The sequence below is a fragment of the Symphalangus syndactylus genome, chromosome 19, assembly GCF_028878055.3.
Source record: "Symphalangus syndactylus isolate Jambi chromosome 19, NHGRI_mSymSyn1-v2.1_pri, whole genome shotgun sequence".
Classification (NCBI taxonomy): domain Eukaryota; kingdom Metazoa; phylum Chordata; class Mammalia; order Primates; family Hylobatidae; genus Symphalangus; species Symphalangus syndactylus.
This window is the reverse complement of record NC_072434.2, coordinates 63,180,792-63,252,880: the sequence shown is the minus strand read 5'-3', so window position 1 is coordinate 63,252,880 and position 72,089 is coordinate 63,180,792. Positions and strand designations below refer to the sequence as shown.

Genomic DNA, 72,089 nt, shown 5'->3' with positions numbered 1-72,089 from the left:
AAACTGTTTTGGGTCTAGAGGGTCGCGCACGTCTGGCCACCACAGCTTTGGGGCGAAGGAATTGGGTTTCAGTTAGCCAAAGTGCCCCGCGGTTTACTTCCTTCCTTCCCCTCAACCTACATCCCCTTAGCGGTGATTGATCCGTGAGAGCCCAGAGAAAGTCACTCCCCCCGCTTCTTAATCAGCTGCCTCTATCTATTTATAACCACACAACTTTGCTGGCGGTAGGTCAACAAAGGCGTGGAGAGCGGCGGAGACTCTCCGCAGTGCAAACAATGAAATAAACGGGACATGTCTGTTTGCATATACGTTACCCGGTGAAATCCGATTGTCCTAGGACAAACCAGCGCTCAAAGGCTGCAGTCATTTTATTTCTCCGTAATTTTATTTGCCTACACTTAAGGAAGTAGAAGGGACTAATCCTGCACAGCAAAAATAAAAGGGCATCCGGTAAACAGTCTACTCTTCCACGAAATGTTTTAGAAGTCTGAGCATGCGATGATGTCCTGCACAGCGAATTCTGGTTCTGACAAAAATGCAAATTCTAACCCGAGAAACTGAGTTTACATATTCAGATGTTTTTATTGTTACCGTTCCCTCCCCCTACCCCACACCCTAGGTGGGGAGAGTTTTGGAGTTTTTACTTTTTGTTTAGTCCCTGCTCTCACCATTCGTTAATAGATGATGTTATTTTTTTAAATAAAAGTAATTAGTCATTTTAGAAACACAGACTCGAATTATGTGAACAAAGTGCACAATAAAATATGTTATCAATATTCTTTACTGGTGTAATGCAAAAATATATCCTACGCGGTAGGATTAACTCGAATAAAATATTGACTACTGTAAAATAGAAACTTTATGGTTTCACCACATATATTTTCGGTAAGTGGCTGAATCAGCAGAAAATTATTTAAAACTACACTGCAGCTACAATATCTTAAAAACAGATTATGGCACTACCTCAAACCATGTAAATAACTAGATCATGATAGTAAATCAGAGGTTTCCAAAAAACATCAGGAAGAACTTGAAAAATTAAGAAGTATTTTTTGTCGCTGCTGTCCTCAAATAAGTTAGGTAGGTTCTACAGTCTTTGTGGACAATAGGTGAGCCTGGACCTTTTGTTCTTTGTGTGTGTGTGATCATAAAGGAACAAATGTCTGTTTTGTAACTAGAGAATCAGGCATCTCCAAAAGAATAGCCATGCTCAGCATCCTCTGCTTATCTAAACTAAATTACAGCTTAATAATATTGCATCCTGTTCTACCCGGGTGCTCTCACACACCTGAGTGGACCAGGGCATTTTACTGCCTAATTTCCCTTTTGTGTTATGTCTTGATAATCAAAATGCATTATTACTTCTTTTTCAAAATACAATAGGAATCCCTCATCCCCCGCCCCCAAGTTCTGAAAATTCTCAAACCGGCCCTGGAGAAATACAAATGCACAAAGCGACAGGCGAAGCAGGCCCTGTGTTCAGCACTCAATCATTTCCTGTCACAGGTGCAGCCTCTATGCATTATCCTGCCATGATTGATAGAGTGGGTTTGTGCAGACTAGGGGAGCTGGGGAGGCTCAGATGGGGTCCTGTCATTTGGGCTCCATTTCATACTACCTGTAGGGGAAAGGTAATGCTTTGCAGGGATTGGCTGTTTAGTGAGTTTTAAATTTTAGTTTCTCATATATAATAGAAAGGTCATGTTTTCTAAAAGTTAACTATATCTTTAAGCTTTATCTTAGAGACAACTTCATTCTGGGAAGCAAAACAGCCAATGGTAACACAATAGATTTCATTTCATTTAGAGTTCATGTGTTACAGAAATACACCCACAACCTAATTTCCCATAATTACATTAAGTATGTAGAGTTATTTCCTTAAATCTTAGTCTTTAAACAGAAGAAACCCAAAACATTTTTGGTTTATACCCATATTGAGATTGATTTCTATATAACAAGGCTAAAAAATGCACTTACATCATTGCAAAGCACTTTACTACACAACAAATTTTGTTTTGTTATTATTTGTCATTCAATAATACACTAGACATACAGAATACAATACAAAATAAAGCAGAAATATTTCTCATGTTAAATTGTGGCTATTCTTCATTTTAGCTGAGGACCAGATTTTTGAGTTAGCTGTTGCTATGATCAGTCAAGATCTTAACTAATTAATGTAAGATCAAAGTTGGCAACCATCTCAGCAGTGTTATGTAAAACTGTAAAATCCTCTAGGTCCTTCATTTCTTTTTGAAATGGCTAAAGGCAAAATGATTTGCATAAGGAGGTCTCAGATTTTAAGATGTGAAACTTCTTTCATTGGGATTATTAAGTGGCTTTCAATGATATCCACAGATGTTCATGCACCCACTGCAATGCTTTAATATTTTTCCTTGTGGTTTTTACATACAGCCTGATAGATTAAAATGATAGGAGTGGGAAATGAAATGGCCTTTAAAATGTTCCCAATTTTTTTTTGGCACCAGAGCATTCTATCAATACATCTCCATTTTATAATTGCAGCAAACGCTATTACATTTCTCTGAGAAATTTGCCAACTAAATTGTTACCAAACCATCAAATTATCCTTTATTCTTCTTAAACTGACAAATTACACCCAAAGAAAAGATGGATTAAACATTTTAGCTTCCTAGAAAACAGACCTACAATCTACAAGGAGTTTTTGGTTTTGCATTTGCCCTATTACAGCAATGATCTGGAAAATACAATTTAAAATTCTGAGGGTCCACATAATCATTTGGAGTAAATGTTTATATAAGTAGCATTTATAAAGAAACATTAATAAAAGGTAATGTGTATTGCCATTTTCTCTTTTTTTATAAGAATTAGAATGAAAAGGGACAAAATATTAAAAGTTTTCTATTAATAATAAGCTTTCAATGGCTAAAAAATTAATAGACATTATTTAAATGAGCATAATGCTGAATAAATGTGTGGATTGCTGTATTTAGGTACATATAGTAAATACAAATAATATCGACCATTATCTTAAAAAATGCACATTTGTTTTATTTAGAGCAATGTTTTAGAAAATCAGCATTTTATTATTTGGAGAGCTTTTAATTATTTTAGCTATTATGACAGTATATTTTAAGACACTAAAATATAAAGACAACTTTAAAATACCTATCATTTTATTGTAATTAGCATTAGACTACTAGATTCATAGTTAACTCTGTCCATTTTGTTTTATGTTAATCATCAAGCAAGAACTGTGGTTATAAAGTGTTCATGATACAGAATGTTCCTGTAGTGTGTCACTTATTATTATTAGATGAAAAATGTCCTCTACCTTGTAACACCATTGTATTAAGGTTCTTAGTCAAGAAGAAATAGCTTTTGTATATGCATAGAGAGAAACCTGCAGTTTTTTTCTTATATACAAGTGAGTTTCAGGTTTGCACTGAATTGCATTTATGACTTACGAATAAAATGGATACTGGATGAAAGATGATTATGGTTAAGTGAAACAAACTTTGTGAGTGGGAGAAAAAAAGCTTTGGCATTGGGTATGTGTATGTGTTCGTCCTTTTCATGATGGGCTTTTTACAATCTTATTTAAATATTGATATAGACCCCCCAAATTGACAGAGAAGCCAAATGAGATATCGTCACACAAGGGCAAGTTCATCCTTTTTGCTTATACGAGGAATACCCTAAAAAGCAGACCTAAAGCTGCCAATGTGGCCAGTAGGTAAGTCAACTAAAGAGCCAGATGCTGTAGCAGGGGAAGCATTTTCTCTGTCCTTTCAGCTCTTGCCTTGAAACAACTCAGAAGGAAGAGAAGTGGAGAGGGTTTACCTCTAAATAATAGGTGGTATCCTTCAGTGAATAAAAATGACATTTCTACCTTTTTCTCAAACACACACCCACATATGATGGCATTCTTGAAAGAATATTATAATGCTATGCTGGTAGGAGTGAAGGATGAACAACAATATAATACAACTTGAAAAGTTGAAGCTTAAAAATGTTTTTGGTTAGCTTGAATTGTGAAACTCCACTTTTCTGTTTGTTTCAAGTTTTGTTTTTTGAGGGCTGCGGACACTGATTATCAGGTTCAATGCTCCTGAAGGACCGTTTGGTTGAAATCTAGAACAATACCTTTACAAATAGATCTCTAAGTGAACAGAGTAAGCCAATGAGACAGCTACCTGAGGGAACAACACGATTGAGCTCTCTATTGGAAAGTCACAATTCTCACCTTTCTACATCCCTCTCCCCCCAAGTAGTTCTCAGTGCTGTCATTTTTCAATGTCTTGTAGCTTTTGATTCTTCATGGCTTATAAGGTGAGCTTTTTTATTTCCCCCTGAAAGGTATCGTGCACATAGCTTGCTAATGAAACTTTTTGAAGTAGACTGGCATAGTGATTTATTAGTAGCAGCATTACTAATAATATACATAGTAGTATTTCTCAAGTGACAGCAATGTAATTAGTAATATCAGGAATACAAAAAAGACAGGACTCAAGTTCCTGTCTGAGAAAAAGACAAATAACATACAACCAAATCAGTATACAGGTACCCATTCAACCCAGCTGATGAACCTGGAATGTTAGACTTACTGCTTTCTTTTTAGCTAAAGGATAATTTTTTAAAAATTACTAGAGCTACAATGCTAAATCATGTAAACAAGTTGAATAAAATAAAAAGCATTTAGCTAGAAACTTGATTTTCCAACTCTATACTTACAACTTACTTGCCCTAGTGATAATCTGGTTTGGCAGAAAAGCTGAAAAAATGTAAACTTGCCACTATTGTGAGAGAATTCGGGCAGGGTATCATTCAGAACAGTGCTACTAAAATGGACCCTGGGTTAGCCGTATTAGCAGCATCTCGTTACCTAGGGCCCTGCCCCAACCTATGGAATCAGATTCTTTGTGAGTGGGGCCCAGGGTTCTGTATTACAAGCTCAAAGACAATTCTTATGCATAATGAAGATGGATAACTTCTATCTTATAGTGTAGCAAGATGTTTTAGTCTTTCTCAGAAATGTATTTTCCTGAAAAGGCTTCTAAGTAGGTTTCTATCAGAAGATATTTCTTATATAAGAAATGAAATTGACTAGAAAGTCTCAGAACTTTGGACTTCTGTCTAAATTGCATTTATAACTCTTTGTAACTTGCTTAAGATGAAGTCTCTAAAGTTGAGATAATGTACAAACATTTCCTATATTTGTTTAAATAACATAAACCACGAGTGTGTTAAGTAGTTATGTCTGCCTGCAGTAGTTGTTTGGTATTTTGTTTTTAATGACTAGTGTATATGTGTAGCCTTAAAGTCTCTGACAAACCAGCCATCGTTTTTGAGGGTTGATTACAAGCCTGTTTTTCTTGTGTATATCGCTTCCTACCCTGGATCGCAAAGGAGGTGGCAGAACAGCAGGAACAGTGGAGAAATAAAAAAATAGTCTGGACAGTAGTTGGTATTTGACAAAATGACATGTATCATTTTTTGGAAATACGTCAGCCAATCAGTCAAGATTGAGATGCCCATAATAGAAAAGGCAATGTAACACAGATTTGATCAACAAATATTAGTTGAATGATTAATAAAATCTGTAAAAATCTGCTTAGAGAATTCTTAATCACTTCTTCTGTCTGTAAATCTCCTTCTTGATACAGGAGATGACAATGACTTCTGCACTGCATTACAGTAGAGAAGGGGTGTCCAATCTTTTGGCTTGCCTGGACCACACTGGAAGAAGAATTGCCTTGGACCACACATAAAATACACTAACGATAGCTGACGAGCTTAAAAAAAAATCGCAAAAAAAAAGAAAATGTTTTAAGAAAGTTTATGAATTTGTGTTGGGCTGCATGCAAAGCTGCCCTGGACTGCATGCGGCCTATGGACCGCGGGTTGAACAAACTTGCAATAGAGCATGCCCGATCAATGGAGCTAGCAAGTCATAAAGCATGTGGTGCTACTGCCTGAAGAGATGATGTCTTTGTCAAGGAGGATAAAGCATGAGTCAGAGCAAGGAGTCCTTGAGTGTGTATTGACTGTCTACTCTGTACCAGCACAGTGGTCAAGGAAAAAACAGAAGAACCAATGGATATTGTTGTACCCTTAAGAAACTTTGTTGGAGAGAAAATAATTGCTTGTTCAAAAACATAGAAAAGCCAAAATGAGCGGTGTCTATTTATTGCAAATGCAAATTTGTTCAAAGAATATGATGGCGCTTTTGTTGCAAGGAGCAGAAACTGGCCAAAACCTAAAGAGAATACTTAGCTTACAAAACTGAGTTGTCTTTGGACTGGCATTGGAAACAACCTAATTGAGAATCTTAGCGATTCATCACATGTCTCATGTGTTTCCTTCTTTCTACCTTACCTACAGGAGTGTCAGTTTCATCCTAAGTCTAGCTTGTTCATAGTTCCAAGATGTTTTCCAACAGCTCCTAGACCTGCATGCTTGTTTGTGCAGTTGGAAAAGAAAGTGCATCTTTGTCTCAGCATTTTAGCCAAACCCTAGTAAATGTCGTATGTCTACCCCTGAACCAAATATACCGTCAAGGGTTCAGTGCCTGGATTTAGCTCAAGTCTCAAGTCCCGCTTTTAGAGCTGAGGATGGAGTGAGCATCCTTGGAACCAGAACCTTGTCAAACACATCTTGGGACTGGTTAGAAGGAGGGAATGGAGGAAAAGGAGGCAAACAAGCAGCCAACATAAAGGGTAAGTGAAGGCCAGAATAATGAACGAGTACTTCTTGTAAGCAGTGGTACTAGACTGGCACTAGAAGAGCCGGTAAATAGAGGGGAAGAGGAGAGGAGAACACTCAGTAGCAGAAAAGAAAAAGGAAGCCCGAAGTCGAGAATTGGCATGGATGATGGGAACAATGAAATGGTCCTGACTAAGCCGAAGAAAAAATCATGTTGGTGAGTACAGGCCCCAAGTTTGCTGCTTGGGGCTGTATTTTGCAGGGTAGGCCAGTTTAGATTTAATAGGGTAAGCAATAGGGAATCATAGATAGATGGAGTCGCATGGTAAAAAGTGTTCTCTTATACTGTTTTGTTCTTTCTCAAACCAATTGAATGTGCCTTCATTTCATTTTTGTTTTGTTTTTTAGCAAGCATATATGAGGTGCTGGATATAAAGATAAAAGGCGCAGAGCTGACACTTAGAGAATTTCCAACCTAGTAATGTAGATCCATGTAACTGACTCATTATGCAAACTGTACCAAACAAGTTTTACCCCACTAATTCATTTATTAATACTAGGAAAAACACGATAAAATATGATTTTATATTTTGCTCCAAAATAATTAGATCCCCTTCCTCTTTACATCTTTAGGTTTTATATTCAGACTCAGGGCCTTGCTTGGTCTTCTGTTTGGCCACAGTGAAAGAAGCCTTCATGAGCTGTGTGGGTGTGAGAAAGGAATTGAGAAGTCTAGCTGTGAAGGGACTCAAGTTATTTTGGCAAAAAGTCATAAACAAAAACTCAAAAGAAATGCCCTACACAAAAAGGTGCAGGACCCAGAGAAAGAGAGAGAGAGAGATTGAGAAAGCGCTCCTGTGTGCTCTCTTCGGAGGAACCTTCCTGTCTCCCAACGGGCCGGGCCGGGCAGCCTGGCTGCTCCGTTCAGCGGGGAGGAGTGTCAGGTTGCTGCAGGTGTCGCTGACGGCCGGTGAGTGATTGCACCATCAGCTTCCTACCGCGATCCATCATGCGGCCCCAGCCGGTGAAGAATCACAGCCTCAGCAAGGTGCTGAGCCCAGCAACATATCATTAAACAAGGTTACCACCGGCAGATTTGTTCCCATGATCAATCTGGTTAATAACCGTTCCACCTCGCTGTACAATTTCTCCCCCACCCCCCCACCTTAGAACATAAACAAGTATTATGAAAGCACTTGCAGAACAATGTAAAGCTTTCAGAAGTCTTCATATCTCCTGTGGCATTCCGCAAGCTTCTTTAAAAACCCTTATAAATCATGAAAAATAACCTTTACTACAGGATATATCCTCAGGCAAATGCTCTACCCTAATTCCATATTTTATTACCTGATACTGACTGATTTTTTTTTCTCCAATTGATTACTGAATAGCATTGGGACAATTTCTTTTTTTATTTCCCCTCAAGTCTGCATAGCTCACTAGTTTCTTCCCTTAGGAGGTCCCAAATGAGATAGAAGTAAAACACTTATTGCTTTTACGGCTCAACTTTAATTCTCGTGTTTTGCATTTAACTCTTCACGTGCCTTGGCAAACAAGTGGTGTCGGATACTTGCTTGACAGAAAGTATCTTGACTTCATTACAGTGTAATTGAGATTGGTAAATGTTATAACCATTAGAATTGAGCAAATTGAACAGGAATCTCACAAGAAAAACCAGTTCAGTACTCTCCACTGGGTGGTTTAAAACAAAAGATCCCAGTACATATGGGAATTAAACAAACAAACAAAAATGAAAAAGCCCATATATATGAACACTTATTTCAAAAAAGAATATTTTTCAAACAAACTCTCTTTTCTGACTAAGCCCCTTGACTATTTCAGAAACTTTAAATTTTATCTTATAAAATATCTTATACTTTATTTATTTATTTATTTATTTATTTATTTATTTTTATTATTATACTTTAGGTTTTAGGGTACATGTGCACAATGTGCAGGTTTGTTACATATGTATCCATATTTTCAATATGAAATCATCCTTCAACTGTGGATTATGCCTGTAATCCCAGCACTTTGGGAGCCTGAGGTGGGAGGATCACTTGAGCACAAGATTTCAAGACCAGCATGGGCAACATAGGGAGACCCCCATCTCTACAAAAAGTAAAAATTTAGCTGGGCATGGTGGCATGAACACCTGTAGTCCTAGCTACTTGGGAGGCTAAGGAGGGAGGCTTGAGCATGGGAGGTCAAGGCTGCGGTAAGCCGTGATTGCACCACTGCAGTCCAACCTGGGCGACAGAGTGAGACCTTGTCTCAAAAAATATATACGTTAATCTTGTTCAAGTGGGATTTCCTCTTATTCTAAAATTAAATTATTGATCTAGTTGCTCCTTATGTCTGAGTCACTTATGGTTGTAAGTTTATATTCATATGATTAAAAATATATATAATATGTGGTTAAAAACAACACATTGGTGATCTTGGCCTTCTTAAAAATCATTAGAATTTGAAACTTAATCACCAATATGAATTCAAACTCTATATCAATTTCCAAATACTTCATTAATACATTAATACAAAAATAAAGTTTGTTCTCACTCCTACCATTAGGGAAGGCCCTCTTGAGATGGTCCCAGGGAGAGAAAACAGATTTCATTTTTAAATCCTTCTAAAAAAAAAAAAAAAAGGTTTCTACAAAGTCCCTTTAAGTAATTGCATTGAGTAGAAAATCCATATAGAAACTCTAGTTGCCTAACCTATTTTTCTTTATTCTTTTATTTAAATCCATTTCCTTATCTTCTTAGTAGAGATAAATTGCAGCTGGGGATTTATCTCTGTGTAGAACACCATGTATTCTAAGTTAAGCATTCATGGATACAAGATTAAATGCTTTAAATGCCCATGGTACAAAGCATACCACTGGCTTGATAAGCCTGAGACTTCTTCCCAAGTAAAAATTTAGTTATTTGGGGAAAGTAGAACTCATTGTTTAGACTTCAAAAATATGTAATCGCTTCTTTTAAATGTATGATATGTTTCCTGTTTATTAATGGAATTCACTCTTTATATTATTTTTAATGTTTATTTTTAGCTTATTTTTGAATATTCTTGGAGTAATCCTTGCCAGGGAAGCCAATTTTGAGAAGCATATCTAACCTGTATTGATATTACCACTAGAAAATTGATTGCATACTGGTGTAGATTAAAAGAATGCATTGTTCTTTCAGAAGATGTGTGTTAGTCTATTCTATTCTGGCTAATGTGAGTTCCAGATTCTCCTAGGAATATCATTTCATATATCAATGTTGATGACATGATAAAAATGTTATAGATTGGTAGCTCTTAATTCGTTTTTAGAAGAAAAATAGGAAAGATTTGTAGTAGATCCAGGTCATATCTTTAATTCAACTAATATTTATTGTATGCCCATTGTGTGTAAGGCACTATGTTTTAGTTTTCTCTTATAATAATTGCATGGTTGCAGATTACATTGCTATGTTCAGAAGATACTAAATCTGAGTCATGTAGTAGAGACTTAATTTGGTTAAAACCAAGATGACTTATAGTCTAGACACAACATTCATGGCAGCTTCGTAATGGGCTTAGGTGGCTCTTATAGTACAATAATGCAAAAGATTGAAGGAAGCTATTGCTTCCATAATATACTATAATTTGACTTAGGCTCTGCGTAGATACAGTCATCAATAACTCAGTAAAAACAATTTCACATCTAAGCATCGGCTCTAACGACAAAAATGCCTGAACTCTTGAAAGGAAGGTGATAGAAATACAAGGCATTTTTTTTATTATCCATTATCTTTCTTTTGTTGCTGATTTAACTAATGACATAAGTTCAAATTTAGAAGGGCATAAATGAAAAAAGATACGTATGAAAATACATTAGTTATAGGTGGCTTTAGAGAGTATTTTCATAGCATTTTTAGTATTCTTCTTAAAAGTGTTTTCAAGCATTAGTAAATAACCAAATACTGTTAAATAATAGCGTATAATTTTTAATTCAATAAAATTTTTATTTTAATCACCCAGAACTAGGGATATTTGTCCCTATTTAAGAGTCAGTTAAAGCTTTCCCATTTATGTGTGTTTGTGTGTGTGTATGTGTATGTGTGTGTGGTTGTGTGTGCATTTTTTATGTTTTTCTGGGTCCCTATGGTAAGCCCCAGTTGTATGCCTCTCACAAATCAATTTTCAAAGTCCCTCCAACTCCATCTTACATAAATTTTATTCTCAGTGGAAATATTGTAGGGGAGTCAATGAAATACTTTAAAGATACTATCACCACATTTACTGTTCGTTCTACATTTAATTATTAATTTACAAATCCTTCCTAGAAATTCCACTCACCTCAAATCAAATGTGTTCCCATATTTGTTTTCCTCTGGATCATTCTCTTTAGACCATGTATGGTCAGCACAACGTATCAAGCAAGGCTTGAAGCTTTACCTTAACTGAGGTTGCCTCCCTTTCTCACATCTGGTGCATTACCAGGTGGCATGATGCAACTGGCACGAGACTCAATGCCAGCCGTTATGTATTCTAGTCCATTCTGTTCTGTTCGTTTTGTGTTCCAATTTCTTTTCAGTAACAAAATTTCACATATGTCCTTAGGTATAACAAAAGAAGCTCCCTTTCTTTTGAAAGAAAGAGAAATGTGTTTTGCTAAGCAAGGATGAGGTACAGGGCTGGAGAGTTGGAGTGGTATGGAAGGTAAGATTTTTGTTTGTGTTTAATTTCATTCAAGGCTGGAAGTTAGCTTACCAAGGCATTGCAAGTGGATAACTTGGCATTGTAGAGAACAGGATTTTCTAAGTTTTTTGGGCGATGCTAGCAAAGATGGGAACCTAGTTATTTCTGAAGGACTTTATATTTTGTATTTTCCATTCTGGCTCTTTAACTTGTGGCCATCATTGCTTGGATACCCCTTCCTAGTTTCGCCTCATTAAAGCACAATCACAAATAGTCAGCACAATGGAGGCCTCAGCTCCTGCAATGGTGCCTGTTGGTCCCTGGTATTATGCCAGGTTTAGGGTCCTTTGAATGGCAACAGTCTTACACATTTCGAGACTGTAGGGCCAGATATAGCGCCTTCTATTGGGCCAGATATAGTCTCCTTCTACTAATATCAGGCAGCTCTATGGTGTTTTTGTAATCACTTCTGGACAGAGCTGTATGCGCCATGGCAAAACAAGACTAATTGAGAGATTTTGTGTGTCCAGTCAGCCATGATGCATTAAGATGGCTAAACATGAACAGCAGGAACCTGTAAGTTCAGGCTCTTGCAATTCATCTCACTGGAGTAGACAAGTTTCAGGGAATCACATCTACTAAAACACGGAATACACTTGAATTTGCCTTTTTCTTGATGTTTTGCTTGCTTGCTTCATTCAACAAACACAACAGGGGCCTTCTTTAGGCTCTGTGAGAAAGGAGATTTAAAAACACAGCTCCAGAAACTCAGGGTCTAAAGCAATAACCTAGAGAAGCAATGAGATCATGCCAGGATTATGTGATAAGTGCAACGGCATGGGTATGCACAGGGTGTGCTGAGAGTAGGTGACAAGGAACTACACTGTCACCCCACATCAAGAAAGTCTTTGTGAAGGAGTTAATGCTTAAAAGCAGAAGACTGCTGTCTGGACAAGCAGGCAAAATGAGCAGCATGGTAAAAGTTCCCCAAGCCCAGGGGCATGAAATGAGGCAGGTGTGGTGGTTGGATCACTGATTTCCTATAGAGCACAGGTGAAAGACAAGGCTGTCTCAATGGGCAGGACCCACCTCCTAAACGGATATGCTGAGAAGTCTAGATTTCATGCTGGAGGAGAGCAAAGTAACTCAGCAGTGACCTTGGAAAATGATTTTCCGTCTTGTGTGGAACACTTCAACTCAGAGTACTAACAAATGTTTTAAAAATGTATTTTTAATAATAAGTATCATAATTATAAAAGCAATTAACTCTCATTTTCAGTATAAGGCACACAATCTGTTTTATAGAGGTTTATCATGGCTGTGCCCATTGAAAGAGAGATTAATTCATTATGTCTGAAAGTCATCAATGGAAAGAGAATAAAATCATTACAGAAATAGAAAATCAAGGGGGCCTACACACCTAGTGAAATTATACCAGTGAGGGAAATTGCATGATATTCTTTCTTCAAGAAGCATTGCTGTCAAAAGGATTTTAAAAGACAGACAAAGAAATGGCAGGTGGAGAGCAGGCTCTAAATTTCTAAAGGGGGAGATGTCAAGAACTGTGACTAGATGGATTGCTGGTGATGGAGAACTAGTATGATTCTCTCAGTTTGTCAGCTTTTCCTCCAAGATTGCCATGAGGGATGGGACTCTTCAATTCTTGTTTTTCCACTCTGACAGCAGAAGTAGTTCTGCTGAGGAGCCTTCAGTGAGTGGCTGAGCTGGATACAGGTACAGTACTCAGTGGTTCGCAGGATAGACATGCATTTGGGGGAAGACGGTCACCAAGTCAACAACAGCGAACAACTTTGCCTAATGTTTATTGCATCCATTGACTGGGGAGGTCATCTAAAGAGAAAATATTGGAGTCATATATGAAAGATCAAGTAGTTCCATAAGGAGTACTATTTTGACATAAATAAAATGTTAAAACTCTTTGGCATTAGACACTAAACCCGCAGTGGAAGCACAAACATGCAAATGGTTAAATAGAGGATACACAAGAGCTGACTTCTTGTTTACATTTCAATATCATGGATAATATTTTGTTAGGCCAATTTCTGTGCCTTTATCCATGTATAAACATTTGAAGGGATCAGAACAGAATCAATTCAAAATGTAAGCTTATTTGTATTCTTAGCATCATATTTTGTTTTTATGAACTTTATATAAAATAGAATCATATAGTATATAGTTTTCACTTATTACTTATTTTGTTTAATATTATGTTTGTGAGATTCACCCATGGATTATGCGAGCAGCCTTTCTTTCATTTTTATTGGTGTACAATATTCCATTATATACCATAATGTACTTATTCATGCTGTTATTGATGGGCATTGAGGTAATTTCCAGTTTGGGGTTATTATGAATATTGCTGCTGTGAGTATGTCTTTGGTGAACACATGTACATATCTCTGAAGGGTGTACAGTTAATTGGGTATATGTGTTCAACTTTAGTGAATACTGCCAAACAGTCTTGCTAAGTTGTATCAATTTATAGTCTTTTCAGCAGTGTCTGAGGGCTTGTTCCTCCACATTATTGCTAAATATTTAACACTTGATACTACTTTTTTAAAATTAATCATTTTGGGGAGTGTTAAATAGTATCTCATTGTGGGTTTAATTTGCATTTTCTGGTGAATGATATTGAATGCTTTTTCATTTCTTTATTGGGTAATGAATATACTTTTTGAAATGCCTTGTTTAAATTTTTTGTTATTGGATATCTTTATTTTTATTAATGATTTGTGGGGGTTCATTTATAGTCTGGATTTCAATTATTTGTTGGATATACGTATGATATGCATCTCTCATTCTGTGGCTTTCTCATTCACTAGCTTAAGATTGTCTTGATGAATAGAAGTTCTTAGAGTCAATAAGGTCTAATTCATCCATTTTCTTCTTTAGAATTATTGCTTTTTCTATCCTATTTAAGAAGTCATTGCTCATCCTCACAGCCTACAGACACGTTTCTATACCAAATTTTAAAAAATTTACTGTTTTACTTCTTACATTTAGGAAATAGATCTGAAGTTGATTTTTGTGTTTTCTGTGAGGTGACAGTCAAGAATTATTATTTTTTTCCCACGCCGATACCTATCTGGGCCCCCTCCCTGTTGCTCTGGAATGTCACATGTCTACATAAGTGGGAGTCTGTTCTTGGACTATGACGTGGTTTGGCTCTGGGTCCCCACACAAATCTCATCTCAAATTGTAAACCTCACCTATCAAAGGAGGGACCTGGTGGGTGGTGATTAGATTATGGGTGTGGCTTCCCCCAGGATGTTCTCATAATAGTGAGTGAGTTCTCACAAGATCTGATGGTTTGAAAGTGCAGCACTTCCCCTTTGCTCATGTTCTCTTGCCTGCTGCCGTGTAAGACATGACTTGTTTCCCCTTTGCCTTCCGCTGTGATTGTAAGTTTCCTGAAGTCTCCCCAGCTATTTGGAACTGAGTCAATTAAACCTCTTTTTTTTTTTTTTAAATAAATTACCCAGTCTCAAGTATTTCTTTATAGCAGTGTGAAAACAGACTAATGCAGACTCTATTCTGTTCCGTTGCTCAGTTCATCTGTTCTGGCACTGATAGCACAGTCTTAATTACTGTAGATTTGTAAGTCAGGTAGTTTTAGTTCTCTAATCTTGTTCTTCTTCAAAGTTGTCATGGCTGATATTGATCCTTTGTGTTTTCTTGTTAATTAAATTTCTTTCATTTCCACAAAATATGCTTTTTTATTTCTATTGGAGTTAGATTTTTCTATGAAGTATTTGAAAGGAGAATTTACATCTTTACAATATTACTCTTCTAAGCAATAAGCATGATACATCCTACCATTTATATGATTTTATTTATTTCAGTAATGTTTTGTAGTTTTCTGTAAGATATTGCACATGTTCATTGTTTGTTTCTAGGTATTTAATTTTGTGATATTATTATAAATGTGTTTTTCAATTTTATTTTTCTAATTATTTGTTGCTAGAACATAGAATACATTGATTTTAATTTACTGATATTTTACTTAATAACCTTGCTAAATTCATTTAATAAGTCTGATAATGTATGTGTTAATTTCTTTTTAAGATTTTCTCTGTATACAGTCAAATCATCTACAAAATATGTTCATTTTTTTCAACTTTTTACCATTTTTTTTCTTGACTTATTGCCCTCTCAATAACCTCCAATTTAATGTTGATTGTGGCAAGCATTCTTGTCATTTTTTTCTACTTGAAAAGGGAAATGAAAGCTTTCAATATTTTACATTTAATATATATGACATTCATTGTAATTTTTTTGTAGAAATTCTACACCAGATTAAGTTTTCTTTTCTACTATTTGTCTTTTTATTTTTTATTTTATTTGTTTATTTATTTTAGAGCCAGGGTCCCACTCTGTCACCCAGGTTGGAGTGCAATGGCATTGTCATAGCTCACTGCAGTCTTGAATTCCTGGGCTCAAGCTAGGATGACAGGTGCATGCCACCATGCGCAGCTAATTTATAAATTTTACGTAGAGACAGGGATCTAGCATGTTGTCCAGACTGGCCTCAGACTCCTGGACACAAGTGAACCTTCTGCCTCAGCCTCCCAAAATGCTGGAATTACAGGCATGAGCCACTGTGCCTGGCCTATGTGTGTGTGTGTTTTTTTAATCATTTATCAGTGTTAAGTTTTATTAAATGCTTTTTGTAAGTCATGTTTTTTCTCTATTATGTTAAAGTGGCTAATTGATTTTCAAATTTTAAACAATTTTATAATTATGAAATAAATACAACTTTGTGATAATTTATTATCTTTTTTAAAAATAAAATTTAAAAGGTTATTTTATATATAATCCGAACGGTTGAAACCAAAGGGCTTCAAATTGACTTGGGCAAATATGGCATTCCATTTTTACTACTGAAAGTTTCAATTTGTTGACATTATAAAAAACAAGCCAAAATAGGTTAATGCTTATTTATGAAATACTAAGATATTGTGATGGTTTAAGTTTGTCTCCACCAAAACTCATGATGTCATGTTGAAAATTGATCCCTAGTTCAATATTGAAGGGTACAGCCTACTGGGAGGTGTTTGGGTCATGGGGGCAGATCTCTCATGAATGGCTTGGTGCTGTTCCAGTGGTATTGAGTGAGTTCTTGCTCTTATGAGACTGGTTAGTTCTCTTGGGAATGGATCAGTTCCCACAGAGTAAGTTGTTACAGATTCAGTTTTCTTCTGTTTGGTCCTGTCTTTGCACAGGCCTTCTTCCCCTTTGACCTTCTCTGCCATGTTATGATGCAGCATGAAAACCCTCACCAAAAGCCAGGGTCATGCCCTTGAACTACCCAGCCTGCAGAATCATGAGCTAAATAAAACTCTTCTCTTTATAAATTATCCAGCCTCAGGCATTTTGTTATAGCAACATTAAGTGGACTAAAACAGACATATTCACAGTGCTTACAAGTGCAAAATTAAATTAGAATTAGAGAGGCAGCTTTCCCTAGTGGAAAGCACCCTCTTTGGAGTCAGATGGCCCTGATTGAAACCTGGGCCTCACAATTTACTTAGATGACTTTGATAACTGACTGTGAGCTCAGATTGTTTATTTTATCTTAATCTTAGGTTTATTGTATGGTTTAAAAAAATCATGTATTTAAAATCTAGTTTCTTCTACAGGATTTACTTATTTTAAGCAATATGGACTTTTAATTAATTTCAACTGACATTTGTCAATTTTGCTCTTAAAAATGTGTCAGTATGCATTACTGGAACATACCAATGCAATTTCCTTACATTCTGGGGAGATAATTTCCATTATTTCTATGAATAACAAGCAAATTAAATAACAACAACAGCAACAAAAAACCCAAGGAGGTAAATTTTTACTATTACTGCAAGTTTTGGCCAACTTTTCTCTAGCACCTCTATTAAATAAAGCAAAGTTGGCTGGGTAGAGAAGATGGGGAGAACCATATTCTGAGAAAATTCTCCCACATGTATCATGCTTAGAATATTTTGTTGCTCTTAGATTCTTAGTGGTTGCTCTAGGGATTATAATATATACTTCCTTACAATGTACTTCCAGTTAATGCCGATTTATTTGCAGTTAAATATGACAACTTTGCTCCAATAGAGCAACATTTTTTTTCCTCTTTTCATATGTTCTAATAGAGCAACATTTTTCTACATTCTTACTTTGTGCTATTATAGTCATATATTTCATGTTATGTGATAAATTCAACAATGCAGAGTAATTATTGTTTTATAAAATTTTGTATGTCTTAAAGAAGTGAAGAAAACAAAAAAGTGCAAAGTCTATGGTATTGAGCCACATATTTACCATTTCTAGTGCTCTTTATGCTCTTTCTTTTTCTTTTCTTTTTGAGATGGGGTTCTGCTTTTGTCACCCAGGCTGGAGTGCAGTGGCACAATCTTGGCTCACTACAACCTCCACCTCCCAGGTTCAAGCGATTCTCCTGCCTCAGCCTCCTGAGTAGTTGGGATTACAGGCGTCTGTCACCATGCCTGGCAAATTTTTTGTACTTTTATTAGAGACGAGGTTTCACCATGTTGACCAGGCTGGTCTTGAACTCCTGACTTTCAGGTGATCTACCCACCTCGGCTTCCCAAAGTGCTGGGATTACAGGCATGAGCCACTGCATCTGGCCTATTTTTCTATAAATTCAATTTACCATATGGTGTCATTTCCTATTGGCATGAAGGACTTCCTTTTAAGTCAGGTGTGCTAGCAATAAATTTTCTCAGTCTCTTTATCTAGAAATGTCTCTTCTTTTCCTTACCTTTAGAATGATAGTTTTACTGCATATAGAATTCTTGATTGACAGTTATTTTTGTCACAGTACTTTGTGGCATTCCACTTCCATTTGGGCTCTGATGTTTCTGAAGAGCAGTCAGCTGTTAATATTATTATTCCCCCTTACAAGATGAGTCTGTTTTCCCTCTCTGCTTTCTGTTCATTTTTTTAACATTTTGACTATGATATGTGTAAGAGTGGATTTTTTTGTTTTGATTATGTGTGATGTTACATTGACTTTCTTGGGTCTGTAGCTTAGAGGTTTTTTTTTGTTTTTTTTTTTGTCAAGTGTGGAAAGATTTTAGCCTTTGTTTCTTTTTATGCTTTTTGTTCCTTTTTATGCTTTTTGTTACTCTCTCTCTCTCCACTATTTATTAGACTTCCATTACATGTATCTTTTTTAAATTTTTACTTTTTATTTCAATAGGTTTTTGGGAAAGAGGTGGTATTTGGTTTCATGGATAAGTTCTTTAGTGGTGATTTCTGAGATTTTGGTGCACCCATTACCCAAGCAGTGTACAACTGTATCCAATGTGTAGTCTTTTATCCCTCACCCCCCTCCTACCCTTTCCCCCAAGTCCCCAAAGTCCATTGTATCATTCTTATTCACTCCTCATAGCTTAGCTTCCACTTAGAAGTGAGAACATATGATGTTTGGTTTTCTATTCTTGAGTTACTTTGCTTAGAATAATGGTCTCCAAACAGTAAATAAATATCTGACAAATTGTTCAAATTCCTAGTTACCAGATAAATGCAAATTAACTCCACAATGTGATACCATTTTTACTTGTATCCATTTGACAGGCTAATATTAATAAGTCTGACAATAACAAATATTGGCATAAAAATATGGAGAAAGGGAAAATTTTATACATTGCTTCTGGAAATGTAACTTCATATTGGTTTATCTTATTATATCAAACTTTTGCATAATCTATGATCTAGCCATTTCACTCTTAGTTAGAGATACTAGAGATAATATTATTCAGATGTACCAAAAAACACACTTAAAATATTCAAGCTAGTCATAGTGGCATGTGCCTGTAGTCCTAGCTACTCAGGAAATTGAGGTGGGAGGACAGCTTGCACCCAGGAGTTTGAGACCAGCCTAGGCAATATAATAAGAATCCTGTCTTGAAAAAAAAATAATTTTTAAAAAACGAATTTAAAATATTCATTGTTGCATTGTTCATAGTCATGAAAAGCTGGGGAAAATCCATTTATCTGTTGGAAGGATAATGGATATATGATGTTTTATCATATAATGGAAAATTACATAACAGTGAAAATGAACTACACTTATATGCAGTAATATGAATGAATTTTAGAAACATAATATAGAGGCAAAAATCAATTTCTCAGAAGACTCATACAGCTTGATATTTTCATGAAATGTGAAGACAAGTGAACTTTTAGCAATAAATTGTTTAGAGACATATACGTATGCAGTATAACTATAAACATAATAAAGTATAACTCCCAAGTATTGAAAAATCCAAGTAAAGGAATTATATATATACTTAGGGCAATGTTAGAGGTAGGAGGTGGGGGTAACAATGTGGTTCAATAGGACAAGAGCACACCAACAGATGTAATGGTAGAGCTCTTAAATTGGGTGGTAGGTTTATGAATGTTCATGCTATTATTTTGTTTCATATCTTAGACATATTTATATATATACATATATATGTATATGTATACTCTTCTGTATGAATCAAATGTTATACTTAGAATATTGGCACAAAACAAAATCTAATCACCACCACCACAAAAACAAATTGAACAATTCTTACATATAGTAAGTATACCACTATTAAAGTTTTTAATTTTAATTTCTAGCAATGTCTTATTCTATTATTATTATTATTATTATTATTATTATTATTATTTTGAGATGGAGTCTTGCTCTGTCTCTCAGGCTGGAGTGCAGTGGTGCAATCTTGGCTCACTGCAACTTCCACCTCCTGGGTTGAAGCGATTCTCCTGCCTTGGCCTCCTATGTCACATTTCTGTCTTCAGACTGACCCTGACCCTTTCAAGTCCTACATCTAAACCTAAAAACTTTGCCTTTATTACATTCGCCTTTATTATACTGATAAAACTGCTCTATGTTTTTCACACAACAATCCAGACCTAGACAATGGCAGACAATGACAAACTGGTGGTTACTCTTTCTATTTAAAAATAGCAGGTTCACTTTGCATTCTAACTTGCAAATTAGTTGTGCATCATCTGAAAATTATTGTCTTAAACTGCTTACTTTTTTTTTTTGAGACAGGATCTCATTCTTGTCTCCCAGGCTGCAGTGCAGTGGCGTGATCTCAGCTCACTGTAAACTCAACCCTCTTGGCTCAAGAAATCCTACCACTTCAGCCTTCTGGGTTGCTGGGATTACCTACAGGTGCACTCCACCGTGCCTGGCTAGTTTTTGTTTTGTTTTTTGTTTTGTTTTGTTTTGTTTTGTATTTTTTGTAGAAATGAGGTTTTACCATGTTGCCTTGGCTGGTCTCAAACTCCTGGGCTCAAGTGATCCACCTACCTCAGCCTCCCAAAGTGCTAGGATTACAGGTGTGAGCCACTGTGCTCAGCCTTAAATTACTTACGTTTGAGTAAAATTAATGCCCCCACAATATATGCCATGCTCATTCAGTGCCATCCGTTTCCCAGTTTGGGAGGTTGTGGCACTCAGTTCAATTGTCAGTGGTAATAACATTTTATCAGTTTAGATTTTAAGATGTGCTTATAATTGTATGAAGATTGGAGAATGCATCATTCCTTATCAGAAGTGTTAAATCGTGAAAAATTGTGATTTTTTTGAAGTGGTGGAGGTCTGTACTAATATGGTGGCAAAAGGAATAGCAGTCAAGCAAGCACTCAATTCCTTATTTCTAAGGTGCAACATAATAATTAAAAAAAAAACTTTATTAAGGAAAAATTTTCCTTTAGTAAAGTGTGCTAGTTCTAAGTGAGTCGTTTGACTAGTTTTGACAAAAGTATACATCGTGTAATCACTGCCACTGGATCAGGCTTGCATCTGTGTGCAGTTAGTCTCCCATCCAGCCCTGATCCCAGGCAACCACAAATCTACTTTCTGCCATTACACAGTAATTTTCCTTTTCTACAACTTTACATAAATAAAATCACACAGTATATACTCTTGTTTCAAGCTAGATACTCTTCATGTATATACTCTTCATCTATACTCTTTTGTGTGTCAATAATTCGTATCTGTTATTACTGAGTAATATTTTATTGTATGGATTTCCTGTACAGACTGTCCCTGACTTATGATCGTTTTGAGGTAGGAGGTGGGACTTGACTCCAGAGAGGGGGCTTGGACACTGGACCAAATTCAGGGCTAGCTAAAACAGGGATGGGGCAGAAGCAGCTTTTTCCGTAGGACACGCCCACCAGTGTGCCATGTCAGTTTACCATCGCCATGGCAGCACCCAGGACTTACTGTCCTTTCCACGGCAATAACCCGATGACCCAAAAGTTACCCCCTCTTTCCCTAGCAATAAACCACCCCTTAATCTACATGTAATTAAAGTAGGTAGAAATATGATTACAAAACCACTCTAAGCTGCTACTCTCTGCCTATGGGGTAGCCCTGCTCTGCAGGAGCAGTCACGGAGCTGTAAGACGGCAGGAGTTGTAACGCTGCCTCTTCAATAAAGCTGTTGTCTTCCACCCTACCACCATCCAGCCCTTGAATTCTTTCCTGGACAAAGCAAGGAACCCTTGTGGGCTAAGCCCCACTTTGGGGCTCACCTGCCCTGCATCAGTTTGACTTACGAGTTTTCATCTTTACGATGATGTGAAAGTGATATGCATTCAGTAAAAACTGTACTTCGAGTTTTTTAATCTTTTCCTGGGCTGGTGACATGAAGTATGACACTGTCTCATGATGCTGGGCAGTGGCAGTGAGCCACAGCTCCCAGTTAGCCACATGACCATGAAGGTAAACAACCAATACTCTACAGCGTACTGTGTTGCCAGATGATTTTGCCCAATTAAAGTATAATGAAAGTTTTCTGAGCACATTTAAGGTAAGGTATGATGTTCAGTAGATTAGGTGTATTAAATGCATTTTAGACTTATGATATTTTCAATTTACAACGGGTTTATTGGTACATAATCCCACTGTAAGTTAAGGAGCATCTGTAATATGTTTCTACATTTATGTGCTGGTGAGTGTTTGGGTTGTTTTCAGTTTTTAGCTACTATAAATTAAACTGCTTGAACATTTTTAATGACTAATGAAGACTAATAATATTGAGAATCTTTTATGTGATAGTTGGCGATTTGCATATAATCTTTGGAGAAGAATCTGTTGAAATCTTTTGTTAATTTTTAAAAACTAGGTTTTATCTTCTTATTATTGGTTGTAAGAGTTCTTTAGAAATTCTGGATATCAGTAATTTCTCAGCCGTAGGTTCAATATAAAATATGGATTCAAAATCTTTTGTCAGAATGTTTTCTTCCAGTTACAGGTTTTTCTTTTTTTCTTTTCTTTTTTTGTTTGAGACAGGGTCTCGCTCTGCTGCTCAGGTTGGAGTGCAGTGGCATGATCGACCTTGACCTCCTGGGCTCAAGCCATCCTCCCACCTTAGCCTCTAAAAGTAGCTGGGACTACAGGCATGCACCACCACGCCCGGCCAATTTTTAAAGCATTTTAATTTTTGGTAGAGATGAGATATCACCCAAACTGGTCTCAAACTATTATGCACAAGCAACCCTCCTGCCTCAGCCTGCTAAAGTGCTGGGATTGTAATTATGAATCACCATGCTTTGCCATATTTCATTGTTTTTTTTTTTGATGGTGTATTTGAAAAGCATAAGTTTTACATTTTGATGAAGTACATATATTATCTTTTTCTTTTATGGTTTTTGCTTTTTTGTATCCTAAAAATCTGGACGACTACTACAAGGCTAAAAAGTGTTTTCTCTTATGTTTTCTTCTGGATGTTTTATCATTTTGACTTCTATGTTTAGGTATGTGACCTCAGTGTGTGGTGTGAAGTAAAGATGGATGTCAATTTTTTTCATATCGGTAGACAGCGCCATTTGTTGAAAAGACTATCCTTTTCTCATTGAAGTACCTTGGTACTCCTGTCATACACCAATCACCCATATATGTGTGGATCTTTTTCTACCCCACTGATTCTTACAGGAATACCCACTGCCTTGATTACTGCAGCTTTATATTTTGTTTTGAAATGAGAGTAGTATGTAAGTCCTCCAACTTTTTTGTTTCAAAATTACCATGACTATTTTAGGTCCTGTGCATTTTCACCATAAATTTTTGAACCAGCTTGTTGATTTTTACTACATCCAACTTAGATTTTGAGTGATTGAGATCTCTATAGATCAATTGAGGGAGAATTAATAGCTTCACATTACTGAGTCTTCTAATCCTTGAACCTAGGAAGTCTTTCCACTTTCTTAGATTATCTTTGGCTTATCTCCACAAAGTTTGAGAGAATTTTCAGTATATAAATCTTACACACAACTTGTTAAATTTATCCCTATATATTTTATGTTTTGAAGCTACTCTGCAATTTATTTCTGCTTAGTGATCTTACATTCTGCAAACTTGCCACATCTACTTATTAGTTACAGGATCTGTTTTGCAGATTTCATATGATATTGATTCACATGATCATGTCATCTATGAATCAAAACTGTTTTACTTCTTCCCTTTCCAATTTACATGATTTTAAAATTCTTTCTCTTGCTTTGTTACACTGGCCAGGACCTCCAGTATAATGTTAAATAAAAGTCGTGGAACTGGACATCCTTGCCTTCTTCCTGATAGGAGGAAAGTATTGAATCTTTCACCATTATGTTATTAGCTATGGGTTTTATAGATAACCTTTTATCAGGTTGAAGAAGTTTCCTTTTATAACTAGTGTGCTGATCATTTATGTCATACGTGGCTGTTGCAGTTTAAATTTTTTCACACCTCTTTTCTGTACCTGTTGAGATGATCACAGAGTTTTCACATTCATCTATTAATATAGTGAATTACATTGATATATTTTTAAATGTCAAACCTTACATTCCTAGAATAAATTTCACATAGTCATGATACATTATTGTATCAAATAGGTTTTGATCAGAAGTAAAGAACCACTATACTCAGTATAGACTACGGAGTCTGTATATTACAAGGATTTGACTTTATGTAATTGTGGGAGCTAGCAAAACATTTTATGTACTACTATCACTTCTATCTTTGGTGCTGGGACTGGCCCAAGTGTTACAGAACGTGGCGGAAGAGATTCCTCCAGGAGCTGGAAGAGTTGTGGGCTTGGCCGCTGCCCCAGGAGTTGCACATGCTGGCCAACGATTCAAAGAACCTGAAGGAAGAGATCTGGCGGGAGCTGGAGAAGCTGCAAGCTCAGCTGCTGCTTCCGGAGCTGTACACTCTGGCACTGGATTCAGAAAAGCTGAAGGAGGTGATCCAGTGGGAGTAAAGCAAGTGAAAGCCCAGCTACTGTACAGTGCCAACAAGGTAAGCTAGCAGATCAGCAACAATGTGTGTGCACCGTAACAGCACCAGCTGCCCACATCAACCTTCATGCATGAAAGTAATGTGGTGGTAGCTTCACTTCCACCTTTCATATCTTAAGTAAAATGTGTCTTCATGCCCATGCTAACTTAAAATTATGGATAGAGGCCAGGCTCAGTGGCTCACGCCTGTAGTCTCAGCTACTCGGGAGGCTGAGGCAGGAGAACGGCATGAACCTGGGAAGTGGAGCTTGCAGTGAGCCGAGATCGTGCCATTGCACTCCAGCCTGGGTGACAGAGTGAGACTCTGTCTCAAAAAAAAGAAAATATGGATGGATAAGAATTCTGGACAATGCAGTTTCAGCTTAGCTAAGTTCATGCAATACAAATCAACCATAATTATCTTTTTACATATTGTTTGATTTGATTGAATCCTTTTTCTGTTTTTTTGAGACAGGATCTCATTCTGTCACCCAGGCTGGAGTGCAGTGGCACGATCACAGTTCACTATAGCCTTGACCTCCCAGGTGCAAGCGATACTCCTGCCTCAGCCTCCCACGTAGCTGGGACTATAGGGACGTGCCACCACACCTGGCTAATTTTTGTATTTTTAGTAGACACGGGGTTTCACCATGTTACCCAGGCTGGTCTTGAACTCCTGAGCTCAAGCGATCTGCCCACCTTGGCTTCACAAAGCGCTGAGATTACAGGCATGAGCCACTGCACCCAGCCAATACTATTTTGTTAAGAATTTTTGCGTCTGTATTTATGAGGGATTTGACCTGTAGCTCTTTTTTTTGTGGTTTGGTTTTGGTATTAGACTAAAACTATCTTACAAAATAATTTAGAAGAAGTCCTTCATTTTTTGAATAGTTGATTGATTGATTTAGTACAACACTAGTTTATCTTGTTGCTCATATTGTTCTCCTCTGTCACTTTGACATACTTCCATCACTGAGGGGCTTGGTTTCTTTATTTGTTTTGAATACCTCTTTACTTTCTGGCACAACAAGAGGCTCCAGGCTCACCTGTATATTTCTTGCTCTAGTCCTAGAATCATCCATTTCTCCAAAGAGCCCTGGTTCTTTTTATTGGAGAGTGATATTAGAAACCAAGTTCTGGGTACTGTGTGTTTGTTGCTACTAGAGTGTCACTGCTTCTAGGCCCTCTTAGCTGACAGAAGGGAAACATGCATGTGTATACTAACTCCTTTTCTGTAAACTCCCACTCCAAGAGTGAGAAATTCAAATTCTGCTATTCACCATCCATTTACTAGTGTTTAATTCCATTATCCAGAAGTGTCAGAATTATTAATTCATATTTCTGTCAGGTACAACTTTATCAGCTAGAGTACAGTGCTTATGTACAGTTGTTTCTTTTTTGCTTTAAAAACTCTGCTCATTGATTTAGTAAGGCCATATTAAAAACAAACAAATAAACAAAAATCCATTTCTAAAGTTACTTAGGTCAGCATCTTTTCTTCTAGCCCCTTCAGTGAGATTTTTTAATACATGTATAATACAGCCAGATTATTTTGTCATATTTAGGATTCTATCCTGATATTCTCCCAACCTTCTAAACCTCCTAAATGACCTTTTGTCTCCAAATCTGTGTATGTTATACTAACATTCACTCTTTGGGCTGTAAAATTCAATAAGTTTTGACAAATGCATAATATCATGTATCCACAATTACAGCATCATATGGAATAGTTTCAGTACTCTAAAAAATATCCCCAGCTTCATCTATTTGACTTCTGCTCCTCTACTGCTAAACCTCTAGCAAGCACTGATTTTTTTTTTTTGTATTTTTTTTGTTTTGTTTTTTATTCACAGTCTTGCTCTGTTGCCCAGGCTAGAGTGCAGTTGTGCCATCTCAGCTCATTACAACCTCCACCTCCCAGGTTTAAGTCATCCTCCTACCTCAGCCTATGGAGTAGCTGGGACCATAGGCACGTACCACCATGCAGGTTAACTTTTTTTAAATTTGTATTTTTGGAGAAATGGGGTTTTGCCATGTTGCTCAGGCTGGAAGCACTGATCTTTTAATTGTCTCTGTAGCTTTGCCTTTTTTAGAATGTCATATAGTTTTTAGCCTTTTGAGATTAGCTTCTTTAACTAAGAAATGTGCATTTATGATTCATGTGTGTCTTTTTATAACTTCATAGCTTTATAGTAAGTTTTGAAATCAGGTAGTATAAGTCCTTCAACTTTATTCTTTTTTCTCGGGCTATTTTACATCTTGTGCCTTTTCTTATAGATGTTACAATAATTTTATTGATATCTAAAAAATATCTCACTGGGATTTTGATTGGTATTGCATTGGACCTACAGGTCAATGTGGGCGGAGTTGATATCTTAAAAATATTGAGTCTACCAATCTATGAATCACAGAATTGTCTCCTCACTTATTTGGATCTTCTTTGAGCTCTTTAATCAAAGTTCGTTGTTTTCAGCTTATAGATTTTGTACATATTTTGTACGTATTTTGTTAGATATATATCTAGATATTTAATTTTTGGTACTATTATAAGTGATATTGTTAACAAATTTCAAATTCCAAATGTTAATTACTGGCATAGATCTTCATTCTTGATAGATGTTTTATATATATATATAAAATTCTAGGTTGACATTTTTTCTTTCAGAATATGGCAGCATAGTTTGAGACAAGAGGCTCACTTTCATTCTTATTTTAGTTGTTTGTGTAATGGGCTTCTTTTCTTTCTTTTCTTTCTTTTTTTTTTTTTTTTTGAGACAGAGTCTCGCTCTGTCACCAGGCTAGAGTGCAGTGGCGCCATCTTGGCTCACTGCAACCTCCGCCTCCTGGGTTCAAGCAACTCCCTGCCTCAGCCTCCCGAGTAGCTGGGATTACAGGCACCTGCCACCACGCCCAGCTAATTTTTGTATTTTTAGTAGAGATGGGGTTTCACCATCTTGGGCAGGCTGGTCTTGAACTCCTGACCTTGTGATCTACCCGCCTCAGCCTCCCAAAGTGATGCAATTACAGGCATGGGCCACTGTGCCTGGCCAATGGGCTACTTTTTTATGTCAATATTTTTTCTTTACCACAGATTTTTGCTTATGATTTATCTTGGTGTGGTTTCTTTGTGTTTATCCTGCTTGGGGCTTATTGAGCTTTCTGGATTAGGGCTTTGTAGTTTTCATCAAACTTGGAATGTTTTGACCATTATTTCTTTTCCTATTTTTTTTCCTCTCCATCCTTCTTTTTTGGGATTCTAATTACCCAGATATTAATTCGTCTTGTCCTATAGTCACTGAAACTCTGTTCATTTTTTCATAATTTTTCTTTTCTTCTTTGCTTTAGTTTCAATAAATATGTCTATTGATATAACTACAAGTTAACAATCTTCTGCAGATTTTTTTTTTTTTTTTGAGGCAGAATCTTTCTCTGTTGCACAGGCTGGAGTGCAGTGGTGCAATCTCAGCTCACTGCAACCTCCTCCACCTCCCAGACTCAAGCAATTCTGCCACCTCAGCCTCCCAAGTAGCTGGGACCACAGGCGAGTGCCAGCATACCCAGTCAATTTTTGTATCTTTAGTAGAGACAAGGGTTTCACTGTGTTGACCAGGCTGGTCTCAAACTCCTGACCTCAAGTGATCCACCTGCCTTGGCCTCCCAAAGTTCTGGGATTATAAGCATGAGCCACTGCGCCTGGCCGCCTTCTGCAGAATTAAGTCCCATATAGTAAATTTCTCATTTGGGAGACTGTTTTTTTTTATCTCTAAAAGCTCAGTTTGTTTCATTTAAATATCCTTTATTTCTCTCTTTATTATATTTATGTTCTCTTTTAAATTCTTGAGCATATTTACAATCTCTGTTTAAAGTCCTTATCTGTACGTTCCATCACCTGTCATTTCTGAGTTTTCTATTGAGTTATTTTTTTCTGATTATGAATAACATTTTCCTGCTTATTTGTATGTCTAATAATTTTTATTGGGTGCTGGGGATTTTGAATTGTACACTGTTAAGTGCCAGATTTCATTTTATTTATTTAAAGTATTAGACTTTGGGCAGGAAGTCAAATGAACTGAGAATCAGTTTGATTATTTCAAGAATTATTTTTAGACTTTTTAAGGCACGTCAGTAAACTTTTTCTATGAAGAGCCAGGTAGTAAATGTTAAGTTAAGCTTTCTAGATAACACCCAGTCTTTATTGTATAACTTCCTCCTCCTCCTTTTTTTTGTTTGTTTTTTTAATACAACCTTGTAAAAGTGTGAAGACCGTTCTTATCTGGTGGGTCAAACAAAAACAGGTCATCGACCGGATTTGGCCCACGCACCATAATTTGCTGATCACTGATCCAGAGCATCCTTTATTCTAAGGCCAGCTTAGCATCACTATGAAAGTGTAACTACTTGGGGCCTTTCAGCCCCTCAACTCTTGAGTTGTTTCCTGACCCCATGGACTTTTACCTTATTCATATATAGTTTAGTATTCAACAATAGAGTCATGGGATCTGTGTCAATATTTTTGGAGCCCTTTCCCTACACAGCTCTCTTCTCTCTAGCCACCTCAATCTTCCCAAACTCTGGTCTGTGTCTACTCAACTCAGTGAGAGTGCCATGCATTTTGGGGGATCTCCTCACTGCACTGCAATCTGGAAAGCGCGACAGACAGAGCGAGACTCCGTCTCAAAAAAAAAAAAAGAAAAAGTCTATCTGATTTTTCCTTTCTTCTGTGTTTTTCCTGCCATTGTATAAGAGCAAGTTGTACCAGCCTCATCCTTAGATTACTGTAACAGCTAGATTATAAACATATTTGAATTCAGTGATCATATCTTATATTTGTTATCTTGAACAGGTCCTTGCTATGTCTTCTCAGGTAAGTCTAGACTTATTTTATTTTATTAAAATATTTTTAAAATTTAAATTAATTTTTTTTTCAGGGGAAAACATGAACACAGGCTCTACTACCACAAATCATACAGTCAAGTTTCCAGCATTTGGGGAAATTGCAAGGGTCAGCACACCTGGAGTGCAGTGGATGAGCTTAGCCCTGGAAAAACCACCTTTGGAATCATGGTATGTTCCCTGACAGGTAAGTATTAGATTTTTATTTATTTTTGTTATTTATTTATTTATTTATTTATTTATTTATATTTTTTAGAGATAAGGTCTCGCTCTGTCACCCAGACTGGAGTGTAGTGGCATGATCATAGCTCACTGCAGCCTTGACATCCTGTGCTCAAGCGATCTTCCCAACTCAGCTGCCTGATTAGCTGGGACTACAGGTGTGTGCTACCACATCCGGCTAATTTTTAAACTTTTTTAGTAGAGATGAGGTCTCAGTATGGGGCCCAGGCTGGTCTTGAACTCCTGGGCTCTAGAGATCCTCCCACCTCAACCTCTCAAAGTGCTGGGATTACAGGTGTGAGCCCCTGTGCCCAGCCCCTAGACTTTTATTTTTGTCTTCTTTAAGCAGCTCTATAATTAAGAGCGTATAGACTTTTATTTTTAATACCTACTTTTTTGTTCATATGTTGAGATGTCAAAGCACCAGCCATCTGAACTTTGAAAAGAAGAATAGGTGAGATACTATGGAAACAATATTTATAATAAAATGAAATGTAACACTTACGGAACTAGACAGTATGCTAAACATGTTTTATATCTTATCTCATTTAATCCTCACAACACTTCTATGAAATAAAGTATTTTATTTGCCACTATATCGATAAAGGGATTATGAAAACATTCCATTAATTCTCTCCTAAACACTCTGAGTTTGGTAGATCTCATAATTTTCCAACTTTTTATTTCATTAACCAAGGCACTAGAAATCCAACATAGGGTACCCATTGTCATTTTGCAGACAGCATAACTTGATGAGTAATAGCATAAGCTAAATTCTAGCTCCATCATTTACTATATATATGACCTTGGTAACTTATCCTCTTAGTACCCCAATTTCTGAAGCAAATTAAAAGTAAAAATAGAAATGTTCTTCCCAGTGCTTATGTGCTCAGGTTGGGAAATTTATTTTCTCACCTGGAAAGATCAATTCCAATGATAGGAATGGAAGCTCTGAGAGGATGTAGAATTGTGTAAAACTCTGGCAAGATCTCCTGAAAACAGTCTGGGAAACCAGCCTGCTTGCCTAATGACTTATTCTCTTGGGCATCTGGCCTCCTGGTCTCAATGCCTTTCCAATTGTAAACAAAACAAATTTAGTAAACTCCACCTATTATTTCTCAAAAACCACCTCCCATTTCAGCCCAACTGCCATGCTCGCAAGAAGTGTGCTGTGAAGTGTGGAGGCTGTGTGAAGACAGGTCCAGCACTATGGCTCAAGGAAAGGAAAGGCCATTGACTCAATGCCTATCCACCCTTTGGCTAACTTAAAGTCACTCTGTTAAATGCCCAGCCTCTAGGAATATAATAATTCTGCCTACTCCAGCTTTAAAGGTGAATTTTGCAATTTTTGAAAAGGTCCTTAAAATCACATTGCAGAATTAAAGGGTGTATTATAATTATCAATATCAATAGTAATAAAAGTTTATTAAAGGTCATTAAAATGAAAGGGGATGGCTCTAGATCCCATCAATCTGAATTGACTCCCTCCTCTGGTGTTAATTAGAAAACTCAGATAATGGTTCTATGGGGGAGTACAGGGAAAATTTAATTACGAAAGTTTAATGGGCCACTATCTACTTCCTGCCAGATTAAAAACTGATGATTTACACAATTTTAGATACTGTGACAGACTTTTCTAACAAAACATGTTGCAGAGCAATGTAAAAGTTTATTGAGAGCATTCTATTCCTTTTTAAACAATGCCAGCAAAAGCCACATTTGCATGCTTCTTTTAAAAAAAAGGCTATATATTTAAAAAATCAGGTATATATTGTTTACTAATGCTTACAACCCTAAAATAAGTAGCAATCAGAAAATGCAAATTTTTTTCACATATATATTGGTTAAAAATAAAATTAAATCTTTTATCCCATTGGAAGTGGGGAAAGGGAAGGGAGACATATTGGGGTGGGGTGGGAATAGATTTGAAGCCATTGAGGAAAGGAAAAATGTTTTAATATTTCTGACTCTCGTTTTTTATTGAGAGCTTTCTACCTGGGATCTCAGCATCTCATCCATTTCCCCTGATCTGGGGTTGCCTGTGCCCAACACAGAGTGATATGCTCTCTGGAAAACATAGAATTTAAAGGATATGGTTGTAGAGAAAAGAAATGACACAGGAGAGAAGAGAAGTAAAAGAAATAAGAAGCAGCCCATTCTTAACTATGACTTACTTTTTAAATGGTGTAGCATGGGATCATTGAGGAGTTAGTTCTTTAACCTGGCTTGGAAAATATAGGATATCCAGAACACTTATATAAAACCCACAGACACTTTTGAATTTAATGATGAATCTAGGATCGTTAGCAAGTCCTCTAGATCTGCATTGTTCAATATGGTAGCCACTAACCACGTGTGGCTACTGAGCACCTACAGTATCCCTAGTTCAAATTGAGATGTACTGCAAGTCAAATAAACACCAGATTTTAAGGTTTAGTATTTTAGAAAGGATGTAAAATATCTCATTAATAAGGTTTACATTGATTACATTTTGAAATAATTGAGCTATTGGATTGAATAAGATCTATTATTAAAATTGATTTCACCTGTTTCTTTTTACTTCTTTAAATGTGGGTACTAGAAAATTCAAAATTAATATGTGGCTTGAATCCTGTCTTTATTGAACAGTGCTTCTCTACATATTTAATATGACACTCAGGGAAGTGACGGATTTTAGGATGGAACTCCGTGGCTTGGAGAATACTTTTAGAGACCACCAGGACTCACTTTTGAGGACTGAGAGCCTGAGATCCAGCTCAGGAACAGCACAAGAATGCAGGGAAGTGTGATACTGTGAAGTGTCAGCTCACCTCACAGGTAGAGGGTCTCAACAGGTTTCTGAGAAGATACAGTAGTGTCACATCATACACACTTCAACTTATGTTAAAGGAACGAGAGAAACAGAGGAACACTTAGACTGAGCTGGAGAGCACATAGGACATAAGTAGAACTGGTGAATCTGCAGTGTCCTGCATTGCATTCTTTGACCACATGCCCCAGAGTGAACAAGTGTGAAAGAGACATAGAAACCTCATGTTTCTTCAGTGTCAGCTCCTTTGAGCTTCCCATAGTGTGGAACTCTTTTATGTTGAGTATTATTCTAGAGCTCAAAAAACACTAACCCGGCGGGCCCGGTGGCTCACGCCTGTAATCCCAGCCCTTCGGGAGGCCGAGGTGGGTGGATTACGAGGTGAGGAGATCGAGACCATCCTGGCTAACACGGTGAAACCCCGTCTCTACTAAAAATACAAACAATTAGCCGAGTGTGGTGGAGGACGCCTGTAGTCCTAGCTACTAGAGAGGCTGAGACAGGAGAATCCTGTGAACCCGGGAGGCGGAGCTTACAGTGAGCCGAGATAGCAGGACTGCACTCCAGCCTGGGCGACAGAGGGAGACTCCGTCTCAGAACAAACAAACAAACAAACAAACAAAACACTAACCCATGCTAACTTGTTCACATCGTGCTGTACATTAAAAAATATCCATTGTTCCAACACTGGAGAAGATGATGGCTGTGTTGAATTTATAGAGAAACTATATATTGCATATTCGGGGTGCTATATAAGAGTTTTTTTTTTTTTTTTTACTATATATGGTGAAACCATATATAGTTAAAATTACCCTGGAAAATCCCGTATATACGGGATTTTCACCACGTATGAGTTTCATCACATATAATGACTTCTCCGCATGAAAGAAACGTTCTCAAATTTAAAAGAAAAACCTGGGAAGTAGGTTATTTGGAAAAAAGTTAGCCCATCTTCCTACAACATGTGCTAAACCAAGTTCTGCATAAATTAAATAGTTCAATGTAGACATAAAAGCACTAAAAAACAAATGAAACAAAAAAAAGAACACATAGTTGAATATTTAACTGCATTAGAAAACAAAACACTTTTTAAAATTGCATACAGACAATAAACAGTTTGAAAGGATAGCATGGATAAATTTGACCAAATAAAAATTTAAAAGTTTTGGATGTAGAACAAATGAAAATTAAAGTCAAACAACTAAAATGTGAACATTATATGTAATACATATGACTGATAAGGGATTAATATCTTTAAAATCTAAAAAAGCTGTTATAAATAAGAAACATTAATTTCTGTTAGAAAATGAGAGATAGGATATAAACTGGTAATCTATAGTGCAAAAGTACAGTGGAAGCATTTTGAAATTCAACTTTATTTGTAATAAAATAGCTGCTAATTAAATAACAATACAATATGATATTTATAACAAAAATTATAACTAGATATTTAATAAGATGGTAAGATATAAACAAATTATTGTACATTCAATGCATAGGAAATAATGTAACTATTTTCAAATAGTTGTATTGGAAAGTTATATTTTCAATTTTTTTAAGAATAAGAATAATGCTGTAAATAAAAAGCAGACTTTTAAATTATATATGCTATATGATCCATTTATAATTTAAATACATATAATTTATATATGTATAAAATGTATAATTTTATACATATACAAATATGTATAATTTAAAATACATATAAATTCTCACTGGAATAAGTTTAAACCATAAAAAGTAAAATATTATTAATGGGAAAGAAATCTCTCAGTTATGCAATTACAAAGGATTTTTATTTATATGCTTCTATTTTGACATTTTCCTGATAAGCTTAAACTATTTTTATCATACAAAAATTATTTAAGAAAAATATAGAAAAATTATTCAATATAGTATTTAAAGAATACAGATTATATCAGTATCAAGTTACCATTTTTTCTCTTAAATCAGCAGTGAATAAGAGCAACTAAGTGTGAGTTGGTAAGACAGCCCCTGGCTGCAATGTTGCATGACCAGGGATTAAGAGCTGTCAATACAGTACTGCGACATTCAGGAATTAATCTGAAGGGATTAACCTGAAATTTGGGCAAAAATTCATTGTATCAAGGTGCTAATTAAAATTAGACTAGAACATTAGAAATAAGCCAAGCATTCAACAGTTGTGGTTTAGTTAAACGAGATTTGGCCATACAATGATCTATTAAATAGGCATCAAAAAGGTGTTTTGGGAGTGCTTTCAATGACATGGGGGATATTCATGGCATTCCACTGATAGCAAAAATTAAAATTCAAAACTGTATATACTATGTAATCCCATTATGCAAAATATTATATTGTATACTGAGAAAAGACTGAAAGAAATCATGGTAAAGGATTAATAGCAATTATCTCTGAATTATAACATGATTAATTATTTTTTCCTTATGGTGAATTTTAATTTTTTCTTTATCATTTTCTATGTTTTCCAAGTTTAAAAATCAGGAGAAATGTTTTTAAATGACTTTGATCTTAAAGAGCTCTGTTTAGTGTGCAGCTAAGGTGCTCCTCAGAGGTTGCACTGAATGGTCCAGGGACTGAGGAATCCATAAACTAGAAGAAAGACTGGTTGCCATAGGAGGTGTGGTCAGGAGCTGCTGCCAAGAGGGGAAGCATTCATGGCTGCTGGGGAAGGATGCCCTGGCCAGAGTAGCAGCTTCCAGGAGCAGCTGTCAGGAGACTTCACAGAGAAATGCCTTGGGAGCAATGCATGGTCTTTATGCAAGAATGCCACCAACCACCCATCTGCCTCGCCAGTGGCATCATTCAAATGAAAAGGGCCAGTCTTTCTCTTGTTCAACTTGCCCGCTTAGGGAAGAGTAAAGACTGTAGACTTTTCATTATAATCCTCCCTGAGGAGAGAAAAAAAAAATATTTTTCTTTTGGAAATCGGTTGATATCTGATGCCCAGTCTCAGTTAGTTCTTACAGATCCTGAGTAATAATAACTGAGCCTTTTCCTCAGTTTCCAGCCAGAATCATATTGCCTGAGGAAAGAGCGTTGGAGGAAAGAGTTACATGTTTTAAATACTTGTTAATTTTAAAAATTCTTTATTTTATAAGTCATTTAGATTATATGAATTATATATACATACCAAAAATGTTTTTGTTCCAGACCTCATCAGCAAAAAAGTATTGGACAACTCCCTTACCTAAAAGTTTTTGCCTGAAATTTATATAATACTCTAATATACTAAGAGTAGGATTACTATAAAACATATATAAACTACATAAAAGTTACATAAAAGTTTTTACCTGAAATTTGTATAATACTCCAATATACTAAGAGTATGTTTACTATAAAACATACATAAACTATATGTGTGTATATATATAGTATGTACATATAAAACCTACATAAAATAGAAATTTAAAAGGCATAAGATAGATAAGATCAATAATGTTAAAAATAGTTTTATTTTATTTACTGATGCTATAAAAAGTATAATATAATAGGAACTGTGGTTAAATATGCTTCATTAGTTTTGGAAGAAATTTTGTTAATTCTCTGTAACATAGTGATTTGAAGATCTGGTTTTTAAGCCTTTATTTTAGCAGAGTTTTAAGGGGATGTCATTGCTGGGAAAGAGGCACCTCACCAAGAAACATAGATCCAAATGGAAGAAGTTCATTCTTGGCTCATCTCACTAAATTATGATGCTCATTTTTCAATCCCAAGCTCCAATTATGCAAAGGTATTTATTGTTGGCAAGGCTGTGGGGAAACAGACACTCTCATACATTGCTGGTGGGAGTGTAAATTGGTACAACATTTATGAAGATAATTTGGCAGTATCTTTCAAAATTATAAATGCACACACTTTTTGATCCAGATATTCGACCTCTTAAGAATGTATCCAACAGCCATACAAGCATGTGTGTAAACGGCACATAAAACATGGCTATCCAATGCAATGCTATGTGCACTAGCAAAAGACTGGAAACAACATAAATATGTATCACTTGGGGACTGCTAAATCAATCATGGCATATCTATAAAAAGGAATATTTCAAATCTTTTGGGTAAATACCCAGAAGTGGGATTGCTGGATCATATGGTAATTCTATTTTTAGTTTTCTAAGGAACCTCCATACAGTTTTCCATAATGGCTGTACAAATTTACATTTCTGCCAACAGTGTACAAACATTCCCTTTTCTCCAAATGCTCATCGTCACTTGTTATTACACAGTATGGTGAATATAGTTAATAATAGAGTATTGTACATGTCAAAATTACTAAGAGTAAATTTCAAATATTCTAGCCAAAAAAAAATTGTTAAGTATTGGAGGTGATGGATATTTTAACTAGCTTGATTTAATTATTTCATATAATGTTCATAAGTCATAATATTACTTTGTACTACCATAAATTTACATAATTATAAGTTGTTAATTTACAATAAAAATATTATGCAGCCATTAAGAAGAGCACAAAAAGTCTTTACAAATTGATATGGAACTATCTCCATAACACAGCAAATAAAAAAATTAAGATGTAAAATGTTTTGGGATGCAACTATTTTTATTATAAAAGAGATGGGTAGGCCGGGCATGGTGGCTTATGCCTGTAATCCTAGCATTTTGGGAGGCCAAGGTAGGCAGATTACGAGCCCAGGAGTTCAAGACCAGCCTGGGCAACACAGGGAGACCCCATCTTACAAAAAAAAAAAAGAAAGAAATTAGCCAGGTATGGTGGTGCATGCTTTTAGTCCCAGCTACTTGGGAGGCTGAAGTAGGAGGATTGCTTAAGCCCAGGAGTTCAAGGTGGCAGTGAGTTATAATTGCGCACTGCACTCCAGCCTGGGTGACAGAGTGAGACCCCATCTCCAAATAAAATAAAATAAAATAAAATAAAATAAAAAGAGTGGGTTGGAAGGCAAATATGGAGAAATGCCAGCTAGTAGTGTATGCATAGTGTATCTCTAGAAGAACTATAAGAAACTAGTACTGCTGATCATCTCCAGGATGTTGGGATGGGAAACCAGAATGGGAGGATGACTTTTCATACTTTATGCTCCGAAGTGGTTTGGATTTTATACACTATGAAGGTATCATCTTTAAAAAAAATTTTAGGTTATTAAAAAGATTTGTTTTTATAAAATTAATCACATTGATAACATCCTGTAGCATGTAAACTGAAATATATTGCAGCTGACAAATGAAGGCTTGAGAAATGTGCCGTCTACCATTGCATCGTGGAGCTCTTCACCTCTTCCCTCAGGATGTAGCAGGTTCTACATGTCACATAGGAACCAAAAGGGCAAGTGGTATCCATCCCCATATTAAAGGTCAGCAAAGCTTAATTTTTTTTTCTTTTTTCTTTTTTGGAGATAGGGTCTCTCTACATTGCCCAGGCAGTTCTTGAAATCCTGGGCTCAAGTAGTGATCCTCCCACTTCAGCATTGCAAATAACTGGGACTGCAGGCAGGCCATCACACCTGGCTTTTTCCCCTCACAATTTATATATAAAATGAATAAAAATAAAGGTTGTATTGTTATGATTCTTATTTTATTATCTGTAGCTAAGGCAGGGGTGTCCAGTTTTTGGCTTCTCTGGGCCACATTGGAAGAAGGAGAATTGTCTTGGGCCCCACATAAACTACACTAACACTAACGATAGCTGATGAGCTAAAAAAATAAAAATGGCAAAAATATCTCATAATGTTTTAAGAAAGTTTGTGAATTTGTGTTGGGCTGCATTCAAAGCTGTCCTGGGCCGCATGCAGCCTGTGGGCCGTGGGTTCGACAAGCTTGAGTTAAAGGATTCCCACAAATCCTGTGGATGAAGGCACCCTGCTTTGGGGAAACTGGTTCCAGATCTGTCACAAGTCATAGTACCATTGGTAAAATAGCCAAATATTAGCGTAAACTAAGAGATAATAATTTATTAATGCATCCTACATATTGATAATACTTAACTTTTTCCACAACACAAATTCTATGTAGTAAAAACTGTACACCAAGTCAGTGAGAGGGTAACATACTTCAGAAGTCTTTGTGCCATCCTATTTCTGCGGCACATACACTAACCATGTGCTACAGTCAAGTCCCTTTGGAGATTAAAATGGAGTAACTACTTTTGATTAATCATTTAACATCAGAAATATTTTCCTTTAAAATAAAGAGACATTTATGCAAAGGACAACAAACGAGGTGCCCCAAAGCAAAACAAACAGAAAAACTCAGTTTGCTCTGTTTCCTTCTCTAGCTAGGTTCTAGTATTCCATACTGAAGAATTTTGCCTTATAAATCCGAGGCTGAGTTGTCAGTTCTAATTTAGGTGGATGTAGACAGTTTTCCACAGCAGCTCTCTGGCCTGAAGCTGTCTATCTGGCTTCTAGACACCATTGTGTCAACAGCGTGTCCTTGACCATTTCAGGTGCAGATAGAGTTAGTGGTTTATAACAGCAACAAGACATCAGAAACTAAGAAACTAAGACACCAAGCAAGTGGAGCCATGTGATAGCAGTAGACATTTGAAAGTCCTCGTAGTCTTGTGTTATAAGATGTCCAATGAGTCCAGACGAAATACAGAAAAATAGTTATCCCATGGACACTTAGTAAATACATTGCAGAGAGTTTTTCCAAAGAATGTTAATATTTTCTGGGAGGAGGAAGGTGTACCACAAATAGTGAGAGTATAAACTGCAGAAACATTGTCCAGTATGCATCACAAGACAGACGCTGTGCCTTTTCCACATTTTCATTTGCAAGCCTTAAACTCAAAATCAGACTGGCACGTTCCATCTTGCCCATTTGACCAATGCTTAGACACTCAAGATTCATCTGGATTGTAGCCTCCTGACTGTAGTTTTCCTCAAATTTATGAATTTCCACCCCAGTCCCTAGGAATGTAGAATTATTTGCTCCCTCTCCTGTCCTAAAGGCATTTTTAGGCAATGTCTATTCTTGCAATTGCGTGTTACATTCTGGCTTTGTCCACATGTCTGCCTTCCTACTAAAGTGAGCTTCTCAGGCAATGACTGTGCCTTACTCACATTTGATTATGTTTTCTAGTGTCTAGTGCTATGCCTGACACTTTTAGATTTTTCATCAAAGTAAATTTTAGAATAAATAATTACAGTTTGACTTCAGTATATACACAGAATTCTTTCCTCTCAAATAATTGTGACATTCCTTTGGTTTTTCTAGTTATCTTTTCAACAACATTTTTGTGTAGTCTGTGACCTACTAAAATTATTGCAGCTGTAAATGCTTCTTTGTGCATTCATAAAGTTATAGATACATTTTTTGGACTATAGTTAAGAAAATAGCTGGCACATAATAATCAATGACTAGAAAAGAATGGAGTCTGATGTCAGGACCACTTTCTCTAGGCTATTGAATAATTTTTAGTAAGAAAATTTTCTCCCCACCTCCAGGACCTACGGCAAACAAGTTAGAGTAACCAAGGGCAACTGGGTCAAAAATTAAGTTGGCAGACTATTTTCCTTGTGGTTTCCCAATTACCATTTCCCTGTTTCTTACCATCTACCCTCCAGATTGAATACACCTTTCATTTCATTTTTTTAACCAAGTGCCTATCTGTGTTTCATATTCAAAATCATTTTTTGTCCAGAAATCATTTGAAGAAAAAACAAATCTTTAGATATAAACTCATCAGAATTTAAAGTTAATGAGCATTTTCATTTGAATAGAAAAATCTTAAAAGAACAATTTTTTAATATGAAGTTATCTTTGAGAATAATGAAATGATTGATTTTTTTTTAGTAGAGACGGGGTTTCTCCATGTCGGTCAGGCTGGTCTCAAATTCCCGACCTCAGGTGATCCACTGACCTCGGCCTCCCAAAGTGCTGAGATTATAGCCGTGAGCCACCGCGCCTGGCCCGGGGCCATTTTCTAAGTAGACGATGGCCAACTTCTCATTATGTCCTCATATGGCAGGAAATGAACTAGATAGCTGAATGATTAAGATGTGATATTATACAAACAGCCTAGAACTAGGAATCAAGAGACGGAGATCTATCCATCACTAATTTAGCCTTTATATCATAGATTCTAAGACATATATGTTTGATGCAAATGAACTGAAAGTTTGTGCCCTCCCCCCTCCCAAATTAATATGTTGAAACCCTAATCCAAAAGTGATGGTGTATGGAGTTGAGGTCTTTGGGAGGTAATTAGATCACAAGGGTGGAGTCCTCATAAATGGAATTGGTGCCCTTATAAGAAGAGGACAGAGGCGAGGCGCAGTGGCTCACGCCTGTAATTCCAGGAGTTTGGGAGGCTGAGGAGGGCCGATCATGAGGTCAGGAGATTGAGACCATCTTGGCTAATGAGGTGAAACCCTGTCTCTACTAAAAATACAAAAAATTAGCTGGGCATGGTGGGAATGCACCTGTAGTCCCAGCTACTCAGGAAGCTGAGACAGGAGAATCACTTGAACCCAGGAGGCAGAGGTTGCAGTGAGCCGAGATTGCGCCACTGTACTCCAGCCTGGGTGACAGTGAGATTCTATCTCAAAAAAAAAAAAAAAAAAAAAAGAGGCCAGAGAGCTATCTAGTTCATTTCCTGCCATATGAGGACATAATGAGAAGTTGGCCATCGTCTACTTAGAAAATGGCCCCGGGCCAGGCGCGGTGGCTCACGGCTATAATCTCAGCACTTTGGGAGGCCGAGGTCAGTGGATCACCTGAGGTCGGGAATTTGAGACCAGCCTGACCAACATGGAGAAACCCCGTGTCTACTAAAAAAAAAAAAAAAAAATATATATATATATATATACAAAATTAGCCAAGCATGGTGGCTCATGCCTGTAATCCCAGCTAGTCAGGAGGCTGAGGCAGGAGAATCGCTTGAACCTGGGAGGCGGAGATTGCAGTGAGCCAAGATCGCGCCATTGCACTCTATCCTGGGCAACAAGAGAGAAACTCTGTCTCAAAAAAAAAGAAAGAAAAAGAAAAGAAAAGAAAAGGTCCCTCAGTAGAACTCAACCATGCTGGCACCCTGATCTCTAACTTCCAGCCTCTAGAACTGTAAAACATAAATTTCTATTGTTTGTAAGCCACTCAGTCTGTGGTACTTTGCTATAGCAATCTGGGCTGAATAAGATATTTGGTCATCTTTTAATATCCCTGAAATCAGAATGATTATGATCAATGACATATCATAATTTAACTGACAGTGTTTTTTCTTTATTAATGGTGCATAAAATAATGGCACAATGCATGGCATTTTATTCATTAAAACATAGTAAATATGATGTTTGACAATTCATAATCACATTTATTCAGTCTGGTATTTAATGAATGTTTATCCAGCACCTACTATGATCCACTGTACTTGGCCTTGGAAACTCAGGAACAGTTTTTATCCTAAAGTTTAAAATCTATTAAAAGTACAGGGGGTGGTGATTCTGTGTATCTGTTTTCTCGCCAGTAAAATGAAGGAGTTGAAATAGATGGCTTCTAACATTGGCTTTAACATTTTATAGTCTTTAAAAATTAAATTATATGAAAAGCCTTTTGAACACTTTTTTTTTCCTATAAGAACAATCTTTTGTTACATTTTGCATTATTTTATGGTTGGGAAGGACACTAATACTTATCTTGTACCAAATACTGTAATAGCTGATTCACATGCATTAATTTTTTTAATTCTTATGTTTTTGTCAGATGAGTATTATCCCCATTTTGCAAAACAACAACAAAAAGCTATAGTAAATATTTTAAAGAATCTACAAAAAAGATGAATTTAATGGATAAAAGGGTGGGAAATCCTAAATGAGATATGAACACTGTAAAATCAGAATAAACTGAAAATCTTGGGACTAAAAATTATAATATTTGATATTAAAAAACGGTTTAATGCAACTAACCAATGATTAGACATAGCAGAAGAAAGGACCCAGTAGAAATTATCCAAATTGGAAATTTTTTTAAGTTTTAAAAAATGAACAGAGCCCCCCAGTGACCTGGAGAAGAGTATCAAGTGGTCTAAAACATATCAAAGAATTCCAGAAAGGAAAGACAGAAAGAGAATGGGACATAAAGATAGAAAAATAATTGGCTAAAAATTTCCTAATGTATTCAAAAACAGCAATCTACAGATCCAGAAACTGAACAAACCGCAAGCAGAATAAATACTAAGAGAATAACACATTATAGTCAAATTGCAGAAAACCAAGGATAAAACAAAAATTCTAAAATCAGTCATAAAAGAAAAAGAGGCATTATCCGTAGTATGCTGGAGCTGGTTTGTACTGACTCATGAGAGCTGATTGTGTGTGCCACAATCTGTGCTCACAATTTAAACTCTGTGCTCTCTGTTGGTACCTTGAAATTGGCCATAGTCAGGGCATTTACACTGTGGAAAACAGCAAACACTGCAAATCAGGCGTTTTCCCCCCACAGACAGCCAATTGTTAAACATCTACCAGCTTACCACTGCACATTACATACGGGAGAATAGCAATAAGAATGATAGATGATTTCTCATCAGAAACAATGGAGGTCAGAAGAAAATAAAGTACATCGTTAAAGTATTAAAGAAATTGTCAATCTAAAATTGTATTTTGAATAAATATATCTTTCATACATGAAGGTAAATTACAGATATTTCCTTGTATCAAAGCTAAGAGATTGTCATTGGCTGAACTGTACTGCTAGTAGTTCTTCAAGTTGAAGGAAAAATTTGGATCTGGGAAGAGAAAAGCACTGAAAATGGGAACTATAAAATAATATTTTCTTCCTTATCTCAAATTTTAAAAAATTGAGTAGACTTGTTAAAACAAAATAACAAAATTGTAGTGTAAGGTCCAGGACATGTGTAGGTAAAATACTTACTAACATTGTTCAATGGATGGGAAGAAGTCTGAATGAAAATATAAGTTATAAGATTCTTACATTATGTGTGAAGTGGGTAATACTAATTCCAGGTAGACTATGATCAGTTAAAAACACAAATTGGAATCTCTGGAGAAACCACTCAAAAATACAAAGAGATATGAGTAGAAGCCAATGGAGTAGACAGAATGGGATACTAAAGTATTTGTTTAATCTGAAATATTTCCAAAAGGGGTAATGAAAGAAGAAAGAACAAAGTGGATGAATATAAAGCAGATAGAAAGATGGTAAATTTAACCAAATCTCAACAATAATCCATTAAATATGAATGGAATAAGCACTTCAGTTCAAAGACAAATATTATCAGATAATAAAAATAAGACAACTTTTTACTACCTACAAGATATGTACTTAAAATATTAAGACACAAACAAATTGAAAGCAAAGGACAGAAAAAGCTACATGAACCAAAACTAAACACAAGAATGTCAAGCTTATATTATTATAAAAGTATATTTCAAGAGGACTATTGAAAGAGAAAGGAAAGGGTCATTTTATAATGATAAAATAGTCAATTTGCAAAGAAGGCATAACAATGAATTTCCTCTAAGCACTTCTCAGGGTGTTCCCTCAAATTTTGATATGTTGTGTTTATATTATCATTCATACATTCATCAATATCATTCACACATTCGTGTTCCTTTTTATTTCTCTTCACTTTCTGGTCCTCTTATTGCATGTATATTGGTGTATTAACGGTGTCCCACAATTCTCTGAAGCTTGTTAATTTCTCTTTATTCTTTTTTTCCTGCTCTTCAGATTACATAATCTCTATCTATAAACTCTGATTCTTCTGCCAATTCAAATCTACTGTTGAACTTCTCTAGTAAATTTTTCATTTAGGTTATCATAATTTTCAACTCTAGCATTCCATTTTGCTCTGTTTTTTTCTTAGCAAACTTTTTTTTTTTTTTTTTTGAGACAGAGTCTCACTCTGTCACCCAGGCTGGTGTGCAGTGGCGCAATCTTGGCTCACTGCAAGCTCCGCCTCCCAGGTTCATGCCATTCTCCTGCCTCAGCCTCCCGAGTAGCTGGGACTAGAGGCTCCCACCATCACGCCTGGCTAATGTTTTTGTATTTTTAGTAGAGACGAGGTTTCACTGGGTTAGCCAGGATGGTCTCGATCTCCTGACCTCGTGATCAGGATGGTCTCGATCTCCTGACCTCATGAATGTGTTTGAATCTAATAACATAACTTTTTTGACTTATGGACAAGCAAAACTGAGAAAACTAAAGGAGGAAACCAAATCATAGTTGAAGATTATAACATCTTTCTAGACAATAATAGGGAAAACTGGGAATGGGAACTCACTGGGCTGTGTTTACAATTTTTCTGTATGTTTTAAACTGTTCTACAATAAAAAGTTTGCTAAGACCTGTAATCCCAGCACTTTGGGAGGCCGAGGCGGGTGGATCACGAGGTCAGGAGATCGAGACCATCCTGGCTAACCTGGTGAAACCTTGTCTGTACTAAAAATACAAAAACATTGGCCAGGTGTGGTGGCGGGTGCCTGTAGTCCCAGCTACTGGGGAGGCTGAGGCAAGAGAATGGCGTGAACCTGGGAGGTGGAGCTTGCAGTGAGCCAAGATTGTGCCACTGTACTCCAGCCTGGGTGACAGAGCGAGACTCTGTCTCAAAAAAAAAAAAAAAAAAAAGTTTGCTAAGAAAAAAACAGAGCAAAATGGAATGCTAGAGTTGAAAATTACGATAACCTAAATGAAAAATTTACTAGAGAAGTTCAACAGTAGATTTGAATTGGCAGAAGAATCAGAGCTTATAGATAGAGATTATGTAATCTGAAGAGCAGAAAAAAAAGAATAAAGAGAAATTAACAAGCTTCAGAGAATTGTGGGACACCGTTAAGTACACCAATATACATACAATAAGAGGACCAGAAAGTGAAGAGAAATAAAAAGGAACACGAATGTGTGAATGATATTGATGAATGTATGAAAGATAATATAAACACAACATATCAAAATTTGAGGGAACACCCTGAGAAGTGCTTAGAGGAAATTCATTTTTTTAAAATGCCTATATTGGATAAGATAAAAGTTCTAAAATCAATTATCTAAGCTACTACCATAAAGAAGCTAGAAAAAATGCTAATTAAGCCCAAAGTAACTATAGTAAAGGAAATAATGAAGATAAGAATGAAAAACAATGAAATACAAGTCAAAGAAAAAATCAACAAAGTAGAAATTAGGTCTTTAAAAAGATTAATACAATTAATAAACCTCTAGCCAGACTGATCAAGGAAAAAGAAAACAGAGTAAACATCCTTTATCACTATCGGGAATGAAAGAAGAGATATCACTACAGATCCTACAGACATTACATTTTGTTTGTTTGTTATTTTCTTAATGGTTTCTCTAGTGCTTACAGTACATATCTTATTGCATCAAAATCTACTTCAGATTTATACCAACTTAATTTCAGTAATATATAGAAAAATTACCTCATATGGCTCCCTATTTTTTCTCCTTTTTTGATATATTATCATTACACAGACTGTATGCATATATATTATAAACCCAGTAATACATTGTTGTAATTATTGCATTATATAATTTTCTATCTTCTAAATATGCTAGGAGAAGACAGAAGATCACAAATACATGTGTCATAAGTGAAGAAAGAGAAGTAAATATGCCATTATGCTCTCTTTCCTTATTACCTACATAATTACCTTTATCAGAGTGCTTGTGTGTTGGGAGGGACATGGGGTTTGTGTGTGTGTGAATTCAAATTACTCTCTGGTGCTACTTTTAGCCTTAAGAACTCCTTTAATGTTCCTTTTAAGGCAGTTCTGCTAGAAATAAATTATCTCAGATTTTGATTATCTGGGAATTTCTTTATTTCACCTTTAAGAAGATAGTTTTGCTGAATAGTTGGTTGACAGAGTTTTCATTTAGTCCTTTAAATATGTTGTCTCACTGACTTCTGGCTGCCATTATTTCTCATGAGAAGCCAGCAATTTCCTTGTACATTATGAATCATTTTTCTCTGGCTACTTTTAAGATTTTTTATTTGTCTCTGTCTTTAGACAATTTGACCATAAAGTGTCTAGGTATGAATTTCCTTGAGTTTATCCTACTTGGAGGATGTGCTTGTCTACCCTCTTGAATGTGTAGATTAGTGTTTTTCCTGAAGTTTGGGAAGTTTTTAACCATTACTTTTTCAAATAATTTCATATTTCTTTTCATCTTTCTACTATTGGGCTTCTCTAGTAAATTTCTCATTTAGGTTATTGTAATTTTCAACTCTGTAATTCCATTTGGTTCTATTTTTTCTTAGGAAACTTTGTATTGTAGAACAGTTTAAAATGTATAGAAACATTGCAAAGATATGACAGTGAGTTCCCAAGCTGTTTCCTCTATTATTAACATGTAACAGTAGTTACAATTAAGAAACTAATGTTGACATGGGTCACACTTTCCTGTTTCTTTGCATGTCTTTTTGTTAAAACCTGAACATTATATATAATTTATTGAAGCAACTCTGGATACTGATTCCATATCTGTGGGGCTGATTATTGTTTGCTCAACTGTTCGTTTATTTTTTTGCTGCCTTGTTTGAACTAATCAGTGAAGTTTTTGTTTTTGTTTTTCCTGCATTTCTCAGTCTGTGATATCCCTGCTCAGGTTTTTCTCCTTGTTTTATCTCTTAGCTTCCTATGCGTCACCTTTGGTCATTATAAGTCACTTATTGGTCAAGGTTCATGTGTAAACCCCTTAGCCAGTTCAGTTTTCACCCTTTGATATTAGGTGTGGTTGTATCTTGGAGTCTGCTTTTACATTTCTGGCCGTGCATTTAGCCAGGAACTAGTAGCTCAAAAGTGCTCTCACTGGCTACTCTTGAGAAAATGCAATCTTGGGTATGTAATAGTTTTCTAGACTGTCAGGAATTAGTGTGGGTTATTTTTAATTCTAAATTTCCTGGAGCCACCTCTGGGCCAGAGTAGCTTATTGTTTAGTCAACTTTGCTGAAGCCCCTTGAACCAGTAAGTCTGCTGTCATTTGCTAATGGATCTATGGGTGGTTTGGGGAATACTTTCAAATCTGCCCCATGTCCTTCTCTGATTGGCCCAATGGTGTGGGTGCATCCTAGTGCATGCATTCAGCCTTCTAGATTGCAGAGTTGACTGTGATCCCAGCAAAGCTCTTCTTGGCTATTCCTTTCCCTGGATTTACCTTCTAAATGTCTAACTACACTGAGATATTGCTTGTTTCATGCAGCTAACAGCCTCCTCTTAATTTCTGTCCACCAAGATTTTCACTGTTTTTGACAAGGATGTTAGGCATGGAGTTCTCTACATTCTGTTCCAATAGGCTGAGTTCTGGAGCTCTTCACAGTCTGCCTTTCCTCCCCTATGCATAACCTGAGAGTTATTGCACTTTAGCTGGGGTGTGGACAGTGGCCCACTTTTCCAGAATGACACCTCTGCAGATACAGAGGAAATGGTAACTCCTGGTCTTCTAGATTTGCCCTTCCCGACATTGAACCTCTGCTCTACAAGCCAGCTGGGACGGGGTATGGAATATGGCAGAGGGGGAAGTGTTGACATTAAGCCCCAATAACTGATTGCCTACTGAAACTAACATAAAAATTTGAAACTAAGAGCTGAGTGGGGAAAGGGAGTCCAATGTTTTGGGTCATGACCACTTAAAACAGAACTTCTACAACACTGAGCTGGGGTGAAGAATAATGATGGCCTGCTCCTTTCAGGGTAAAAACATAGCCCCTTAGAGCTGAGATGAGCTTTCATAAAATGTTACTGGCTGAAGGGAGGATGATGGGGACTAGACTCTTGTTATTCTGACTGAGATAACAGATTTTCTTCAATTGATGTTTCTCTATTTGCTATATTTTCATGGTCAATTTCTAGACACTTTAATTTTTTTTCTTTTTATAGTTTTTATCAGTTAAATGGTTGCTAAAGTGGGAAAAGGGTTGGCCAAGCTGCTTAAAAAATCATTACAGAAGTGCTGCCTCTACAGATGTGAAAATTCAGTATTGGAGTAATAAAAATAAGTAAATGCCAATATATTAATCAACTTGAATTAAACGAATAAATTCCTTGAAAACTACAACTTACGAATGACAAGAAATGGTTTTTACAAGCTTGTATCTATTTTCTTTTGATGTTGTAATTGATATAAGATGCTACACACTACAATAGATACTAGAATTCCTGTTGGGGAGGATGGGTGGAAAGAAATGGTAGCATTCATTTAGTTTAATGGCTCATTTAGTTCTTAGTGGAATAATTTTGCTATACACTACCCAGTTGGAAATATTTGAAAAGTAAAGAGTATAATTTCTAAAATTATTTAAAGACTTGGCTACACTTTTGGCTTAGAAATATAATAACAAATTGCATTAAAAAGAAACCATAGACATAAATATGAAATCACTTGAAAATCAAAGAAACAATTTGTCATTTTATTTCTTCAAATGAGTTTGAAGAGTAGTTCTAAGAGAGCTGCTTCATATTGTTGCTGTTTCACCACTACTCTTGAGACTTCCTTGTAACCACCACTTTCTGACCTGTCTAATCTATACGATTAGTTGTGGGATATAAGTTTTCTTCCCTTGTTGTTATAAAGTTTCTGGAGGCCTCACTAGAAATGATGGAGTGAAGAGTATAACGTGAAAAGGATCATATTTTTAAAAAGTCTGATAACACATACACAGTTTATTCTAAATTGCTTGTTTTGTAGATCATTCATAAAAAATCAAGTAGAGAGTTGCTACAAATTTCCATGTAAAGTGTGCCCTAAAACTTCAAAATACTCCTGTCTAGATGATCTAAATGTTGATAGTTAAAGTAGTATTGAATGTGGGTAAATTGCCTCAATTCCCTCCTATAATTTGAGTGAAAAGACATCACCTGAGAGGAAATAACCAAGGAGGGTATCCTGTAGGCACCTAACAGCTGCTCGTTCTGAGGCTAGGAAACTGCATCATTAAGGATGATGAATGACAAAGTTGAAGGACAAGAGGTGAATTTGGCAGGTTATCCTGGAATATGGTAATGGAATGTTGTAATAGCACTTGGATTGGCTTCAGTAATTCCATGTGCAGAAATTTCTGATGCATCTGGTGTCAAATTATTGAGTTTCATCTCCAAGAAGGCATGCTATTAAAAATCTCCTTGGCTTGTATTGGCAGCAATGGGGATTTAATAAGAGTCAGTAAATAAATTAACCAAATTTTTCATATAGTTGAAAAGTACTATTATTTCAGATCTTTTGCAAGCCTTTAATAAAATTTCATTTTTTTTACAAACTTCTGCCAGACTCCATACTATAGTAATTAAATTTTTCTTCCATTATTCCAGTCTACTGAGCTCTGTTGAAACCTGCTTTTATGATCCAATAGATAACTCTTTATTTCAGCTTTATGTCATCTCAAGATATGATCAACATGTCATCAGATACACTGTGCCCTAGTTTCCTCATCTATAAAGTGTGAGTAATAGTAATGCCTAACCCAAAGGGTTCTAGCTGGTATTAAATGAGTTAATGTATACAAAGTTTGCAGTGACTTTAGTATTTTAAATATTATTGCTGTTATTACTATTTAAAAATTGATTTAAAATAATAAAGAATTCAAAGGCAAGACCAAATCCCATATGTCACTACTCATGCTACTAAAAATCTCTTCCAAAAAATGGTGGTCAAATAACCAAAATGATTTGAGGGTTTTTGTTTGTTTATTTATCGAGTGATATATCCTATCAGTTGGACCAGCACTCAGTTCATGCTTCTCCTTCTCACAAAAATAAAATGAGAATTTTTGTCACATGGGTTGCTCCAATCAAGAAGTATCATGTATTTTTCTGATATAGGTAAATAACCCAATCCAAACATGAAACAAATTTTTGCTACGTACAGACAATACCAATTATCTGTATTATATTTACAGATATTTCCTCTGTAAATCTCTGGCATTCTAAAGACCATCATTGTCTTTTGTAAATGTTTAGAAATTCTTCTTACATTTATTCTTTATTTTGAGTTGATGAGTACTTTCTATGTTCTAGGTAATAGTCTCTACATTAGAGATAAAGAATAGCTACTGTTTGGATGTCTGATAGTCTAAGGAAACACAGGAAGTCATTATAATTTTATGGGGAAATTATGGCAGGGTGCCATGAAGGCCCAAAGGAGGGGTTTCTTTAAAGACGTGACTCTTGAGCCAAGTCTGAAGACAAGTGAACCCTGGTGAAGGGAACAGGTAGAGCATTATAAGAAGTAAGAGCATGTGTGAAGGGATGGACATGTATGTGAGAGGCAACTGTCGAGACAAGGAAAATAATGTGACCTATAAAGTTGTAGGGAATTGATAGGCAACGATGCTGGAGATGTGGGTAAGACTGATTAGTATAAATTAATTAGAGAACAACACTGTGTGGTACATGACTTAGTGCTAAATTGCTTGTTCAGTACTGTGATGTTAAAAGAGTTAAAGGCAGGGGATGGCTCTGGGATGGGGAAAGGTTATGTAATTCTATGGACGACAGAGGCTGACTGAGATATGACATACTCCAAGTCCTGTGAGTCTTAATCCTCTAAATGTTGCATCCTTTCTGGGAAAAGGGTAATGAGGAGATCACCTTGCTGCCAACATCAGTGCAGACCATGAGGCCCATGGCAGCCTCAGGGACTGGGGTGCCTCTCATCCAACACCCTTGTGGGCAGTGAGTGGGGTGGTGACTCCTACTGTCCTTCCTGAGGTGCCTTAGTGGAGGCAGCCTGCAGGAAGATAGTTCTCTCCTTTCTGTGCAAGAGCAGACAGTGGATATAATTCCATTTTAACTGGTGCCTTTCTTTGCATGTGTGAGTTCTTTTGTTCTCCACACAATGGGAAAAAGGAAAAATTTGTCAGAATAACTGATGCTAGAATTGCTATTCAATTGTAGTCCATTCTTAGTTCAGGCCTCACTTCTGTCTCACAAAATTTTCTGTTTGAGCCTCATAGTACTTTTAAAAAATGAAAATAAAATTTCTATGCTGTACACAGAAAGTTTAATATGATAAATTTCCGACGACCTAGCCATTTTGGAACATGAAATTTTCCTTGAGTTTGGAGTCTAAGACTTCAACGAGTGGTAAAATGTTAAGGGTCAACCACCAACCACTCTGACCAATTCTTGCTGACTTAATACCAAACTGATTAGTTTTAAAAGCCCAGAAAGTGTCTTACTTCTTAAGATTGTTGTTGTCACAAAATCTTAATGGTCCCTTCAAATGAAAATATACCTCGCAGGCCTAGTAACTGACCTATTTGATTCCAACATAGATCATAATAATTTGACAGTGTCACTTATTTTAGAGTCTGATTGCCTTCTTTGCCTCCGGGTGCAAGAGAAAAAGGGATTTGTGACTGAAAGGGTTAAGTGGATTTTATTATAATGTGCTCCTATTTCATTTCCCTCCCTTCAGCTCCTTCACAAAATGTTAATCTAATTGTGATACTATCACTTTGATGACAATATGACAAGACAGACAAATTTGATTTTATTCTCCACAGAGCAAAGCATATGCTGCTTGGGAGGCTTTGACAGAGAGAAGGACATAAAACAAATGGAGTTCATGAATATACAATTTTTATTGTACACAGTAGTGACATCCAAACTTCAGAGACTAGGTGGGTGAGACTGAGACTTTACTATTGAGATTAATGGGTACGTAAAATGGTGCCAACAGAGAGTACTACAGTTTATGTTAAAAATGTCGATGTGGATAAGAATAATTTTCTTCTCAAGATGAATGATACACTTAACCGTTTTGAGACATTTGTGCCCAGTAGCAGTTCCTCCAAAGTAGTTTTTTTGTTGTTATTGTAAATTATATAATCTTAACTGCAATTATAGTCCTGTTTAGGTAAAGGTCAAGTTAGTGCTGTGGATAGTTATAAAGCAAAGAGGAAATTGGTGTATGGATTCCCTTGTTGATAGCTTATGAATGATTTCAAGTAAGATGATTTTTTGGTAACTCTATTTCTCGTTTAATGTAATATAGCAAGTAAAGACAGCACACATTAACAAAACACAAATTAGATTTCTCTAAGTAAACATGTATCTTCTAAAGGAGTGGGGCTGTTGGGGAAAGGACAGTTTGAAGGTTAAAGACATCCAGCAAACAGGGGAGGCTCATTTTCAAGAAAAGCAGAAGCATGAGAAATTCTCATTGTTGGGTTTCAGTCTCTATTTTTCCATTTGGCTTACCGAAACGCAAAATCTGGCACAGTTCCTGCTCTTTGCTTTTGAAAGCTTACTTTGACATTAAGTGAGATTCAACTCACTTTGAATGTCTGAAAGGGATAAAAATGGTGTCTGAATATCCTGGGCGCTAAGCAGGAAAGTTTGGATCTCCCTATGATAATGTGTTTACAGCAATTCAATCCGGGTCCAATTCGAATCTCAAAGTTTATTCTTTATTTTGCAAAGAAGAATAAAGGCCAAGATCATCATATGAAATGTGAAAGCATTATGTTAAACTTTAAAAATTTTTTAATGTAATATATCTCATATAATTAAAGGCCTGAAAAAATATTATTGGAATTAACTGAGTTAATATGTCTTAAGAAATGTAAAACTTTATGGTTTAACTATATAATTTCCTTCCACTTGAGTTTCCATATGATTCTGGTCAACAGAAAAAGTTTCACAGAATGAAATGTCAAATAGAGTTAGAATAACTTTGATATTTACATCTGTTTAAGATCATCTGGTTAAGCTATAGTTTCTTTCTCTAGTAGATGTGTCCCTTTTGGTCAGCACAGCACCTTCTTGGGAAAAAGCCTCTCCTGGAATCAGTGGGGCTGACTCTGATCCCAGGCTCTCAGAGGGAGTTTATGACCCAGGCCTGTCCTGTGCAAGCTCTCCTAAATCATTTTCTAGAGTGTGCAAGAAAAAGGTACTCTTTCTTCGCTAGCAGCATGTATGTACTAAACACAAACTGAATGCAGTCTTGGAGCTTTTTACTACCACCAGAATTTTGGATTAGCTGGGATACCAGTTTTTCTCTTCTGATTTGATATAATTTCAGCCAGAAACAACTTTGATGTCTTAGTTGGCCTGTGCTGGCCCAAACTGGGCTAGGTACATATTCAATTTCCACTGGTGCTTTCAAAATACTGAAAATATCTCATGGACGATTCTTCTTACTATCTTGAAAGGAAACTGGAAAATATAGCCTTGGATTGTCATAAAGGTCACTTCTGGATTTTATTACATGCTTGGAACCCTCTTCAAGTTAGAATATGGAGTTCAGGGGTGTTTTTGGATTATCTTGGGTACAAACCATATGCAGAAAGGTAATTATAAATGCATTTTTGTTCCCATTTTAATGTAATATGAGTTAATTTCAATAAAAACTAGTTTTAGTGTTATATAAAAATAGTCTCTGAAGCCAGGCGCAATGGCTCACACCTGTAACCTCAACACTTTGGGAGGCCAAGGCATGAGGATCACTTGGGCCCAGGAGCTTGAGACCAGCCTGGTTAATATAGTGAGACCCTATCTCTACAAAAAATATAAAAATTAGCCAGGCATGGTGGCAGGGGCCTGGAAGTCTCAGCTACTTGGGAGGCTGAGGTTGGAGGACTGCTTGAGCCTAGGAAGCTGAGGCTGCAGTAAGCTGAGATCACTCTACTGTTTCCCAGCCTAGGTGATAGAGTGAGATCCTGTCTCAAAAGTAAATAAATAAATAAATAAATAAGTCTTGGAGCTATTCTAGGCCACTTAGAGGCAAGGTAGTCTAGCTCAGTGATTGAGAAGGTAGATTCTGTCACCAGTTGGTTTGAATCCTGACTCCTTACTAGATGTAGATCTTGGACAAGAAACTACATGTATTTTTTCTTAGTCTTCTTGTATGTAAATTGAGGAACAGAATCACATTTTTGTGGGGAATAAATGAGCAAATATATACAAAGTACTTAGAAAATTGTCTGATACCTACTATGTGCCACATACTTAGTTATTGGCATTGTAATTACTTTCTGCATACGTATTTAACATTCTTTCCCTGAAAGGAATTAGAATATGCAATCCCCAGAATACCTGATTTTGGCATAAAAATTATTTTGAGCTGAAGGCAACTGAATAAAAGCAAACACAGAAAAAGCTATCTGCCTTTTAACCATTTCTTTGAGTCTTCACTTCTTTCCTATATAGGCCTCCATGAACATAGAAATTAAAATGTTAACATCATATAAAAATGTTATGCCTTTTCTCCTATTAATCTGCCTTTTGTCAGTTTAATTTATAGGCTAGCTGCAGATCAAGAAGGTAGAGGAAATGTTTATCTCCTACACTCCCCACCCATCCCCTGCAAAATCAGTAACTTCTTTCTCTGTAGGTTCTTCCTGGTCCCGTTATAGGTCACAACCATCCACCACCCAAACCAGTTGTTCTTACCTGAGCTACACAGTAGAATCACCTAAGGAACTTTAAAACATCTCAGTGCCCAGTCTGCACCCCAAAACTAATAAAATCAGAGTCTCGAGGTGGGGGGGTGTAGAATTCAGGCGTCAGGATTTTATAAAGCTCCTCAAAATTATATGCAAACTAGCATCACCTGAGGTAATTTTTAAGCAATATCTATTGATATGGTTTGTCTGTGTCCCCACCCAAATCTCATCTTGAATTGTAGCTCCCATAATTCCCACATGTCTTAGGAGGGACCCAGTGGGGGTTACTTAAATCATGGGGGTGGGTCTTTCCCATGCTCTTCTTGTACTAGTGAATAACTCTCACAAGATCGATGGTTATAAAGGGGAGCCCCTCTGCACAAGCTCTCTTACCTGCCACCACGTAAAATGTGACTTTGCTCCTCATTTGCCTTCCACTCAGCCATGTGGAACTGTGAGTCAATTAAATCTCTTTCCTTTATAAATCACCCAGTCTTGCATATGTCTTTACTAGCAGCATGAGAACAAACTAATACATCTATACTGGGATTTACTTCTAGATTTTCTGATTTAACAAATCTAGGATGGACCTGAAATTAATATTTTTAAAAAGCTTCCAAATGAATAAAATCTGCGTGAAGACTGAAAACAATTAGGGTGTAATGTTAACTACTAGAGGGGCAAAAACCAGCAAGAACAGTTCTCAGAACTAGACGAGCTGAGGTTCCCAATTGATTTTGAGTCCAGCTCAGGCTGAAGGGAAGGGTATGAGACTGAGCAGGTAGAGCTGGGTCATATGATCAGAGCAGGGTTTGAAATGCAAGTGAAAGACTAAACTTAGTAAAAGAGACATCTGACTAGAAGAGGAAGAATGGGTATGTTCAGTAGAGGGTATGACAGATGGTGCGATAGGAGCAGAAGTGGAGAATGATTTGAGACGAGGCCGGAAAGGTATGTAGGGTTAGGGCAGGTAAAGCCTTACAGGGCATGTTATGGGTCTGATATGCATCATAAGAGTACAGACAACCACTAACAGTTTTGAACATGGAAGACTACAACCACCTTTTCTCCCAGGTACTCTCTTTTCCCCTAATCGGGCTATAGTTTTTCTCCCTAGCACTTACCACCATCTAACCCACTATAAATTTAATATGTTGAGCCATATGAAATAGCTGACAGTAAACCATTTTGACCTACAAAAACAGCAGTTTCGTTTAGCATAATCTATTGCTAATTTAGTTTTATTTCTTTTCAACTAGAGTGTAAGTTTCATGAAGGCAAAGATGTTTGTCTTTTCTGTTCATGTTTGTCTTCTTAGAGTTTAGAACAGTGACTAGCACAAAAAAGGTAGTTAAATATTTGTTAAATAAATTCTATAAAAAGGGCTCACTGAGGATTAGAGAACAATCAATAAATAAGATCTCTCTCTCTCTCTCTCTCTATATATATATATATATATATTTTTTTTTTTTTTTTTTTTTTGAGACGGAGTCTCCCTCTGTTGCCCAGGCTGGAGTGCAGTGGCGCCATCTCAGCTCACTCCAAGCTCCGCCTCCCAGGTTCATGCCATTCTCCTGCCTCAGCCTCCCCAGTAGCTGGGACTACAGGTGCCTGCCATCATGCCCGGCTCATTTTTTGTATTTCTAGTAGAGACAGAGTTTCACCATGTTAGCCAGGATGGTCTTTATCTCCTGACCTCATGATCCGCCCACCTCTGCCTCCCAAAGTGCTGGGATTACAGGCAAATAAGATCTATATTTACGTTTGCTGGTGAGATGTTTGAATTGAAAATATAAGAAAAACATATTTATACCTATTCAGAAAAGAAAAATAATTAAAACATATTCTCCATAAAACAAAAATACTTCCTTTTAGTATCAGATTTCTCCTTGCACTAAATAAACAGAAACCTTTGAAATAACATTTCCCAAAATTTTGATGGGAAGACCCATCACCCAGAAATTCTATTGCCCATTTTTTCTTTATATGTAAAAGCACATAAGGCTGGGCGCGGTGGCTCATGCCTGTAATCCCAGCACTTTGGGAGGCCGAGGCGGGTGGATCACTTGGGGTCAGGAGTTTGAGACCAGCCTGGCCAACATGGTGAAACCCCATCTCTACTAAAAGTACAAAAAATTAGCCTGGCGTGGTGGCATATGCCTGTAATCCCACCTACTTGGGAGGCTGAGGCAAGAGAATTGCTTGAACCTGGGAGGCAGAGGTTGCAGAGAGCTGAGATCGTGCCAGTGCATTCCAGCCAGGGCAACAGAGTGAGACTCTGACTCAAACAAATAAACAAACAAACAAACAAAAACAAGCACATAAAGTTTCTCTGACATGAAAGGACTAAATAAAAATACATCATTCTCAAACTTTTTTGGAAAACATGATCTTTGAAAAGAAATCTGCAGAAGACTGAGAAATGAGTCACAATAAGGAACTTAAGAAAGGGAGAGAAGCCTGGGCAACATAGTGAGACCCTGTTCCTGCAAAAAAATAAAAACAATTAGCCAGGCATGGTGGCATGTGCCTGTAGTCCCAGTTATCTGGAGGCTGAAGTGGGAGGATTGCTTGAGCCTGGGAGGTCAAGGCTGCAGTAAGCCATGATTTTGCCACTGACTCCAGCCTAGGTGACGGAGTGAGACCCCATCTTGAAAAAAAAAAAGGAAAGAAAGAGAGAGACTTAGTTTTAAAAAAAAAAAAAGTGCTGAGCAATAGGGCTATAAAATGCTTAATCAACCCAGTGTGTATCTCCATGGGGTTCCATTCACATTAGTTTCAGCACAGTTATGAAACAATGCAAATGTTAAAATAATTTCTGAAAGATATATAGCTTATAAAATTAATTGTTTAAAATCATATCTAAAATTCTAAATAAACTCAATGAAAATTTGGAGAGATAGAGAGGCATGTTTAAAGAGTATTATTTATAATAATAGAGAATTACATATATGTATTTCTATATGTACATATATCCATATATACAAATATATACACATATATTTATCTTAATTTCTATCTCTGGGTTTATTATTCTAAAACAATTTCAACTTACAAGACAGAGTAGCGGGGTGAAATATCAAGATAAGTCTTTTGACTTAATTTATATTCTTAAAAATTAATATTAGATTTGACCTTACTTTTAAATACACAACAATGGTTAATCATTGATATTATCCTTTCATACCTCTGCTGATTTTTGAGGGGATATTAGGTACAACATCTCTGAACCATGTGCTTTGTGCTTTTTTTCTTAGAAAAAACTACAAGCTATCATGCCTGCAAATGTGTGTAAGCGAATTCACCAATATATCTTTAGGAAATAAAAATTTAATTTTCTTTAAACTAGAGTCTGTGTTCTCCAATTAGCAGGAGGTGAGGTCTGCGGATTCCCATCCCACTCTAAGGGGGATGCTGGCAGAGAGCTCCTGTAACTCATCATAACTTCCAAAGCACAGCGGGGTGGCATGGCTTTGCTCTGAATGAATGCCAAGGCTGACCTTTCTCCTTTCCCTTCCCCTGGGGACTCAAGCCATCCTGATTAACCAAAACTTTGTGAAAAATGATCTTTCCTGCTATTTGCATGTTTTAAGTATTCATCAATATCCTGTGCAGTGACAGCTTTATAATGCAGTTGTGACAGAGCTTGAAAGATGCCATTCTATCAATCAACATGTAGTAGAATTACAAAGCAATGCTTTCCTATGCTATTTTCTTCCCTTTGTTCTTTTACTTTCCCCTTCTTTGGCAGTAATCATTTTTCTGTGTGCATGTTCTATTTGCCAAAAAAACTTCTAGGATTTGCAGTTTAAAAGCCAGGATAATCTTTTGTGGATGAACTTCAGCAAACTTCTTGAATAATAAACTTGGCTGCACAGGCTATCAACAACCTATTCCATTTCCTGTTGGATGTTGTTATATTTCAATTATGAAATGAATGATTTACAGTTGACTACATCAGAACTACATATGTTTCTCACTCCTTTGCTGGTTTTGAACTCCTTTAAGGTATTTCTTATTTGGTTCTGTATCCCTTCTATAATCTGCATACACCAGGTAGAGAAATTTAAGCAGTTTTAAGGCAGGAAAAACATTTTATCAAACTTCACTTTGCTTCCTGAGTATCTCTACTCAATAACTGCATTTCTCTCTACACACACTATTTGTAACTGGCCACCAAATTACAATTATTTTGCCTTCTAGTTATCTTTTTTAAAAATTCAGGTCAAATATATGTAAAGGGGTGTGCACAGATCTTAAGTATATTATTTGATTAGTTTTTATTCTATTTATTAACATCTAGCTAGCTATCTTATGTCCATCTATATCTATACCTATATAGCTGTTTAATCATCACCTTAATCAAGATATAGAACATACCCAGCATCCCAGATTGTTCTTTCATGCTCCCTGCTGGCCAATTTCCACCTCTTTCCCACACCTCAAGAAATTACACGTTTCATTTTTCTGACTTCAGATTTTTTGTCCTTTTCTTAAACTTTTTTCAAAAGGAATTATAAAATATATATTTTTTGATCTGGCCTCTTTCATTCAACACGACGTTTTTGAGCCTCATGGTTTTTTATGTCAGCAGTTTATTCTTTTTTGTATTTATGTTCATGAGGGATATTGGTCTGTAATTTTACTTTATTGTAACGTCTTTGTCAAGTTTTTGGTATTAGGGTTATGCTGGCCTCATACAATGAATTGGGGAGTGTTCACTGTTTTTTTCTCTTAAAAAGTAATTTCTGTAGAATTGGCATTAATTTCCTCTAAAATGTTGGATGGAAATTACTAACAAAGCCATCTGGATTTTGAGGGTGTTTTGGTGGGAAGGCTTTTGAGGATCAATGCAATAGCTTTAACAGATATAGGGTAGTTTAAGTTTTCTATTTCTTCGTGTGTCAATTGTGGTTAGTTGTGTTTTTTAGACAATTTGTCCACTTTATCTACTTTTGTTAATTATTGGTTATTCACAGTTTTTTTTTTTTTTTTACTTTTCAAATGTCTTCAGTGTATATATTCTTCATTCCTGATATTGGTAATATTAATACTGGCAAATTTATTACATTTTATAAACAATCAACTTCTTGGTTAATTTTCTCTTTTTTCTTATTTCATTGACATCTGCTATTATCTTTATTTTTTGTGTCTATCTACTTTCAGTTCACTACTCTTCTTTTTTTAGCTTCTTGAGGTGTAAACTTATACAATTTTCTTTATATCTGTGATTTTCAGCAGTTGGAGTATGATGTACCTAACTGATTCTTTTTGTACTGTAATTCTACAAAATTTGAAAATTTTTAGCTATTTTTATTTGGGCTTTTTTTGGTTCCGTCTCTCTTCTCTCTCTGGAACATTTAAATGCATGAACATTAGACTTCAACATATTATCCCACATGTAACTGAGGCTTTGTTCTTCTGTGCTTTGTTTTGTTGAGGATTGTTTTAGTCTTCTTTCTTCCCTTTAGATCTAATACTATCTACCGATCTGTCCTCATATACACTGGATCTTTTGTTGTCTTCATATTGCCATTAGGCCCTTTTGATGTTTTGTTTTGATTTTAAATTTCAAGTGCTATACTTTCAGATCAAGATTTTTCATATGATTCTCTTATCATTTTCATGTTTGTATTGAGAAACTCTATCTCTTCACTCACTTCAACCATCTTTTCTTTTAAGCCTTGAAATATATTTACAATAACTCTTTTAAAGTGTTCGTCTGCCAATTCCAAGACCTGACACATTTCATATTCTGCTTCTGTTCGTTGCTTTTATTCTTATTGTGGGTCATATTTTCCTACAAGTCTGGACTTTCCAAAATTCTATGTTAAACATTTGGGGTGGTATATTGTAGAGGTTCTGGGTTATGTTAGCATCTGTTAATTGGGTTATGTTAGCGTCTGTTAATTTGTTAATTAGTTTTGTTCTGGAAGACAATTAAATTACTGGCAGCTTCTTTTGAACATGTCAAGCGTGGTTGTATTTTTTATTAGGGTGAATCTCTTTGGATTTTGACTTTAGCTATTGAGTGTGGCATTATCCTTACTCCAAAATTGTGTCTTTTTGGGAGTTTCAGCTAAATGCATGAAGGGCTTTTGAATTCTTTCTTCTCTGGCTGAGCTGGCACTCAAATGTCTCCCAATACTGTATGACTCTATACCATCATTTGACATTCCATCCCGTAGCTGTCACTCTCTACTAGATCTTGCATAGTTTTCCCTGTTCATATACATCTTAACCTTGAAGTAAGGGCTTATGGTGCACTACTAATGCAGACTCATGGTGACCTTCCCCCAACCCTTGCACAGCTCCGTTTTCTCAGGTACCTTGTCCTGCAAATCCCAGCCACTTCAGCTGCCTTAATACGCATCTCTCTCCTTCAGCTCAGTGTGCCTACTGCAGTTTGAGCTCTTCCTCCCATGCTTACAGTAGGGAAGCTCTTCCTCCCGTGCTTGCAGTAGGGAAAATGCCCCCATTCAGAGGACTGTGTCACTTACGAAGCTCACTTCATGAGTTCATGAGTTTTTCTTCTCTCAAGTTCTCTCTGTTATTTAATACCTGCAAACAATGCATTGTATATTTTGCCCAGTTTTATACTTGCCTACTGCAGAAAGACAAGTCTGATAACAGTTGTACTACCATGGCCAAAAATAGAATCTCTTAACTATTTTTTTAGATATAACCACTTTTCTGTATCTCCAAGCTGCCATTATTTTTCATTTTGATTGTATATCCTACTAATTGGCCTACCAGTATTTACTCTGTTTCCTATACACTATATCTGTCACTGTAAGCAGAAATCAGAGGGTTACTTATCATATATGAGTCTGATTATGCCACCCCATTGCTTAAAACTCTGAGATGCTTTACAGTTCTTTTAGGCTAAAAGTAAAATTTATCAAATGGTCTGCATGGTCGTGTTTGAATGCATCTCTTCTGCATTCCCTTAAACAAAGATCACCATTGATCTCTCTCTGCCCCAGCCTTATCAGATTTGCATATCCAGGGCTTTTGCACATTCTAGTCCTTCTCCCTGGAACTCTATTTTCTTAATGGATTCCTTCAGAGCTTAATTCAAGGATCACTTTCTAGAAAACTCTTCCCTGATGTCCTTGACAAAGTCAGATTCTACTAAGATAAGCTTCTGTAGCACCACAAACTTTCATAGTACTTATAATTGCTGCAATTTTACATGGATTTCTATAATTATTTGACTGATGGCTCTCTTACCCACTAGGATGTAAGCTCTATTAGGGAAGGGATCTTACTTGTTATTGCTCACTATTATATCCCAATGCTTGGTGAATGCAAGCACAGAATAAATACTTGCTGAATGAAAGAATTCCTGCAGTGGGTCCCTGGACTCTTTGGAAATATATTTACATGTAATTAATATAATTTCTGCACTATAAGGATAAAACAAACAAAAATTGGATTCAGTTGAAAGGATTTAGTAAGCACTACATAAACAGCTTACGTGTGATAATAAAGCTCCTTGGCTATGTCTATGCAAAGTTACACTATACAATGAAAACACAAAATGTCAATTAACTATTTATATATTGGAAACAGCCATATGGTATCTTGTTTTATTTTTCATTCCTTGAATATCTATGGATTTAAGTCAGAAAATATGCAATATAATTTCTGAATCCAGAAATCAAAACAGCCAAAGCTCATTGGAATAATTTTATTAGATGAGATATTTTTATGCTTCCCTCAAAAAATGGGAATGGCCCATTTTCAAAGGCTCCAACTCCTGAAGAATACATCTGGCCTAGTTACAATACATACAGTTTATTTGCTTGGTATAAATAAGCAGCTGTTATTTAGTATCCTATAAGAATTTAAGCTAGATTTCATATAAAAACACTTTTAAGAAGTGGTGGCCTGTGCTTGTAGTTCTAGCTGCTCAGGAGGCTGTGGCAGGAGGATTGCTTGAGGCTGCAGTGAGCCGTGAGCATGCCACTGAACTCCAGCCTGAACAACAGAGTGAGACTCTGCCTCTCCCTCTCTTCATATACATATATAAATATATATATGAAACTGACTAAAATACCATATTTACCACATTGATGTTGTTTTACAAATTATATTGCATTACAAGAAAGTATACACTTCATGAGACCATGCAATCATCTTCTTCTGATTCTTACCTTTATTTTCCTTAAAATATTGCTAAAAATGCAGTCAACCATAGCATAAAAATTTGTTACTGATATTTTAATTGTAATATACTTTATATCACAAGACTTGCCTGTCAGTCTTTACTGTTGGAATATCCCAGCTATGGAGAATCTTAGGTTTTTAGATTAAAAAATAAAGAATATCCCAGCTAGATTATAAGTCACTTGAATTAAGAAAACCATTATGCATATATTCACATACATAAGTATATGCATATGTATATACTTACATGCATGTGTGTATGTGTGATGTATCCCTTATTAACTAGCATAAGCATGTAATAGAGTATCAAGTAAAATTTGCTGATTGAATGTTGAGGAAAAGCACAGACTCAATATTTTAAGTGTGAACTGCCCATAAAGCAACCAAGACTTTCTTATAACTAAAATAAGATTGGCAGCTATTTGAGGACCTCTGCTGTGGTTTCTGATATGATTGTCTCTGTAAGGATATAAGAATAAACAAAGTCAGTTTTTCCTATTGTACTCTCACAACACAGATCACTTCTTTGACTCTGATGTGTGGGGTTTTTTTCCCTGCACACACCAAGCAATTCTGCAGCTGGTTTTTCAGCAGACACAAGCTAAGTGTCCTCTAATTTAATTCAGTGCTGATGCTGTCTACCCAGAGATAGCACTAGACCTCACAGGTAGAAGGCTCAAACCCACAAAACTGTTCTCCACTTCAGATACTGGTTGTAAGTTTCAGATTGTGGCCCATGCTTCTGTCTCACTGCCTGTAAGTAGTTCCCACGACCCCCTCTTTGGTTTCGATTAATTTGCTAAAGCGGCTTACAGAACTCAGGGTAACAGTTACTTACATTTACTCATTTATTTGGAAGGATACAACAAAGGACACAGATGAACAGCTAGATGAAAGAGATGCAGAGAGCCAGGTATGGGAAAGGCATGGAGCTTCCATGTCCTGTCCTGGGTACTCCACCCTCCAGGAACTTCCCAGTGCTCAGCTATCTGGAAGACCTCAGAACTCAATCCTTTTGGGTTTTTAGGGAAACTTCATCACCTGGCCATGATTGATTAAGTCATTGGCCATTGGTTTGTCAACCCAACCTTCTGTCCCTCTTCCTTCCTCAGAGGTTGTTAGGTGGGACTAAATCTCTTGGTTGGTTCCCTTAGCAACCAGCCTCCATCCTGAAGCTATTTAGGGGTCCCCAGCCACTAATCATCTCATTAGCATACAAAAAACATTTATCACTCTGGAGATTCCAAGGATTGTAGGAGTTATTTATCAGGGAAACAGGGACAAAGACCAAGTATATATTTCACAGTATTACAGTCCCATTCAAATTTCTTCTTAGCTGAACGACTTAAAAGACAAATGATTGGTTTTTGATAGTCAAAAATGCAATGACTAAATTGGGCATCATTGGGCTAATTTAATATAGATTCTTTACCTCTTTTTAGAATCATACATTTATAATGAAAGTTCTCTGTTAAATAGAAAGTAAAACGCAACAGGATTTGTGCACTAAATAACATATTTAGGTGTAAGTGAGATTCTGTGCAACTTGTGTAATGCTCACTCTTTCAACCATAAACTAGAAAAGACTGGGGCAGGAGTAGGGGAGGGAAAGGATATGGTAAGGATGAAAGGTGGTATCTTTGTCCATTATTGCTGCTATAACAAAATACCACAGACAGGGTGGCTTATAAACAATTCTGAAGCTTGGAAAGTCCAAGATCAAGGTGCCAGCAGATTCTATATCTGGTGAGGAGCAGTTTTCTGGTTCATTGATGCCACCTTCTTGCTGTGTCCTCACATGGTAGAAGGGGCAAGGCAGCTCTCTAGGGTCTCTTTTATAAGGCCACTGACCCATTCATGAAGGCTCAACCCTCATGATCAAATCACTTCTCAAAGGCCACTCCTTCTAATACCATCACATTGGTGACTAGGTTTCTACATATGAATTTTGGAGGAAAACAAACTTTCAGACCATAGCAGCATGGAAACAAGGGAAAAAGTATTTTTATTGTTGCTGTGTTCTGTTTTAGCAGAAGTTAGAAGCAAGGCACATTAGATAAATTACCTAACTTAATTTTGAAGTCAACTCGATCAAGTAGCTATTATTACCTTCTTCGTTTTGAAAAGAGGTTCAGAAAGAGTAAGTATTGTGTCAGTTATGAAGAGCTGATAAGGCCAACTTGGAACCCAGGACAAACTTGAAAGAAATCCTGAAAGCTTTCCAGTATAATTTTAGAGACAGAAGTCTGATTCTTTATTCTAAAATGTCTATAGTTTAACATTTTACCTATGACATTAGCCATCAAAAGGATACTTCAAATTTCCTAAGTAGGATAATAGTATCCTAAATCTAATAAGACGTGACACAAAATGTAGGAAAAGATGACTCTCTGCTAACTAGGCTGGTAATGTTTTCTGTGACAGGCTCAACAAGAGGATATTCTTGCACTTTCTCTTAACAGTGTCTGAAGGGGGTCAGCTGCCACTTGGAGGACGTGCTGGAGCTGAAGGGAACTTGGTGCAAGTGATGTGCTGCCTCCTCTGCTCTTGTGGACTTGCCATCTCCCAGCTCCCAGAGGGCTCTAGGCTGCCACAGGGGCAGTCCCAGCTGTCCCCTCTTGTAATGTGCATTTAATTCAAGGTTGGTTTTCTCACATTTATAAAATGCTGCTACAGCTACAAATCAGGCAGACAGTTATTTTCTAAGCATAGTAAACTGTAAGGTGCATATATACACATGGGTCTGTGCATATATATAAGGTGCATATATATACGTGTAAATTATACATGTATTATTTTAACTTCAATCTTTACAACATTATGACCTTTATCAGTTCATCTGGAAAGATGAAGATAGCTTCTTATAAACATATCTTAGTTACCTGTGTAATCTTATGTGTTTTCTCTCAAAGTTTAGAATCAGGCAGTATTTACCCAATTGGTAGGATTAAAGTAGGTGAAAAAAGTTCTGGTTTTCTGTGAGCCAGCTGAAAGGTCTTAAGCATGTCACTTTAGTTGTCAGTGTTACAGCTTTTTCTCTCCCATAGTTTAGTGAGTGGAAGGAAGTGGCACCCAGCAGTTTCTTCCCTTCCACCTCCCACAGCTTGGCGAATGGGAGCTTTATAGCTCTTTCACTCCTGCAGTTTGACAAGTTCCTTGTTCTTGTCTTTCAATCAAGAGGAATAATATATGTGGAAACCGTAGAGTGAGTAAGGCAGAGTACAGTTTTATTGAGTTACAGAAGGAAAGCTTTCAGCAGTGAGAGGGGACCCAAAAGCGGGTTTCCATCTGTGAGGCTGAATCCAGGGTTTTGATGAGCTTAGAATGGGGGAATGTGTGCTGATTAGTCCATGGATGCGCTTGGAAAAGGCACCATTCAATTTGTTAAAAGGGATCATTCAGAAGGAACCAATTGAGAGAGAGTGGGTAAGACAGGGATGGAACTTCTCACTCCCGTCTTGGACTCTATCCAGAACTGGAAGCTCAGTTTTCAGGCTTCAGACTGTCCTTGACCTGAAGGTCAAGTTTCACTGGAAACTCATCCTTGTCTGCCTAGGAACTTGTCTGTCTCCTGTTACTATCATTGGTAGCTCAATACCTTCATGAGGAAAATGCAATTGGATGCATGTGTAGGTAACTACTGGGACTTCCTTTATCCATCCATTTCTATCCTGTCTAAATTCACTGTTGATTGAATATAAATACATTTTATTATAATCCTAGTAAATCACAGTTAAGAAGGTAAATATTCCAGTAAAGTTATATAATACAATCTCAAGCCAAATATATGTGCATGTTTATGTACACGTATATACATATGCACATATATACACACATATTTTGTCAATTATGTATACATGTATAAATTATTTGTTTTGGCTGATATTAATCATCATTCCCCCCACTTTTATTGTATTCAGAAGATTTCTCACCTGTGTAGTGTTTACAGTTTATGTTTTCTACCCCTGGCTCAGCTCCCACACAGTCTGGAAGTTGCTCATTCTACCCTAGAAGTTATTTCTTTCAGCCATGGTTTTACAATATAAGACAACCCCCATTACTTCAATTGCTTGGGTCAGAGATGGGCACTTGACATAGGTTTGGTCAATGAAGAAAATTGGTTTTCAGAGTGGGCAAAGGATAGGTAAACTGGGGAGGTTTCTGAGGGAGATGTGCTTCAGGACTTCACCAGCAGATGTAGAGGAAACTGGCCTGGGAAACAAAAGAAAAGGGATAAAGCAGATTCACAGAGAGGAGAAGTGATACAGATGAAGAATGATTACTAAAGGTATCCAGTACCTAGGTCCCACCTGTTCCAAAGGTCAGCTACATCTGTGCCCTCAGGTTCTGCAAAACACTCATATTCTTATAATCAATTCCATTTTTGCTTAAGTTGGTTTCAGAAAGGTTCTGTTATTTGCAATCAAAGCAGTCCTAACCAATGTGACCTCCAGCCAGCCATATTTACTCCCAACCAATCAAATGTGTTTAATTCTCTGTCTCTGTAGTAAGTACTGTAATCTGCACAACTTATATCTAATGTACATTCATTTTGATCAACGTGTACAGCTACTAAAAGAGTCTTTCAAGGTAACTTGCATTTATAAATCTCTCCATTCCATTTTCTCCACCAGCTACTGAACTATTACTTTGCAGCAAAACTCTTGGAATGAATTGTGTATCTTCGCTGTCTCCAATTAATGTCCTCCATTCTCTATTATACCTACTTTAATCCACTGCTATTCCCTGTGTCTAAAGTGCTTATGTCTTGGTCACTAATAAACCCCATTAGAAAGCTTGTGGTTGATGTTTTGTCTTCATTTTGCTTGGTCTATTGGCATTTGACAATTGATCATTTCCTCTTTGACAAATTTTCTTCACTTAGCTTTCAGGACACCACACTCTTCTAGCTTTTCTCCTATCTCATTGGTCACTCCTTCTCATTCTTCTTTGCTAGTTTCTTCTCTTCTCCCAGTTCCATTATTGTTTAAGTGGTCCCAGCTCAGTCCCTGGGCTTATTTTCTTCTTCTTCTTTTTTTTTTTTTTTTTTTTTGGGACGGAGTCTTGCTCTGTTGCCCAGGCTGGAGGAGTGCAGTGGAGCAATCTGGGCTCTCTGCAAGCTCCACCTCCTGAGTTCAAACAATTCTCCTGCCTCAGCCTCCTGAGTAGCTGGGACTATAGGCATGTGCCAACATGCTCAGCTAATTTTTTGTATTTTTAGTAGAGATGGGGTTTCACTGTGTTAGCCAGGGTGGTCTCGATCTCCTGACCTCATGATCTGCCCTCTTCACCCTCCCAAAGTGCTGGGATTACAGGACTGAGCCACTGAGCCCGGCCTATTTTCTTCTTGATCTATAGTAATTTCCTCATTGATCTCATCTAGTCTCATGACTTTAAATACATTTTTATACCAACAACTCCCAAATTTATGTCTCCAGCCACACCTTTCTCCCAACCTCTCAACTTAACTAGTTACTTGATATTTCCAAGTGGATATCTAACTGATAGCCTCAACTCAACATATCCAAAATTGGCCATCTGATGTATCCTGCATTTTGTAATTATGCCATCTCTGTTGATAACAATTCCATCTTTCTAGTTTCTTGGGTCAAATATCCTGTAGTCATCCTTGGCTTCACTATTTCTCGCACATATATAAATGTGTTTTTTTTCACTATGAAATTCCTTGGCTTGGCTTCTAAATATGTAGAGAATCTCACCCCTTCTTGACACTTGCATCGTACCACCATTGTCTGAACCACCATCGTTTCCTGCCAGGATGCCTGCAGTGTTTCATAGCTGGTCTCCCTGCCTCCTTTACCTTTGACCTCCTTCAGTGGATTCTCAAAAAAGAAACTAGAATGGTTCTGTTAAAAATGTACATCAGATGATGTGACACTTGTGCTCAAAACCCTTCTACAGTTCCCTATTTCAACTCAGAGTAAAACCTACAGTCTATGGAATGGTTTACAAGGTCCTACTTGATCCAGCCCTTTCTCTCCTCTGACTACATCTTCTACTCCACTCCAGTATGCTCTCACCTCGGGACATTTGTGCTGACTGCTTCCTCTTCCTGACCTACCCATCTCCCAGATATCTGCATGGCCAAATCCCTCATGTCCTTCACGTATTTTCTCAAATTCCGTATTCTCAATGAGACTCTGTTTCTTTCCACTATCTAACATCCTATAAAGTTGCAAATCCATTGCGTTTATTGCTTATTGTCTCCCCCCACGAGAATGTAAGCTCCACAAGGACAGGGACCTTTGTTTCATTTACTGATGTATCCAAGGGCCTAAAACAGTGCCCAGAAAATTGGTAGAAATCAATACATTTATTGTTGAATGTATGAGGAGGAGCCTGGTGCATCATGAATTCAAGTAACATTCCCTTAGTCCAACAGATAGTAAATTGGAAAGTTGGGATCCCATCTATGTTTGGTTAACATCATGCTTGATGTAATTTATGCAATTCCTAGGAGGAAAAGTGCATTAAATAATTTGTTCCTTATCTATTAAACTGCACATAAACTGGTGTAAACAATTCCAATTCTGCTTATTTATGAATTGCCAAGTTTTGTTATCAAAAAAATCATTGTGTGTCAGTACATCGCAACTTTTATGTTGGATCCAGTGATTATATGTTCTCTTTCCATTTGGCACAAACAAACAAAAACAAAACTAAATAAAAACGAAAACAAGTGTTCAGAAATTGTATGTTGGCTTACTTCTGTGTTTCTGGTCTGCATCTGACTTGGACATGGTGGAGTGGAGAGAGGAGGGAATAAGGAGGAAAACTTCTTTTTCCTAAAACCCATTTAAAGAGTAACGTAAGTTAATAAGTTTCTTTAAACATTTTTAAATTTTAGAGTCAGGGGTACATGTGCAGGTTTGTTACATAGGTATATTGCATATTGCTGAGGTTTGGGCTTCAACTGAATCCATCACCCAAATAGTAAGCATAGAACACAATAAGTAGTTTTTCAACCCTTGCCTGCTCCCTCCCCTCTCTAGTATTCTCATTATCTACTGTTCCCTTGTTTTATGTCCATGTATGCTTAATGTTTAGCTCTCTTATAAGTGAGAACATGTAGTATTTGGTTTTCTGTTTCTGCATTAATTCAGTTAGGATAATGACCTCCAGCTGTTTCCATGTTGCTGCAAATGACATGATTTCATTCTTTTTTATGGCTGTGTAGTATTCCATGGTGTGTAAGTTTTCTTTCACATTTCCTTCATCCAATCCTCAGTTGATGGGCACCTAGGCTGATTCCATGTCTTTGCTATTGTGAATAGTGCTGTGCCAAACATAGGAGTGCAGGTGTCTTTGGTAGAACAATGTATTTTCCTTTGGCTATATACCCAGTAATGGGATTGCTGAGTCAAATGGTAATTCTACGTTTAGTTCTTTGAGAAATCTCCAAGCTGCTTTTCACAGGGGCTGAACTAATTTACGCTCCCACTAACAACGTATAAGGCATTGCCATTTGTCCTCAATGGATTGTTTTTGTTGTTGTTGTTTGAGACAGGGTCTTGCTCTGTCATCCAGGCTGGAGTGCAGCGGTGCAATTACAGCTCACTGCAGCCTCAACTTCCCAGAATCAAGAGATCTTCCCACTTCAGCCTCCTGAGGAGCTGAGACCACAGGCATGCACCACCATACCTAGCTAATTCATTTTATAATTCATCCTGTTTTGTAGAGAAGGGGGTCTCCCTCTGTTGTCCACGCCTGGTCTTGAACTCCTGGGCTCAAGCGATCCTCCTGCCTCTGTCCCCCAAAGTCCTGGGATTACTGGCATAAGCTACAGCACCTAGCCAAGTTTTCTTTTTCACTTCATTCCCATTATATGTGAGTTTTTCACTTCATTCCCATTATATATGAGTTTCTTTAACCGTGTTTATTTTGTCTTAACCCATGCTAAAATAGCCCATTTCTGGTTCAGATTTAGGGAGGAAGTATTGGAGAATGGTGTACTCTCTAAAGGGCTGCCTGATGAACATTCTTAGAAAGGGGCATCATCCAGCTAGGAGGAAATGTCAGGAGTCATGAAATAGAAGAAAGGAAAAAAAATTAATGGAGATTGGAGGTGACAAAGCCAAATTCCCCTGGTTTAATGTTTTTCCCAGGACTCTATTATCATCAATACTGATGATGCTGTAGCAGGTGTTGGGGCTTGCCTTCAGCACTTACTTCTCAGCTTTAGAAAATATCAGGGGTCATTTTCTTGCAGTCTTTCTTAGCAGATCTATTCTCTGTCTGTCCTGTGAAATTCATACAACACACCTGCACAGGCAAGCATGAGTCCAGATGATCTTTTTTTTTTTTGGAGATTGTATCTCACTTTGTCACCCAGGCTGGAATGCAGTGGCATGATCACAGCCCACACAGCTCACTGTAGCCTTGACCTCCCAGGCTAATTGTTTTGTGTGTGTGTGGAGACGAGGCCTTGCTATGCTACCCAGGATGGTCTCAAACTCCTGGGTTGAAGCAATCCTTCTGCCTTGGCCTCCATAAGTGTTGAGATTACAGGCATGAGCCACCATGCCAGGCCCCAGCTGTTCTTTTGATTAAACAAGTTAGAACTTACCAGGGCCAGGAGGACTCCTGGTTTCTAACCTGTCTCTGCTTTCTGTAGCTCCTATTATGTCTCCAAGTTCCAGCCTCCTCTTCTTCAAAACTGGCGAGTGGAAGGGTGGTTGGTACAGATAATCTCTACTGTATTTTTGATCTCAAAAAGTCACAATTTATTAATTCACAAGCAGTCCAAAACTTGCCTTGTAGTAACTGACCCACATATGCCCATCCAGGACCATCAAATGCACACAGCAGCCACCTGATGCCTGTTGGAAGAATGTAACTGCTTCAGTTCCCACAGGAAGTAATTTGTGAATTAAAAAAAGTTGAAAGGCATAATTCCCTCACTTATTCGTCAATTAAGAAATATTTTTGAAGGCTCTGTGTGTGTGTGTGTGTGTGCAATAAGGCAGCAATTCCTAGGTTCTGTGATTTCATGAAAATG

The 72,089-nt window shown here is 36.8% G+C and overlaps 1 non-coding gene across 1 annotated transcript; it reads right to left on the bottom strand.

Annotated features, from left to right (window-relative positions):
* Positions 1–29,573: 29,573 nt before the first annotated feature.
* LOC129458997 (U1 spliceosomal RNA) lies at positions 29,574–29,736 on the bottom strand. The gene has a single exon (XR_008649823.1). It is a non-coding gene; the product is annotated as a U1 spliceosomal RNA (small nuclear RNA).
* Between the last annotated feature and the right edge of the window lie 42,353 nt (positions 29,737–72,089).